The sequence below is a fragment of the Cynocephalus volans genome, chromosome X (assembly GCF_027409185.1).
Source record: "Cynocephalus volans isolate mCynVol1 chromosome X, mCynVol1.pri, whole genome shotgun sequence".
Lineage (NCBI taxonomy): Eukaryota > Metazoa > Chordata > Mammalia > Dermoptera > Cynocephalidae > Cynocephalus > Cynocephalus volans.
The window spans coordinates 12,279,347-12,351,435 of record NC_084478.1 but is presented as its reverse complement, the minus strand read 5'-3'; the positions used below and the strand labels follow the sequence as shown (position 1 = coordinate 12,351,435).

The 72,089-nt window shown below is 43.5% G+C and overlaps 1 protein-coding gene and 1 pseudogene across 1 annotated transcript; both read left to right on the top strand.

Annotated features, from left to right (window-relative positions):
- The first annotated feature begins 21,022 nt into the window (after window positions 1-21,022).
- LOC134367174 (protein Shroom2-like) lies at window positions 21,023-32,404 on the top strand. Its single transcript, XM_063083825.1, has 5 exons — window positions 21,023-21,117; window positions 21,852-22,346; window positions 23,732-23,903; window positions 28,843-29,115; window positions 32,138-32,404. The coding sequence occupies exons 1-5, from the start codon at window positions 21,023-21,025 to the stop codon at window positions 32,402-32,404; spliced, it is 1,302 nt and encodes a 433-aa protein (XP_062939895.1).
- Window positions 32,405-57,411: 25,007 nt separating this feature from the next.
- Window positions 57,412-58,857, top strand: LOC134367463 (metal cation symporter ZIP8-like; annotated as a pseudogene).
- The last annotated feature ends 13,232 nt before the right edge of the window (window positions 58,858-72,089 follow it).

Here is a 72,089-nt window from a genome sequence, read left to right as displayed (position 1 = left end):
TCCAATAACAACTCTTAATGTAAAAGCTTAAATTCTCCAATCAAAAGATACAGACTGGCTGACTGGATTAAAAAGGAGGACCCAACTATATGCTGCCCTTAAGAGACCTACCTCACCCATAAAGACTCACATAGACTAAGAGTGAAAGGATGGAAAAAGACTTACCATGCAAACAGAAAAGAAAAACGAGCTGGAGTAGCTATTCTTATACCTGGTAAAATAGACTTTAAACTAAAAACCATAAAAAGAGACAATGAGGGACACTATGTAATTATAAAAGGATTGATCCATCAAGAAGACATAACAATCATAAATATGTATGCACCCAATGTTGGAGCAGCCAGATTTATAAAACAAACTCTATTAGACCTAAATAAGGAAATAGACACTAATACCATAATAGCAGGGGACCTGAACACCCCACTGCCAATATTGGGCAGATCATCTAGGCAAAGAATCAGCCGAGAAACCCAAGATCTAAACAATACTCTAGACCAATTGGAATTAGCAGATATCTACAGGACATTCCATCCAATAACCTCAGAGTATTCATTCTTCTCATCAGCACATGGATCATTCTCCAGGATAGATGACATATTAGGTCACAAATCAAGTCTCAACAAATTCAAAAAAATTGGAATTATCCCATGTATTTTCTCAGATCACAATGGATTAAAACTAGAAATCAATAACAAACAAAATTCTGAAAACTTATACAAACACATGGAAATTAAACAGCATTCTACTTAATGACATATGGGTCCCTGAAAAAATCAAGCAGGAAATCAAAAAATTTATTGAAACTAATGAAAACAATGATACATCATACCAAAACCTGTGGGATACTGCAAAAGCACTACTATGGGGGAAATTTATCGCATTAAATGCTCACTTCAGAAGAAAGGAAAGATGGCAAGTGAACTACCTAACACTTCATCTTAAAGAACTAGAAAAACAAGGACAATCCAAACCTAAGGTTAGCAGATGGAAAGAAATCATTAAAATCAGAGCAAAATTTAATGAAATTGTAACCCAAAAAACAATACAAAAGATCAACGAATCAAAAAGTTGGTTTTTGGAAATGATAAATAAAATTGACAAACTATTAGCATGGCTAACAAAAAAAAGTAGAGAGAAGATTCAAATAACAAAAATTAGAAATGAAAAAGGTGACATTACAACTGATTCATCATCTGAAATTCAAGGAATCATTCGAGACTACTATAAACAACTATACACCAACAAATTTGAAAATCTGGAGGAAATGGATAAATTTCTGGACACACACAAGCTCCCAAAACTGAGCCATGAAGATGTAGAAAATTTGAACAGACCAATAACAATAAAAGAGATTGAAGCTATTATCAGAAGGCTCCCAACACAGAATACCCAGGACCAGATGGAATCACAGCAGAATTTTACCAAACATTCAAAGAGGAATTGACACCAATTCTTTACAAACTATTCCAAAAGATAGAAACAGATGCAAATCTCCCAAACTCATTCTATGAAGCAAACATCATCCTGATACCAAAACCAGGTAAAGATACAACCAAAGAAGATAATTACAGGCTGATATCCTTGATGAATATAGATGCAAAAATCCTCACTAAAATACTAGCAAACAGAATGCAGCAACACATACGTAAAATTATTCACCACGATCAAGTGGGATTCATCCCAGGGATACAAGGGTGGTTCAACATACGCAAATCAATAAATGTGATACACCATATTAACAAAATCAAACACAAGGACCATATGGTCATCTCTATAGATGCTGAAAAAGCATTTGATAAAATTCAACATTCATTCATGACAAAGACCCTCTATAAGTTAGGTATAGATGGAAATTATCTCAACATAATTAAAGCCATATATGATAAACCCACTGCCAATAACATCGTGAATGGGAAAAAGCTGAAAGTTATTCCTTTGAGAACAAGAACTAGACAAGGATGCTCACTCTCACCACTCCTATTCAACATAGTGTTGGAAGTACTAGCCAGAGCAATCAGAGAAGAGAAGGAAATAAAGGGCATTCAAATTGGAAAAGGTGAAGTCGAACTGTCCCTGTTTGCAGATGACATGCTCCTATATATCGAACAGCCTAAAGCCTCTACAAAAAAACTCTTGGAGTTGATAAAGGATTTCAGCAAAATAGCAGCATACAAAATCAACACACAAAAATCAGTAGCATTTCTTTTCTCCAATAGTGAACATGCAGAAAGAGAAATCAAGAAAGTTTGCCCATTTACAATAGCCACCAAAAAAAATAAAATACTTAGGAATTGAGTTAACCAAGGAGGAGAAAAATCTCTATAATAAGAAATACAAACCACTGCTGAGAGAAATTAGAGAGGATAAAAGAAGATGGAAAGATATCCCATGCTCTTGGATTGGAAGAATCAACATAGTGAAAATGTCCATACTACCCAAAGTGAAATACGAATTCAATGCAATCCCCATCAAAATTCCAATAACATTTTTCTCAGAAATGGAAAGATCTATCCAGACATTTATATGGAATAACAAAAGACCACGCATAGCCAAAGCAATGCTGAGCAAAAAAAATAAAGCTGGAGGCATAATACTATCTGAATTTAAACTATACTACAAAGCTATAATAACCAAAACAGTATGGTACTGGTATAAAAACAGACACACTGATCAATGAAATAGAATAGAGAATCCAGAAATCAAACCACACACCTACAGCCATCTGATCTTTGACAAAGGCATCAAGCCTATACACTGGGGAAGAGACTGCCTTTTCAGCAAATGGTGCTGAGAGAACTGGATATCAACATGCAGGTGAATTAAATTAGACCCATACCTTTCACCATACACTAAAGTCAACTCAAAATGGATTAAAAATTAAATATATACCCTGAAACAATAAAACTTCTTAAAGAAAACTTAGGAGAAACACTTCAGGAAGTAGGACTGGACACAGACTTCACGAATATGAACCCAAAAGAGTGGGCAACCAAAGGAAAAATAAACAAATGAGATTATATCAGACGAAAAAGCTTCTGCACATCATAAGAAACAATTAACAGAGGTAAAAAACAACCAACAGAGTGGGAGAAAATATTTACAAAATATACATCTGACAAAGGATTAATATCCAGAATGTACAAGGAACTCAAACAAATTTACAAGAAGAAAACAAGCAACCCGATTAAAAAATGGGCAAAAGAGCTAAATAGGCATTTCTCTAAGGAAGATATATGAATGGCCAACAGACATATAAAAAAATGCTCAACATCAGTCAGCATTTGGGAAATGCAAATCAAAACCACACTGAGATACCATTTCACCCCAGTTAGGATGGCTAAAATCCAAAAGAGTCTGAATAATAAATGCCGGCCAGGTTGTGAAGGAAAAGGAAATCTTGTACACTGTTGGTGGGACAGCGAAATGGTGCAGCCTCTATGGAAAATGGTATGGAGGTTCCTCGAACAATTGCAGATAGATCTATCATATGACGCAGCTATCCCACTGCTGGGAATATACCCAGAGGAATGGAAATGATCAAGTCGAAGGTATACCTGTTCCCCAATGTTCATCGCAGCACTCTTTATAATAGCTAAGAGTTGGAACCAGCCAAAATGCCCTGCATCAGATGAGTGGATAAGGAAACTGTGGTATATCTACACAATGGAGTAATACTCTGCTATAAAAAGGAGTGAAATTCTGCCATTTGCAACGACATGGATGGACCTAGAGAGAATTATATTAAGTGAAACAAGTCAGACACAGACATAGAAATATCACATGTTCTCACTTATTTGTGAGAGCTAAAAATAAATAAATAAATACACACAAAAAAACTGGGGGGGGGGAGAAGACACAACAATTACAATTCTTTGAAATTGATACAAGAAGTGAACAGAAAGAACATTGTTGGGAAGGAGGGGGCAGAGGGAGCCAGTAATGGGCCACAATAATAAACCACATTGTATATTGACAAAATAAACTATTGGAAAATAAATAAATAAATAAATAAAATTTTCATGGAAAAAAGTAATGCTAAAACGAAAAGAACACTAACTCTTCAGTGATTATAGATAAAGTTTGCATCAAGACTGCTACAACTAATGCAGCAGTGCTGTGCCTTCCCATTTCCTAACGTGCTAGCAGCACCGATGGTTTTCAACATCGCCTTTGCACCTCCCGTGTTAATGATGGCATGGGATCCTTTGCAGGCACAGGATAAGCGGACTTTCAAAGTCAAGTGTGATACTTGATTTTGAAGTAGGAAAATTCAGCATAAATTCACCCCATCCAGGCAACTTTTTAGATGATATTTAATGGAGAGCAGCAAGATGATAGAATCAGGCCAATCCTTGGTTGGAGAAAAAAGAAGGCGGAGACGAGGTGAGAAAGAAATTCAGTTTCTAGAAAATGAGCAGAACAAGCCCTGCACTGGAAACACTGTAAGGAAGCTTGAGATCAATGGTCCATGTTCAAACAAATCTACATTACCGAAAGGAACTTTTCTCAAAAAGCCTGGTTTTGGAGGCAAAGAGGTTGGTTTCTCAGCCAATCTTTTGGCATAAAGCTGTGACATGATCAAAAGAAGACGTCCAGTCTAAAGGAAAAATCCACCAATCGAACCGCTAAACATGGCATTGCCATATTCCCACTGGGACACGTAGGTGGAGAGGTGAGAGCCCCAGGACCTCTGCACAGTGACATGGACATGTAGGACACGGGCACTAAAGTGGCGAGACCGGCCAGGAAAAGCAGAGCTCCCCAGCGACGGTTGTGCTTCTCCCCAAGAACTTCCTCGGTGGCCCCAGTACCCCAGCCACATTAGTCCCAGGAGGGCGGCCACAAGCCCCAGATAACCAGCAGCCCCAGCGACACACAGGAGGATGCGAGCCACGCAGAGTCAGCAGCCAGGTTCCATGGGCTGCGGTGGCCCTGGCACACACTGTCACCTGTGTCTTGATTCACACGCGTTTCCCAAAGGCCCAGCATGTACCTCTCACTCTCCAGGAAACCCAAGGTGAAAGTCGGCCTCTGAGGAATGCACAGACTCACCAGGGAACAGACGTGGCCAGCCACGGAGACCGAGAGCCCCGTGTTTTGAACCAGACGAGCACCCCACTTCCCATCTTGCTCTCCAGGCCCAAGTTATTCTGGCAGAACCGTGTCTCTCAGCGAAGACAGAGCTGTCTTGGTAGATGGAAATCTTGAAGGATTTGCCACAGCTCATGCCAGCCCAACTGCAAACATGTGTTGACTCCTTTGTCAACCAAGCAGAAGGCAGCTGCTTGCTAAATCGGGTCACTTGATAACTGGGCTGCAATTTTTCACCCTTAATTAATGCAGACGAATACCTACCATTACAGTAGGCCTGACAGAAAATCTGTGGCCAATGCAGGGCCAGGTGGGACAACCGGCAGGTTGTGACAGGTATGCGGGCATGGGAAAATTCTCGCCAGTTGGAAAAGTATTTATTTTTGCAATTTTATTTTCAAAAAGTAAACAGTTTGAAATATAAAATTATTTGGAATTAGAGTCATTGATCAAGGGTTTTTCAAAGGAGTATTTCTTCATTTTCAGTTATTTTAAGTTCTCCATAGCACTGTCTCTTCCAAGGCTTGGCATCCGGTCCCGTCATTCCTAAGCCTATCTGCGTGGGAAACCTCCCATTACCCCCGACTTCCATTAACACAGGAAATTGGAATCTTCCTGAATAAAAGAGATGGATGCTTATGATCCAGCACTTGTGCTCCTTGGTATTTATCCAAACGAGCTGAAAACTTATATCGACACAAACACCTGCACATGGATGTTTAAAGCAGCTTTATTCATAGTTGCCAAAACCTGGAAGCAAGGAAGCCATCTGACAAGGTTACATACTGTATGATCCCAACTCTAGCACATTCTGGACCTGGCAATATGTCTGGTCTGGAGTGGTGAGTTACCTCAGTTGTGCACAGTCAGTCTCAGATCAAACTCTTTGCTCTACTCTTTACCCCCTTTCCACTACTGCACTTGAGTCATCGAAAAAAGAGTGGACAAGGCCAAACTATGGGAAGAGTAATAAGATCAGTGGTTGCAGGGGTGGGGGGAGGCAGGGATGGACAGGTGGGGCACAGAGGACTTTTAGGGCAGTGAAACTGCTTGGCATGACACTGTAAAGGTGGGTACATGTCATTATGCATTTGTCCAAACCCAGAGAATGTACAACAGCCAGAGTGACCCTCATGACAACTATGGACTTTGAGTGATGATGGTGGGTCAACATAGGGTCGTAGATTGTAACTAATGTCGCCCTGGTGGGGACCATTGATAACTGGGGAGGCTGTGCATGTGTGGGTGCAGGGACTCTGAGGGGACTCTCTGTACATTCTCCTTAATTTTTCTATGTACCTAAAACTGCTCTAAAAAGGAGTCTATATTTTAAAGAGAGAGAGAGGCAGACAGACAGACAGATGCCGTTATCTGTCACTCCAGCTCCCAATCAGGCACGCCATAGCAAATACAAAGGATAGTCATCCAGGACCTCTCTGTCGGGTCACAGTAACGTTCAGAGCGCTGCACCTGGCACTGCGGCCATTCATGACGCGCTGCCAGCACCCCTTCCTGGGCTGGATTCTCTGCACTCCCCGCCATGCGTCTCCTCCGCACCAGCCAAGCCCAGCCCTCGGGTCTGCAAGTTCTCCGCTCTGGGGCTCGTCCACACACCGTCCTCTCCTGGAATGCTTCACCCTCATCTCTGCCAGCGGAAACCTTGCCCGTTCTGAAAACCCCTCTCAAAGGCCACCTGCTCCAAGAGATGCTTCCTGCTCTACCTCACCCACCGCATCACCGTTCACTGGGAGGGTCCCCGCACATGTCACATTTTATTCTACAGAATAGTGATGAGTGTCCCTGTGCCCTGGTCCATGAACTCCTCCTATGCTGGCAGCACAAAGCGCTCATGTTCCCACATGCGCACCTTCTTGCAGCCCCTTTGCATTGCCAGGACTTTCCTGGCTAGCCCCACTGCTCGCACACAACCCTGAAAATACGCCAGCATTTGGGAGGACAGCCAGCAGGGAGTGGGAATGGCTGGGGGCCTCAGCCGTGCCCCCTGACACCCGCCACCAGTCCCAGGGATGTGGGGCCTCGGGCCTCGGCCATGGCCAACGAGCACCCACCACCAGGCAGCGACCACCACTGAGTTGCCACAGGAAGCGCCCCAGGCTCCCAAGCTGGGGCAGTGGGGAACGAGGGCTTCAGCTACACCCCTCTGACATCTGCACCCAGCTCAGCAATGACTGGGCCACCGCTAGAAGCCCCCTGGTGTCCCCTGCAGGAATGAGGGGGGCGCCACAGGCCTCAACTCTGCCCCTCCCTCTTCCACCCTCTCGCACCTCATTTTCTTCCCCTTTCCCCTCTCCCCGTCCACCCAGCTGCTCCACAACATTATAGAATGTAAAAAAAATAATAATATTAATAAACTTAGTGGGGGAAATCAATCAATAAATAAACGTTTTTCCTTATATTAAGTGAACTTTGTCCAGAAACTGAAAAGGAAAGATTGACAAATTTTAGCACTTAATAATTTAAAAATACTGCACAGCAAAACAACAAACAAACAAAAACAAAACCTTAGAGTGATACCATCAAGATGGTGGAATAGATGGTTCCCAGCATTGATCTCCGTGCCCCCCACAGGAGACCAACTTACACCCATTAAAACACAAAAACGGTCATCTTGAAACCACTGGAAATTGGGGGAAGAGGAGGGCAGACCCACTGAGTCCATGAGGGCATGGAAAGCCACAGTGAGTGGCAGGAGACGGTCACTCGAGTCAGTCCCAGCCATTCTCTGGGCCAGTGTGGCACAGCACATGGAGCAGCTACCTGGAAATGACAAAGCCATCACAGTGCCCTTTGCATACAGCTCCTTGGAGTCTGCAGGGGAGAAGGGTGCCATGACTGTTGGGGGGAAAAAGTATGTGTGAGTGTACACACACACACACACACACACACACACACATCTCGTTTTGGAGTGCCCCATTCCACTTCATAGTCCAGCAAAGCAACTCATAAGCTTCCGCTGCACCCACACAGGAAAGAGGGGCTGCAGCTGACAGGAGAAAGGATTCACTTCAGAGAGTGCCATCTCCCACCTTCAGGACAAGCACAGCACCGTACACTGAGAGAGCCACTGGATCTGCTGTCTCATAGGTGAGAGGAGAGAGTAGGAGGTGGGTGTCTAATTTGCCCAGAGGTCTCAGAGTGTTTGCAGGGGACTCGTGAAGGGCCTGCCCCATGGGAAACATTTGGAGTGCCAAGGCATGGGGAGTGGTGATCCACCAGGGGAGCATTGGGGTGCGGCATTGGCAGCTGATCTGCCTCCTGATCAGCACGGGCACCACAAAGTGGACACTCGTCAGTGTGATAGAACTGCAGGGGGCACAGATCCTGGGAAAGACTCAGTCCCAGACTGGATTTTCCACACAGTCCAGGTGGCTTAGTTGAAACCCCACATGACCTGGAAGTGACTAAAACACTGACAATTAAAATTCAGTTTGCATGAAAAATTTCCCCCAGTCTGAGAAACAACAGCAAGACAGCAATTTAGTCTAAGCACACATTCAAGTCCTGGTCCCCTCAGGGAGAATTCCCGATTTGTGACTTAACAGCATGTATTAGTCCATTTATGCTGCATATATCAAAATACCTGAAACTGGGTGATTTATAAAGAAAATGAAATTTATTGCTTACAGTTTCTGAGGCTGGGAAGTCCAAACTCCATCTGGTGGTGATGACAGTGAGCCGGGGGTCTCACATTGCAGGATGGTGGAAGCAGAGAGAGCAGAGAGAGAGAAAGACAGACTCTCCTCTCCTTTTTTTATTTTAAGATGACCAGTAAGGGGATCTTAACCCTTAACTTGGTGTTGTCAGCACCATACTCTCCCAGTGAGCCAACTTGCCATCCCTATATGGGATCCAAACCTATGGCCTTGCTGTTATCAGCACCACGCTCTCCCGAGTGAGCCAAGGGCCAGCCCTCTCCCCTCCTTTTAAGGCACCAAGAACCACACCCCTCACCACAATTTTTAATCCATTCACTACTGCAGAGTGCTACAACCCAATCACGTCTTCAAGGCCCCACCTTATAATTACCATTATAGGATTTCCCACTCTATTAACAGTCACAGTGGGGGCTAATTTTCTAATACATAAAACTCAGGGTATGCAATTCAAGCTTCATTGAGTTTTGGGAGGATGTAATTCAATCCACTACACAGCAGGACAGCAGATTAGTTCCAGTACAGTGACGAAGTGGTGATGGTTGCTATTAATCCACCACAGAACAGAAAAAACAGATGAGAGGCAAAGTTCTGATACTGATCAGTAAAGGTATAAAACCACCCAAAGAACAGCTTTAAAAACTGAAAGAGGTAGCTGTCTCCTCAAATGTGCGGACATCAATGTAAAGACACAAGAATCAAGAAAGGACACAGAAATATGACACCCCAAAGGAAACCAACAAAGTTCCAGCAATGGACCCAGAAAAACAGCAGACTTATGAAATGTCTTCATACAGAATTCAGAATAATCCTCTTTAAAATGTTCAGGAAGTCAAAAGAAAATACAGATAGAAAATTAAATAATATTTAGAAAACAATCCAGGAGCAAAATGAGAAATGCGACAAAGAAATAGAATCGATTCTTAGGGCTGGCTGATCAGCCCAGTTGGTTACAGCACTGCCTTGTAACTCCAAGATAAAGGGTTCAGATCCCTACCAGCCAGCTGCCAATAATAATAATAATAATAAAGTAAATAAATAAATAGAATCAATTTTTAAAACCAAATAGAACTTCTAGAAATAAAGAATATGCTATCTGAATGGAAAAACTTGATAGAAAGCTCCGACAGCAGACTTGATCAAACACCGGAAAGAATCAGTGAGCTTGAAGACAGAATCTACAAAATACCCAATCAGAGGAGTAAAAGGAAAAAAAGAATAAGAAAAAAGTGAAACAGAATTACAGTCACTACGGGACACCTTCAAGCAAAATAACTTCCATATGCTAGGTGTACCGAAAGGATAGGAAAAAGAAGGAGACTTAGAAAGCATATCTAAGGAAATAATGGCTGAAAACTTCTCAAGTATGGATAAAGATGACAGCATCCAGATGCAGGAAGCTCAGAGGTGACCAATCAAATTCAATCCAAAGAGGAGCAGCACCCCAAGGCACATCACGGTCAAATCCTCAAAAACCAAAGATCAAGAAAGAATACTGAAAGTAGCAAGAGAAAAGAAATCTATAACATTCAGTAGAGCCCCAATACAGCTCTCAGAAGATTTCTCAGTAGAAACCCTGCAGGCCAGGAGAGAGTGGAATGATATATTCAAGGTGATGAAGGAATAAAAGCTGTCAACCGAGAATTCTCTATCCAGCAAAACTAAACTTCAAATATGAAGGAGAGAGAGGCGGGGCAAGATGGTGGAGCAGAGGTGCCCAGGGTGCATTCCCCCAACAGGAAAGGACCAGAATGACTAACAGCTAAACATTGATGGGCACATCTGTGGGAGAGTGCAGGAGTACAGCAGAGACTGGTGAGATCCACATTGAGCATGAATTCCCAGAATGGCAGCAGAGAGAGCAGAGAGAGGCACATGGCCGCAGCTGCCATGTCTGTGACACAGGACGAATTTTCCCTTGTGGGAAAATCATAGGCAGAGGACCCACACCAACCCCCACCCTTACCACAGAGGCCAGAAGATCCTTTGGCAGGAAAAGCCTGGAGCCAAATGTAGAGAGCTGCCTAGAATACACACACTGCATCACTGTAGAACACTAGCACAGACTGTGCTCTCCCACCCCATCCTCATGACCCAAGCCAATGCCAGACAGCAGCATCTTGAAACCAGAGCCCTAATGAGAGCACACCCTGTCCTGGGGCCAGTAGCCACAGAGCTTCCCCAGCCTTAAGGCTCTACCCTTGTCCCAGAGCATTCACAGGAGAGGCTACAATGCCCTGATCCTGGCTTGAAGCCTGGGCTCACAATGGCGGTGACTCTAGTTCTGCAGTCTGAGAAGACAGCCCAAAAACTGCTGAACGGATCCACCCCCACATCCCCAGCCAGAAATAAGATGGGTAGACCCTGCTCAGGTGTACCACCCCCTATTTCTCCCCCTCACCCCCAGCCCTGCCAGCTGATAGAGTTGTGTGCACGTGAGCCCCCAACATGGAAAAACAGCTCATTGATCTCTACCCTAATGAATATGTCTCTGGGCTGGTGGAAGTAGAGTGCATCCATGCCCTCCCAGAAAATGTGGCCAGGCAGTTCTTTCCTGAATAGTCTGACCCAGCACACTTTCCAAAAGTTCCCAAAGCAGCTGGATGATCCACTTCACTGCAGGCCTTCCTAGTGGCCCCGCCAACCACCCAGAAAGAAACTGGGCAGGCCCCATCTCTGCAGGCCTGCCTAGCAGTCCCACCCACCTTTTGAGAAGCAGCTGGTTGGGTCCCCTCGTTGCAGGCCTGCCTAGAGGCATTGCCAACTGTCTAAGAAGTAGCTGAATGGGCCCCCACAGCAGCCCCAGCTACTGGCCTCGCTCACTATCTGAAAAGCAGGTCAGCACCTCCACCCTTGGCAGACCAGCTCCTGAACGATGGAGCGAAGCATGACCTCACATCAGGCCCCAAGAAATGAAATGGCAGAAGAACCACCGGCAGACCGACATTCAGGTAGTTGAGGCAAAGCACATCCATGCCCCTGACTGAGAGAAACAGCTCAGCTGTCATTTCCCTGGAAGAACCACTCCTGAGTCTTAGAGCCATCACATGCACGTTCATCTGAGTGACAAACAGCTTGGCTGACATGCCCCTGGTGGGCCCACCCTGGGTCAGAGAAGCAGCACAGAGACCCTGCCACTGGCAAACCAGTGCCAGGGATCCTGACACACCATATGCCCACACCCCCATCCTGTGAATCAATGCAGCAACTACATCCCCAGTGAGCCAGCTCCTGAGACAACTGCCCCACAGAGTGCATGTGCACACCCCCAACCTGTGAACTAACACAGTGGTATCTCCCCAAATAGCCAAAGCAATCCCAAGCAAAAAGAACAATGTGGGAGGGATCACACTCCCTGACTTCACTATATACTCCAAAGCTATAGTAATCCAAACAGCATGGTACTGGCACAAAAACAAACACACAGGCCAATGTAACAGAAAAGAGAATCAGAAATAAATCCATGTACCTACAGCCAACTGATGTTGACAAGGGAGCCAAGAACACACATTGGGGAAAGGACAGTTTCTTCAATAAACGGTGCTAGGAAAATTGGAAATCTATATGCAGAAGAATAAAAACTAGACACCTCCTTCTCACAATATACCAAAATCAACTCGAAACAGATTAAAGGCTTAAATGTAAGACCAGAATCAACAAAACTTCTAGAAGAAAACATAGGGGAAACACTTCAGGACACAGGTCTGGGTAAGATTTTATGAAAATACTTCAGAAGCACAGGGAACAAATGCAAAAATTACCAAATGGGATTATATGAAACTAAAAGCTTCTGCACAACAAAGAAAATAGTCAACAAAGTGAACTGAGAACCTGTAGAATGGGAGAAAATATGTACAAATTAGGCATCCAATAAAGGATTAATATCCAGAATATACAAAGAGCTCAAATGACTCAAAAGTAAAAAAATAAATCATCTGATTTAAAAATGGGCAAAGGAACTCAATAGACATTTTTTTGAAAGAAGATATACAAAAAATGCTCAACATCACTAATCATCAGCGAAATGCAAATCAAAACTATCATGAGATATCATCTCACCGCAGTTAAAATGGCTATTATCAAAAAGACAGAAAATAAAATGTACTGACTAGGATGTGGAGAAAGGGGAACTCATTCACTGTTGGTGGGAATGTAAATTAATACAACCATTATAGAAAACAGTATGGAGATTTCTCAAACAACTACAGATAGCACTAGCACACAATCCAGCAATCCCACTGCTGGATATGTGCCCAAAGGAACGGAAATGAACATGTCGAATGGACACCTACACTCCCGTGTTTATCGTGGCTATATTCACAACAGCCAGGAGTTGGAAGCAACCTAGATGTCCTTCAAATGATGATTAGATAAAGAAAATGTGGAATATATACACAATGAAAATCTACTCAGCCATAAAAAAGAATGAAATTCTGCCATTTGCAGCAACAGGGATGAGCTTGGAGAAAATTATGTTAAGTGAAATAAGCCTGGCCCACAGAGAGAAAAAAATACCACATGTTCTCACTCATTTGTGGAAGCTAAACCAGTTGATCTCACAGAAGTAGACAGTACAACAGTGGTTACTAGAAATTGGTGGGGAAAGGGTCAGGGGGAAGGGGAGAGGGTGGTCAGTGGATACAAACTAGTATAGAGTTAGGAAGAATGGGATCTAGTGTTCAACGGTAATATAAGGAGACTACAGTTAACCACAAAGCAGTGTGCATCCTTGAATAGCTAGTCAAACTCATGCTGAATGTTCCTAACACAAAGGAGTGACAAATGTCTGAAATGATGGATATACTAAGATCCTGATATGATCATTGCCCACAGTATGAATGTACCCAAATATCATTTTGTACTCCAAAAATATATTCCATTCTCTTGGGTCAATTAAGAAAAATAAATTAAGGAGGCTGGCTGGTCTGCGCATTTGTTTAGAGCATGGTGCTGATAACACCAAGGTCCAGGGTTCAATCCCTGTACCAGCCAGCCACCAAAAAGAAAAAACAATTTTTTATTATAAATAATGAAATTAAAAAATTGAAATAATACCATTTATTTTGTGAAACCACAATGGAATAAAACAATAAATCAATAACAAAAGGTGCCCTGGAAACTGTAGAAATACATGGAACTTAAACAACTTGCTCTTAAACAACAAATGGGTCAAAGAAGAAATTAAAGAGGACATTTAAAAATTCCTGGAGACCAAGGAAAATGAAAACGCAACATACCAGAACCTATGGGATACAGCGAAAGCAGTTCTGAGAAGTTTCCAGCCAGCAGCCAACAAGACAAAACAAAAATGCTGACTTGATAGTGAAAGAACTACTGTACCCTGCCCAGGAGTTCAGAATCTTGAGTTAATGGTAAAGTGAAATTTGGGTGATTCTGTTGTTTCTTTGTATTTTTATGTATTTTCTAATTTTTTTTAATGATGAGCATGTATTCAGTTTTACAAATAATAGTTATAAATATCTTTAAAGAACACTGCTGAATTTTATAAATTACATTCATAAAGCATTCTTCCATTTCTCCACCAGGTGACAGCATAAGCACACCAAATAGTAGCAAAAATACTTTCCGAGTATTTGGTCTGGAATTGAATACTGCTGCTAATTGCTCACATGTTTATTTTGACATGTTACTGCACAAATGATTCAGTGCATTGTTTATTTTTCTGGTAAAATGACTATATATTCATTGTAAACTTGGTATATGGGAGAAAAACACAAATCACCTATGGTGGCACTACTCAGGTATAGCCGAGGTTAACAATCTTACATTTATCGTCATGGTTATAGATATGTGATGGAGAGCTGGCTGGCTAGCTGAGCTGCTTAGAGCACAGCCTTATAACACCAAGGTCAAGGGTTCAGACCCCATAGTGGCCAGCTGCGGGAAAAAATTTATATATATATATAAATCCTGCGGGGAAAAGCAAAATATACTGCGGGGGCAGTGGTGGGCGGTGGGAGATACCTGCAAAGGATGCACGGTGTTCCATCCTGTGGACACTCTGTAACTTGTTTAACTGATCTGAATAAGTACTTTCGGCTGTTTTAACTGTCTTTAAATTATAAAAGAATTCGCATATAGAAAATATACAGATAAGAATGTTATAGGCACTCAACTAATCACTACCCAAAATTGATACTTGTTAATTTTCTGCCATCTATGCCTCAGATATTCTAAAGAAATCATGGTTTACAGGCACAATTGAAGGGTCCCTCTATTCAACTAATTCCTATCCTTCCTTTCCAAAAGTAACCTCTAATATGAAGTTGGTATTTATCCTTCCTATATTTGATCTCAGACTTTAACTAAAAATATGTTCCATAAACAATATAGTATTGTTTTGAGTTTTAAAATTCCACACGTAATCATAAGTGTATATCCTTTATTCACTTAACATTATGATTTCGAGATTTACCCATGATCATATAGATTTAGCTAATTTTACCTGCTCTAAGGTAAATTTATAAATATAATTTATTAACACATTCCCCAGTTGCTAAGCATTTAGGTCGTTTCCAGTAGTTGGAGATCAGTGCTCTTGTGATGGAGCAGTGCGGGCGCGTTCCTCTAGGGGGCGCGCCTAGAGAAGAACTGAATGTGAAGGCCTGAGGCGTTGGGATTCTCAGGAGTGGCTGATGGAAAAGGATGAGGCTCCTCGGTTCTACGAGATAAGGCCGAGTTGTCCTCCCACATCACTCCGCTTTCCAGTTCGGCCAGTAGTAAACGAGAGTCCCACTTCCTCACATCCTGGCCACCACTGTGTGGTAGGAGACGTGGCTTAAGCACCTTTGAGGTTGAGCATGTGTTCGTGCTCACTGGCCAGCAAGGTTTTGTCTTTTGTGAATTTCCTCTCCAAAGCCTTTGATTATCATCCCGTTGGGTTGTTTGTGTTTTTCTTATTGATCTGTACATTTTTTGTACATTTTGATTCAGATAGGGTTTCTACAGGAAGCACGTGGCATGCCCAAACCAGGTAATTTAAGGAGAGCTTAATAAAGGGACTGTTTCTAAAAGCATGGGCAGGTTCGGTACCTAAGGCTGGCAACAGTGGCAGTGCTCAGCACCACAGGCCTGAAGTGGCAAGGAGTGTGTGGGGTGACAATTCTCCCCGGATTTCTCAGCATTCCTGCAGGGTCTGGGTGTTTGGAGCAAAGGGCACACTAACGAGCTTTGCTCGAGGCACAACCAGCCTCGGGAGCTAGACATAGGGACCTAATAAAGATAGGGACAATCTCCTTCTTCAGAGGCATTCCAAGCCTCTAAAGCCTGCTCCTTCCCCTCCCGGGGAGACTTTGGCTTGCCTTCCAGTGTTGCAAACCTAGAGACCTTTCTCCTTAGCCCCTGAGGGGTTTAGTGGCATTCCAGGTAATGAGTCCTCTCTGGAGGGAAGGACCTGCTGGCCATTAGTAGCCCTGACAAAAGCTCAGTTCGGGGTTCTTCTCCAGTGGGGCAACCCGTGCTCCTGCAGGTGAATGCCTGGCCCTCCCAGCATGGCCTGTGGGAACTGGGGTGTTGGGTACCAACCCAAGACGTTGCTTGGGCTGCTGCTTTTTGCTGTGAATAATAAACAGTCTGCATCTCTGACCAGGGCTCCAGGGTCCTGACTCTGGATATGAACATGACACTGGGCCAGGCTACCTTGTTAGCTGGCAGGTGGGGAAAAGCCTCAGCCCCTTCACAATTTCTGACTTCACGGGACTGAGCAGAGCCCTGGAAGTGAACTGTACTAACAGGAGCTAAGCTTTGATGGGGGGACATAGCCAGAAACAAGCTCATTTTTATGAAGCCGGCAACACCCTGATACCAAAGAGAATAGAAGTTACCAGGGCTGGGAGGAGGGAGAAATAGAGAGATGTTGGTCAGGGGGTGCACATTTCCAGTTATGCCAAATGAGTAAGTTCTGGAGATCTAATGTACAGCATGGTGACTATGGCAACAATACTGTACTGTACACTTGAAATTTGCTAAGAGGGTATATCCTGAGTGTTCTCACCACATAGAAAAAAAAGTATGTGAGGTGATGAATATTTAATTAGCTTGATTGTGATTATTTCACAGTATGAAATTTCAATCACCATGTGATTATTTCACAATTTATATCAAATCATCAAGTTGTATACCTTAAATATATACAATAATTTTTTAATACAAAAAAGCTTTTAAAAAATCTCCCGAAGAGCCGGCAGCACTTTTTCAAACAAGACTACAAAGGCACAGGCAACTAAAGAAAAAATACATAAATGGGACTAATCAAACTAAAAAGCGTCTGCACAGCAAGGGACACAATCAACAAAGTGAAGAGACAACCTAAAGAATGGGAGAAAGTGTTTGCAAATTGGAACATGTAAGGAACTAAAACAACTCAACAGCAAAAAAACCAGATAACCCAATTAAGAAATGGGTAAAGGACCTGGACAGACATTTTCCAAAAGAAGATATACAAATGGGCAACAAGCACATGAAAAAATGCCCCAATCACTAATCACCAGGGAAATGCAAATTAAAACCACAATGAGGTATCATCTCAAACCAGTTAGGACGGCTATTATCAACAAGACAAAAAATAACAACTGCTGGCAACGATGCAGAGAAAAATAAAGGCTCCTACATTGTTGGTGTGAGTGTAAATTGGTACAGCCACTGTGGAAAGCAGTGTGGAGGTTCCTCAGAGAACTGAAAATAGATCTGCCTGAGCACCCAGCTACCCCACTACCGTGTATATACCCAAAGGGAATGAAATCAATACATCAAAAAGACACCTACACTCCCATGTTCATCACAGCACTATTCACAATGCTCAGAAATGGAATCAACCTGAATGTCCATCAGCGAAGGAATGCATAAAAAAACAAACAAAAAAACCCTGTGGTATACCCACAATGGATTACTACTCAGCTATTTCTTAAAAATGATATCCTATCATTTGCAGCAACATGGATGGAACTGGAAACCATCATGTTAAGTGAAGTCAGGCACAAAAAGATAAATACTGCTTGATCTCACTCATGTGGAGTTTAAAAAAAAAGTGGTTCTCATAGAAGTAGAGAGTAGAATAATGGGTACCACAGGCAGGGGGGTTGGTGGTGGAAGAAGAAGGGGAAAAAGGGGCGACTAATGGGTACAATACTATGCTGTCTACCGTAACTGAATCATTGCGCAGTATGTGCGTGTATTGAAACAGCACACTGTACCCCAGAAATATGTACAAATAAGTGTTAAAATTAACCAACCAACCAACAAACAAATAAATAAATAAATAAAATATGCAAAAAAAAAAAATCTCCCACACGTCATTCTTTTGCATTTAAATGTTGATCAGCTTAGAGTTTACTTAGCTGAGAAGTGAGTTAGGAATCTCTGTGAGGTAGAGTGAAGGCTAGCCTGTTTTAGAAATGAGATTCCAAAAATTCAGTGACTTACAGTACAGATCTCACAAAGGGACTAAGAGGGACATTCCAGATTAATGGGTGCCATGGTTCCAGTCACTCAGGGATTTCCGGTCACCACAGGAAGTTCTGTCGGACCTCACTGCTCTGGAGTCTCGAGACTTTTTTTTTTTTTTTTTTTTTTTAGTTTTCAAAGAACTTAACAGTGAAAGGACATTATTGATACTGTCCTGTATCTCCAAGTGTGGCATCACAACTACAGCTTTATCTGTGGTCCTAAACTGTGCTTTATCACTTAAAATGTAGATATTACTTAAATATTTTTTCAATTGGTAACATCGTTAGTTCTGGAAGAAAGGTCTTAGTCCATTCAGCCTGTGATAATAAAATACCATAAACTGGGTGGCTTACAAACAGAAATGCATTTCTCATAGTTCTGGAGTCTGAAAGTTCAAGATCAAGGTGTGGCAAATTTGGTGTCTGGTGAGAGCCATTTTTTGGTTCATAGACGGTGCCTTCTCGCTGTGTCTCCCTCCACATGGTGGTAGGGGTGAGGGAGCTCTCCGGGGTCTCTTTTATAAGGGCACTAATCCCATTCATGGGGGCTCCACTCATGACCTCATCACCTCCTAAAGGCCCCTTGTCTTATTACCGTCCCATTGGGGTTGAGGATTTTAATATGAATTTTGAGAGACAAACATTCACACCATAGCAGAAGGAAAAGCAACAGAGAGGTCTGTGTAGTGGGTAAAAGGTGTGATATCTTTGCAGTCGAGTCGGCCTAGTTCCCCTCTGGGTGCCATCAGGGAACTAGTGTGACTGCAGTGCTCTCCGTTGAGGAACTTGCTTGGTGTGGGCTCCAGGAGGTGGGTGGTATTCTAGTGAGTGTGGGTTTTCTCACTCTATCTCCTCTATGGGTTGAGAGGGACTCTAACAAGCAGTGACAGCAGGAGGAAGGAATCTTTGGGCATTTGCATTATTAGTGTTCCCATCCGATGTCCTTAGGGTCCACAAAGGTGGTTTTACCCTACTTGTCAGGCTCTGATGCTGTCCTTGAACCTGCGTCCGCTGCCGTATAGGCACGCGCAGCGTTCCGGGTGGGCGCTTGGAGCAGTCCCTGTGTTCTCTCTATTCTTTTCCGGGAATGCAGTCAGTAGATGGCAGCAGTGCCACTCACGAAACTTGATGCCAGGGAACTCGCTCATAATGCACTGAGTTAAATGTCACCATCCCCAAGATGTGTGCTGTTGGTGAGTCCTGGTATGAAAACATGGAATCCCAATTACCAGTCACCAGGAGTCCTCCACTCTATCTGCGGGCAAGGGACTGGCTGTGGCGTGACCTCCTCAGCGGCCTCAGCTCAGAGGCACTCTCCTGGTCCTGACCTACAGTGACTGCCTTGATTTCCTGGGCACTAGCCACCAGCCTGTCTCTGTGTCCCTCCTTTCTGTTTCTCTCCATCTGTTGCATGTACGGCACGTGCCAGGCACCACAAATCCCACAGATATTTCTCGAGCAGCTCAGCAGTAAGAATGCAGAGAAGGAGAGAACAAAACGTCCCTGCCCTCTGAGTAGTCAGTCATTCCAGATAAAAATGTATCCGTGCCTGTCCTAAAACGAGCAAGCTTACTTTTAAACCTTTTAAAATTCTCTGAGGTTTTTGATTGTGTTTAGTTTGGACTTTTAAACAACAGAATGGCGATGGGGCCAGCAGCATCTTCCGTCCCGGCAGTGAAGGTAGAGATTTGATTGCTCGCAGAAGTGGGCTTGGGAGAGTCTTCACGAAAGCCTGCACCTGCGAGCAGCAGCACGTGTGGCCGAGCCCGCAGGCTACTTCCGTTCCCTTGGCGGCGTTCTTGCCCTCCACTCAGCCTCCTCAGTGTTAGTGGGGCTGTGGGACAGGTTGAGGTGGGGGCTAGCCCGTAGGGAGGGGCCGGATCTTGGCCTCCCCTCTCTCCCCCCTCCTCCCAGTGCCACCTTTCCATTAGGAATTGATGGGGCCTGGTTGCGGTAAGGCCGAATCCACTGCATCTTGTCCTTGTTTTGAAGTAAACGTTCATCAGACTTCTATAATGTGGAAATCTTGACCATTCTCAAGAAGGAGAGAGTGACCAGGAATAGATGCTTTGTTGGAAAGTCTATGTTAACCTGTGGAAGATTTGATTTTGTTGTTTAATTTTTTCTATCATGCTTTCCTTCACTGGGAAACAAATTTCTGCACAAAGAGGGGAAGATGGAAATACCATCCGGCTTAACGTCAGTAACAAGTGGCCAGAGTTTCTGAGTCTGGAGTGACACGGGTGCGAAGGGTTTTTGTCCGTCCTAGCTTGGATACGACGGCAGGATTTCCCTTCTTAAGTTTGATGTATCTAAACGGTGTTTTCCACAGGGTTAGACTTTTTAAAATTTACTCACAAGGAGGGAGTTACGGGGACTGTGTAGGAGCACCTAGATAGAAAACATCAGCTCTTCAGAGGTTTCTACTGGAGAGAGGGAAGAAAATACAAAATTATTTTATTTTAACCTGCACAGCACACCCTTATGTGTAGAGAAAGAACCGTGCTGTGTTCCTAATCGGCGGTGAAAGGGTGAAAAACAGCACTTAATTCAGAGCACCACCACTTCCCTCATGCTGCTGAAAATTGGGTCCATTAGCTCACATTGTAGAAGTGATTTGCAAGTCAGAGTCAGAAACACGTCCTGAGTTTGCGTTGCTTGTTTGACTTGTTTTTTCTTTCCCTCCTGGACACCAGCAGATGGCTCTCTTTTCTCCAATATGTCCTTTCAAAATACCTTGAAAAGATCTTGGTCCTGGCAGCCTATGTCACAGTCCCCTATGTGTGGTCCAGCATGGTGCAGCTGAGAGCAGCCGGCATTGGGGTTGTCGCAGATGAGGCACAGCAGCATGGGCCGGGAGGGTTCTTCCTGACCTCTCCCTGCCCCAGGTGCTTTAGGTACCTCCCCATGTCCTTTCACTGAGAAACTCTTTTTAAAGCAGGAATGCGTGCCTTTTGTGAGCCACTGAGAATGACACGGCACCGGGAGCTCCCTATTGGCTGTGGGATCCTTGTCGTCTGCTGTGTGAACCGCGCACAGGGAGGGGGCCAGGAGTGTGGGAGGTGGAAGGCAGGTGCAGTGGGATGCAGCACCCGCCAGCACAGGAGGAAGCTTCCGAGGGGGCCTCCAGACACAGCCCCTCCTGACAGGCATTCTCGCGGCCCCGGACACCACGCTGCAGCCCGCAGGTGTGTGCCAACCTGCTTTGAGGAACACTGACTAAAGGCACTAACAATAATTCTGCAAAAACGTCTATCCACTATGTATTTCCCTACAAGAGAAAATGTAACTGAGTGGGACTTCAAGTTTGCATTCTCACTGAAATAAAAACAAATGGAAATTAAACCACCCTCCTATCACCAGTAAACCGCAGGAAGATGCCCTCAGACGCCTGTAGGTGTGAGGTGGACAGTTTGAGAATGGAAAGGAGTCAGACTGCTGAGAGTGGGGAGACCAAGGTAGGGGAGGGAGGGAGCTTGACCTCCTCTGCCTCCCTGGGACATGTTGGGTCTTGGAGTAAGGTGCACCATCTGTAAGGGGGGGACCCACCAGTCAGAGTCCTGGATTGGAGTCGGTGCCCAGAGCATGCTTTGCGATGTCAGCAGAGGCTCTTCTGTTTCAGAATCGAGCGGGTGATGGGCAACAACACCACGGTGAAGATGGTGCCCATCAAGATCGTGCACTCGGAGAGCCGGCCCGAGAAGGAGAGCCGCCAGAGTCTGGCGTGCCCAGCCGAGCCGCCCGCCCTGCCCACCGGCCTGGAGAGACACCAGATCAAGACGCTGAGCACGCCGGAGCAGTCCTACTCCCGCTTCTGCGTGTACACGCGGCAGGGCCCTGAGCCCAAGCCCCCCAGCACCCCTGCGCCCCTTCCCGGTCTAGGCTACGTGAGGACCAAAGAGAAGACCGTGGAAGAGCTGAAGTCAGAGGCACTGGCCAGGGAGATCGTGGGGAAGGATAAGTCCTTGGCCGATATCCTGGATCCCAGTGCAAAGATTAAAACCACCATGGACTTGATGGAAGGGATCTTCCCCAAGGACGAGCACCTCCTGGAAGAAGCCCAGCAGCGGAGGAAGCTGCTCCCCAAGGTCCCCTCCCCGAGGACCGCAGAGGAGAAGTAAGTAGATGCTCCTTTCCAGTTTGTGCATGATTCTGCCGGCATCTTAAGGATTAAAAGGGAGAGGGGTGCGTGTCTGTTTCTCTGTTCTCATGACTGCTCTTTGGGGGGGGGCAGGTTTTTATGAGTGTTCCCCAATGCTGAGAACTTTTTAGCTTTTTTTGTGAGCCTACTGAAAGTAAAGCTAAGGGTCAGAGACCTTGTCCCTGGGGATGAAGACTTCGGTGGGTGGCAAAGGCGTGGAAACACACGTGCTTTGCAGCCCGCTGAGCTTTGCTGGCTGGAGGCCCGTGTGATTTATCATGATGCCCACAGCTCTCCTTTCTCGTAAGGCAACAGTTCTCAGCGGGGGCCATTGTCTGCCCCAGGGGACAGTTGACAATGTCATACTCTGTGTGTGGAGGGGAGCTTCTGACATCCGGTGGGTGGAGCCCAGGAATGCTGCTCAGCATCCTACAGTGCACAGGACGGTCCCCACCACAGACAACTGTGGGGGGAGTTCTGACGTGAGAAACCCCAGCATAAGAGGACAGAAGGCTTAGACTGAGTATCTGTGTTTCTTAACAAGTTGGGCTTATAAAATTTATTTGCACCTGCTTGAACAAATTCGTCTTGTTAGTTTTGTAAGTACCACTGTCAGGTCTCTCTCCTTCACTCATTTGACGCAAAGGCATGTGTGGTGGCATCTTCCCTGCTGTTTCTGCCCGCTCCGTCACCACAAGCATCAGTCATGTGCTGTAGGGTGCAGTGCCCATGAAATGCGGCAGAGAAGGAGAAAGAGGACACACTAGAACCAGCAAGAAGGAGCGACTGTGGCTGCTGGTAGGAGGGTGCTTGGGAGTGGCTTTTGCAGATTGTGCCATGCATGGCCTCAGCCACAGAGACCCCAGACTCCAGGAGGGGACAGTCTGTGCTTTCATCTCCCCAGCAGAGATTTTTGGATGTTCCTGCTCATCCAAGTTTTTTGGCCTTTTAAAAAACTACATCTCAGGGCCGGCCCGTGGCTCACTCAGGAGAGTGTGGTGCTGATAACACCAAGGCCATGGGTCGGATCCCTATATAGGGATGGCCGGTTCGCTCACTGGCTGAGCGTGGTCTTGATGACACCAAGCCAAGGGTTAAGGTCCCCTTACCGGTTGTCTTTAAAAAAAAAAAAAAAAAAAAAAAAACTACATTTCACAGACTTTATGAGTATCCATTTGGCAAAGTTTTATTTTTTAGTTTTAACTTCGCCACCTGTTTTGTTTGTTTTTGGCTGTCTTATTTCCCTTGCAGGTGTCCTAATGTTAGTGCCAGCATTTATTTGTCACAACCCAGGAAGCAGGGCTGAGGGGGCATCTGTGTGCATGGTTGCAGCTAATTGAAATTCTGACATCTTTACCCAGGAAAGAGGAGCCGAGTGTGCCGGCAGCCATGTCCCTGGCCACCAACTCCACTTATTACAGCACATCAGCCCCTAAAGCTGAGCTGCTGATCAAGATGAAGGACCTACAAGAGCAGCAGGAGCCCGAAGACTACTCAGGGAGCGACTTGGACCATGACCTGTCAGTGAAGAAGGTAGGAAAGCCAACCAAAAACCATCACATGTTTAACTCCCAAGAACTTGCCCAGGCACTTGAGAATCTAGTGGTAGACAAAACAGAATAGAGCCCTTCTCTGAGGGAGCTTATGTTCACACAGGAGAGAGAGACAGACAACACAAAAACAAATATATCCAATACAGGATCAGCAAATCTGGCCCACTGCTTGCTTTTGTAAATAAAGTTTCATTGAAACACAGCCACATTGTTCATTTACATACGGTTTGTGGTGGCTTTCACACTACAGCGGCAGAGTTGGATAGTTGCAACAGTGCCCATATAGCCTGCAAAGTCTAAAATATGTACTATCTGGCTCTTGACAGAAAAACTTTGCCCAACTCTTAATGTAATATGTCGAGTGGTAAGAAAATTAAAACAAGGCGAAGGCATAGAGAGGTTAAAACAAAGGCATGTGATTATTGAGAGGGCTCTGATGAGGTGATAATTGAGCAGAGACCCAGAGTGACATGAGGAGCAAGCGCTGTTTTTGTCTGGCATGCTGGGAAGGGGGCTAGCCAGTGCACAGGTCCTGGGTGGGAGCCTGGTGGCATGTTGGAAAAGTAGCAGAGGCCAGTAGCTGGAGCTGTGTGGATAGGGAGAGAGGGTTGCAGATGAGGTTGGAACAGGATTCAGGGACTGGCTGTTTAGCTCACTTGGGTGAGTATGGCACTGATAATACCAAGGTCAAGGGTTTGGCTCTCCATACTGGCCTGCCACCGAAAGAAAAAAAAAACAGGATTCACGGACAAATAGCCAGGTGGCCATGGCAGTCACAGTAGGGACAGAGTTGTTCTTATCAGTGCCAAAATCATTACTACTATATTAGTTTTAACTGTCCATGGCACGTCAGCAGGCCAGACCCATCACATGTTGTTACTACCTGTTTTATACAGGCAGGACTTAATATAAAGGGACAAAGGTATTGCCAGCGAAAGTCAGGCTCAGAGGATAGCATGTACTGTTTTTTTCCAGGGGACCTGAGTTTGCATAAATCATCACTACTAGGAAAAGAAAAGGAGTGAACCAGCATTTTGTGCGTGTTTGCTGTTGGCCTAGCACTATGGAAAGAGCTTTCATAAAAAGTACTGGGGTTTTGTTGTTGTTGTTTTTGGGGGACAAAGACCTTTGAAAACAATTATGTTGAAAGTCTACTAGTGTCATTAGTGATTTTTAAAAAATACCACTGGTTGATTTCAATTATAATAAACGTGTTCTGGAGGAAATATTGAGCCTCATAACATATGTAAAGGAAAATTATTTCAATTTAAGAAATAATAAGTTTTTGGCTCAAGGGATTAAAAACAAGTGAAAAGTAAGGGTTTTGTTCTAGGGACTTTTAGAGGCCCTCTCTCTGGCTCAGGATACTGTTTTATTCTGGTTGTATTTTCATCTAAAAAAATATCAAAAGTATTTCCAGTTTATCCTAATAAAGCCAGAAGAACTGTACCATCTGAACCATTTTAATTTAGGCACACCCCAGCTGTAGAGAACTACATTCCTTACATGCATGTCTTGTTTTCTGTGATGGGATGAACTCGGGAGCAGCGTGCCCCGACGCTGCTCACCTTCACCCATGTGGCTCTGTGCACCTGCTTCAGGATCTCACCAGAAATGACTGCTTCGGGACTGAATGGTTGCTGTGAGCTTGCAGCAGGCTTACATTTCTAGTTCAATAAGCAAATGCCACATATCACAGTTCTCTGTGGTGTTGGTGGGTCCTATTTTTTTGCTTGATTTGACAAAGAGGCCAGTGCTGTGTTATCTTTTCCACCTTCTTTCCAGCATCCCCGAGTTTCTGATATCACACGTTTTTGCAAAGTGTGCTCAGGTGGAGTCATGCTGGAGAAGGTGGCCTCAGTGCAGATGGGGACTTGATTGGTCACCTGCTTTGCAGCTGCTGTTGGGGAAGCAGCCAGATGTGTATCCAGCATTCCCAGAGGGACTGCAACTTGTGATCACAGTGCCATTGGGAGGTCATAGAGCCCAGGACCAAATCAGGTGACCCCCTGCTTTAGGAGAAGACTAAAGACAGAGGCAAGAGCATGGAGGCCCCATGCCATGAGGTGGTGGGGGCTCCGGTGACCAGTGGGAAGTGCTATGCTAGGACAGTTAACGTGTTCTTTCACCTGGGCAGCTCAGGTGGACTGTGCCCAGAAAAGACACCACCCAGGTCAAGTTATGAGGGTTCTTCAGGAGAACCGAAGATAGCAGATTGGTTTGAGTTTGGGACCTCTGAAGATTATGGTTTTTACTTGGAACCAAGAGGCAGGCGCAGGGCCCAGAGAGAAAAGACCTGGTTTCCCCGTGGGATGGAACAGAAGGTGGGTGGCTGGGGTGGACCTGGGTGGAGGAAGGGAATGGCCCAGGTCTCAATCCTGCAGCCTTGGCCCATGCAAATGGAGAGGTGAGAGTCTGACCTCTGCCACAACCAGATCTTATCCGAGCATCTGGAATGCCATGTGCTGCAAGGAATAAATGGACAGGCTCCGGGGGTGGGGCTGGATGGGCAAGTACGGTCTACAGTGGCGAAACCACGGGCACCCCGGGTGTGCTGATAGCCCTTGATGTGTGTGCCTCCCTGGGCTGGGCGGGTCTCAAAATCTTTGAAAGTCTGTACTTCTTACAGTGGCCCTTTAACAAAGAGGGGAAAGATGTTTTTAATAAAAATTTGCATATGATGTATAAAGGGATCTGGACTCCTCCTAGAGTGCCCGATTTCAAGTTAGCTCAGCTGAAGTAGGTTTTAAAGGCACATTTTCGTGCACTGGTGTGAAATCTTCATTACCGTAATTGCTGAAGAATAACGACACTGAAAAATTGCTGAGCGTGCTGGCTTGATTCCTCCTATAGCCACCGTTATCTGCATTGCTTAACGTATTCACGCAGGTTAGGACTGGCGTCAGGTGAGAATTTCAGAAGTTCTCCACCCTTGTTTTCTATTTTCTGTTGTTTTCATCAAGTAATGAGTATCTAAAATACAGCCATGTTCACAGCTGTGGGATTCAAAGCTGCTTTAAACAATCTTGGATCCCTGTACTGGCCAACCACCAAAAAAAACCAAAACAAAAAACAAAAAAACCTGTCCAGATAAGTAGGTAAACACACACACGCTCTGAGAGAAAACAAAGGGAATCTAGATGCATAAAATTTTTCAAATCATGAGGGAAGAAAATGTCTGGACATTCTGAGCAACTACAACCTGGCCTGGAAAAGCCAAAATAGTTTATAAATTCCGTGTACTCTTTCTTAGGAGAAAAACCATGCAGATTAATCAGCAGTGGGGATCATAAAACTGCTTACCATTTTAATCTGCTGGAGAGCTAGAGGATGCAGGACCCTGAGTAGAGCTCATATCTTCACATTTTTTTGGATACATAAACGCTAGGTGGAGATTCTCTTTACAAGTATTGGTGTGAGACAAAGACCTTGTGCAATCAGGTAATATGAAAGATCTTTTCTGGCTGTCGATTGACTCTTCCTGCTGAAATAGTCCTCGGGATAGTCGTTCGTACTGGATTGTAGCTCATGAGATCGGGGCAGCTGCTCCTCTTCCCACACTCCCACTGTTGATAACTGATACTTACCAGGCACTTACTAGATGCAGGCACTGGGCTAACCCTAGCATGCTGTCTTCTCATTCGCCGTCATGCCAGTCCTCAAGGTAGTGGCTGCTGTTACCTCTGTTTTGCTATGGGACAGTGTGGCCTAGAGAGCTTAAAGGAGACTTTGACCTTGTGTCTGTCGAGTCCCGCACATGTGCCTCCTCTCTGCTGAGCCCTGCGGACTCCCTGTGGGAGCAGAGTTTGTAAATTGCCGCAGGGAGGGGTGATGGAATGGACCATTTCCGAGGATCTGCTTGACATAAACAATGTCACTTGTGATAACATTGTTTAAAATGTCCTAACCTTAAAAATCCTAACTGGAATTTCATATTCACATGAGATGTTTACTGCTTACTCGGGTTTGTGCACCCAAGCACTGTTCAGTTTTCAGTCCTTTTGCCACATGCTACCCAGGTCATGTGTTGGCATCACAGATCTGGGGGCACCGTGCGGGTGGTAGATGGAAGACTAAAGACTGGTGTGGCCGAGGGCATCTCCAGCAGGCCTGGCAGCAGCGAGAGTTCTCTCGAGGCTGTGGGGGACTTCTCTTGAAACTGGGTTTTTTCTAGTTCACCCTGTCCAGGCAAACACCCAGTGACACGTGCTGAGAGTAGATTCAATGGCAGAAGCATAGCCGTCATCAGAAGAACGTGGTTTTCACAGGGCAAGTCCTCCTCCTCGCACTCCTTTTGAGGTATCCCCGTAATTTCTCTCCAATATAATGACCAAGAAGGAGAATCTATATATTTTACCACAACAGACTAAGTCATTTATTTGCATTTTGGTCAAGTTGAAATCAGTAGGTTATATTAAAAGACTGTCTTTTAGCTTCATTGGCACCCCTTTATTTATCTTGATTTTTAATTGCTGGTTATATGTAGAGGACACTTTCTAATCATGAAATTCCGTACTGGAAGTAAGACTCAATCATTCTCTAGGTGTAAGTTTTTAAATTGGAGACTTCCAAAGGATGAAGCGGGAGGCATCGCAAAGGTGCCAGGACTCGTTGCAGAGACAGAGGTGGGAGCGTCGTCTACTGCTGAGTAGCACCAGCAGCCACACTCTAGCGTCGTCTAATAAGACATTAACAGAACGAAATAGGTTCATCGTGTTTTATTTTTAGATGCCAGTAATTTAACCAGGCATCACTCTCTTTCCCCTAGTTTCATAAATCCTGTTATTTGATCATGCTAAAGTGACCTTTCCCCCAGTCAGGCCACGTCCAGCCAGATGGCATGTGCAGAGATGGAGGTAGCTCTGGCACAGGGTGGGGCAGACCTAATGCATGTTTCTGTGCTGCCCTGTCCCCAACAGCAGGAGCTCATCGAGAGCATTGGTCGCAAGCTGCAGGTGCTCCGGGAAGCCCGGGAGAGCCTGCTGGAGGACATCCAGGCCAACAATGCGCTGGGGGATGAGGTGGAGGCCATCGCCAAAGACGTCTGCAAGCCCGACGAGTTTGACAAGTTCCGCATGTTCATCGGGGACCTGGACAAAGTGGTGAACCTTCTGCTGTCACTGTCAGGCCGCCTGGCCTGGGTGGAAAATGCCCTGAACAATCTGGATGACAGCCCTTCTCCTGGAGATCAGGTATATGCAGACTGACCTGGAAATCAGGGGTCCCCTGGGAAGGCTGTACACGGGGTGTTGTGAAAGGTGGCTTCTTGAAGCCTGGCTCAGTTTCTGCATGGCCTGCCCAACTCCTAGTGTGAGATGCTATGGAAATGTACAGTGCACACTCCCATTCTTTCCTTTTAATTGAGGGAGAAACATGCTAGGAAGACGCAGTGAGGTGTTGCTGAGATCTTCCCACTGATAATTCCACTGATCATCACTAGTAGTGGTCTCTTTCTGGAAAACGGGGTCTAACTTTTCTTTAACCACGTGTAAGTCTGTAAATGGAGCTTCCTATCCCCTGACAGATAGTAAGTGCTCAGTAATAGATGATGTTGTATTGCTATTGATGCTCTGATTTAAGAAGAGTGAGTGAGTGAGTGTGTGTGTGTGTGTGTGTGTGTGTGTGTGTGTGTGTGTGTGTGTGTGTGTAGATAGATAGCAGTCTGGAAAGAATCCAAGGACTTCAGCTATTCTCCCATTCTCAAGATTTGCCACTTTGAGACTTTTCTCAGAGGGTCTGTCTTTCAGTTTTCTCACTTGCAAAATAAGGGAAATAATATTTACCTTGTTGGCTTTACAGGTCAAATGTCAGTAAAACATCTAGTTTCATTCTTTGCACATAATAGGCCTTCAGAATGATCATCTTTTATTATTAATACAACATCTTCACTGTTCTCAGAGGGGAGCAGGAAAAGCCCTCCCCACCCTTCTCCAGATGAGGTTGGTTTCAGGCTGCCCAGAGAGAGCTCATGGTGCTGGCTTCGAGACTGCAGCTCTCTTGCAGTCGGCCATCGACCCTGCCACAGGAGGCTTTGAACCTTAAGTAACTGGGGGATGCACCCCTATTTCCCTTACGTTCATGTTCCATTTTGCGCTTTTTGCCATCCTTGCCAAATTTATCCGAAAGAACTTAGGAAAATAACATGAACAGGACAGAGAGACTTATTTGTACATAATTGAAAAAGTAACTGCTCTAAGTATGGATTTACGTGAAAAAAGTAGGATTGTGTTTGCAACTGTCAGTTCAGCTCATCTTTTGTCCCTCTTGCCCTCCTTGTTCATGGAACTGACAGACTTATTTAGAAAGGAATCACAGTGCTAGGGAGGGAGCTAGTCTGGGGTCCTCCTAGGTGCCTGGCTAGAGCCCTCGCTCCTTCCCTGGGGCGGTGTCAGAGGTGAGCAGCCCGGGACACCGAGAAGGCACCTCCATGAGCCTGGCTGCACTGCTCCCTGCCTTGGCTGTGTGTAGTTGACGCAGCTTCAGCTCCCAGGACCTGAGGGACATGTGCCACTTGCACATCCAGGTGCACTGCAGGGGCTGGTGTCCAGCATAGCCAACACTGGCTGAGACTGTCCAAGACAGGCAGCCGAGATGCCGGGAAGCTAGGGTTGTCAGACACAGGTGTGCTAAGGAGGTAAAAGGTGCAGAGTCGGGTTTTCAAAGAGTTCCTGCAAAGTCTTTTTGGCTACACAGTGAACACGTGGGCAGACATGGACATGTGGTGTCCCACCCTGACCTCAATCTCAGCAGCTTCCAGGCACTGGTGAGCCTGGCCTATTTCAAGCCTGAACCGCATTTTTAGAATCAGTTCACCTGTTTCCCTTTGGGGTGGAATTAATTTGCTTTGCCTTGCCTCTATCCATGAAAATATTCTGTCTCTTTGTCTCACACATGCCTAAAGATCAAGGTGTTCCACAGAAGGGGGCAGGATGCTCAGTAAGGTGGTGCGGTGACAGGCACCTCCCAGAAGCTGTGCGCCAGGGCAGTTTCTGCTCTCAGCTCTGTTTACTGATAGCTCCTCTTTACTGAACTCTTTCTGTGTGCCTGGCGTTTTGCGAAGTCCTCCGCAGTCTGGGTGCTCACGGTGGATGTGAGTAGCATCCACCGAGATGTTGCAAAGCGGCAGAGTAACAGTGGCTGTCCCGGTGCCCAGATGCAAATCAGGAACTCCGGCCTGGCATCCAGCAGCCTGCCTGTGAAGACACTGAATGTTCTTTCCTTTCTTAGATTTCATTACACTCGGATTTTGTTTTCAACACAAAGAATGATCAGTGTTTGAGGTGATGGGTGTGCTCGTTACTCTGACTTGATTACACATGGTATACATGGACCAAAATATCACTCTGTACCATAAATGTGTACAATTATTACATATCAATTAAAATAATAATAAAAACATGAACCAAACAAACAGAAAAAGATGCCCCCGAGTGGATTGTTTTCAGAATCCGTGACTTACCTCATCCTTCTAATCCTATCTGGCTTAGATCAAAGTTATCATTTTAAATACATTTATTTTACAACTATTAAAGTGATTTAATTACAAATTAAAAAAAAAAAACAACTTGGAGCTTCTAGCAAAACTGGATGTGTGTTCTACAAGGCAGAGTGACTGTGTCATGCTTTGGGGACAGAGTCATCTGTGTCCCCTAGAATGGGACCCTTGTAAGGAGCAAGGAGACTGATCCCCGGATGCCCATTCACAGACGTGCGTCTCCCGCCTCCTTCTGTGCCCTCTTGTGTCCCGTCTGCAGATGCACTCACAGACTCCGCCTGCCTGGAGCTTTAGAAACCCCACCCTGGCGTTTCCTTAGAGTATTTCCCTTTTGCTGACTTTCCCACAGTGTTATCATAGAAAGAGCTTTGACAAAAATAGGAACCCTGTGTCCTTTGCCCCTTTTGAGCATCTCAGGATTCTCTTGTTTTTTGTCCTTGGTTACTCTTCTGCTCACCACCATTCCTGTTAACTGTTCAAGGCAGGTGGGCGGAAACTCAGGCGGTCCATGAGTGGCCTCCTGGCCGGCTAGGGCTGGAGCCACTGGAAATACTTGGTGTGGGTTCCATGGGATCTTTGGTGGCATCAGGGTTTCCATCGATGATGTTATGGCTGGCCATGGGACCAGCCTCAAAACTTGCCAGTGTTTTCAGGGGACTGGCCAGAGCCCCTGCTTTAGTCCTGGTCCTCAGCAGGTCTGTTTTTCTCTCTCTCCACAGCAATCGCTGCTCGAGAAGCAGAGAGTCCTCATCCAGCAGCACCAGGATGCGAAGGAACTCAAAGAGAACCTGGACTGCCGCGAGCGCGTCGTGTTTGACATCCTGGCCAGCTATCTCGGCGAGGACAGCCTCACGGACTACGAGCACTTCGTGAAGATGAAGTCAGCCCTCATCATCGAGCAGCGGGAGCTGGAGGATAAAATACGCCTTGGCAAAGAGCAGCTCAAGTGCTTGTCCGACAGCCTTCAGCCCGAGAGAGGCAAATAAGAGATCCGTCCGGTGGAGGACGGACATGGGGGCTTCAAGCTCTGTCCCCAAGGATGCAAGTGCAAAGCCCAGCCTGTATTCGTATCCTGCAGAGAGGATCCTCCAATAGCAAAGTGGCTGTTAGAAAAGAAATAACTTCCGTGTGTGTTTGGGATGATTTATTTAATCTTTTAGTTTCCCCGTTGAATGCTAAGCAGAGAGGTTCACCCTCAGCCGTCCTCCTCTCACCATAGCTGCCCATAATGCCGGGCTCTGCTGAATGGTGAGTTGCTACCATGCAGGCTGTGGGCGGGGTCCAGGTGCCCGCAGTGGTCATTTCCAGTGGGAGATCTGCTGCTCCTCCTGTCTTCAGACACTGAACCCACAGCTCAGGAGGCAGCTGAGTGTCATTAAGGTGCATGAGCGTGGAGACCCTGGTGCGCATGTCTTCTCTTGTGATGCATCACGTGTGGCTGCCACGTTCAGTCCCTGCTCACTCAACAGTGTGTGTCTTCGTTGTCTCTATCATATAATGATGTTCTCTGACCCAGCAAAAATGATGATGGTAATGATAATTTATTAATATTTTGGAAAGATAAAAAGAAAAAAAGGTTAAAGAAAAGTTAAGTTTCCTAATGGTTAAAAACAACTGAAATGAACAAACTATGCATTGGGCTCACTCATTCTAAGATTAAAGTTGCCACTTAAATAATGTGCATGCTTTAAAACATTCACACACAAGCAAACAAATAGTCCTTCTCACCCTACGCCACAGTTTAAATGATAAATTACTTGGTTAAAGGTGTGTCCCGCAATAATGTGTTTGTTAGCCATCTGTTTCCCAAGACCAAGAGAGTGTTTCTTAAGTTACTTTTCCCCCCGAACATTTATTTTGTGTGCCTGTGGTCATTAATGATAACTGGCTACTTTTCTTTTTTGCCTCCTTGAATCTGTTACCATGCCATGAGGGCCACATCCCACGTAATGTGAGACTCCTCCCTCTCTTTGTCCCGAGGTCCAGTGGACTACACGACTCCTACACTTGATCTTTTTCTTCCACAGAGTTTAAAGATTCTGTGTCCTTTTCATTCGTTGAAGGGGCAAAATTCTAAAGAGAATCTGATTCACTAAAAACATTGTCATGCTGTCACTTTCCGTGTGACAAGTTGCAGACAGAGAGAAAATATTTGCAAATCATGTATCTAACAAAGAAAATTTGTATCCAGAATGTATAAAGAACTCACAAAACTTAACAGTAAGAAATACAAACAGCCTAATTAAAAAGTGGGCAAACGACTTGAATAGACACTTCACCAAAGAGGATATATGCGTGGCAAATAAGCACATGAAAAGATGTCCAACAGCCTGCCGATGGCTTGGTTATAATTTATTGTATCTCAAAATTGTAGATCTGGGTGTTTCTTCAAAAAAATGTTGATCTAATTAAATGCATGGTTAGTCGTGAGCCAATCCTTCAGATGTCTTCATGTCGAGGTAGTATAATAACAGGGCATCTGTTCTATCACGGGATTGTTTTAATCCTCATTGCCACTTAATCCCATAGAAGAAGTTTTCCAGCAGGTGGGGACATTTGCCTTTGTCAGCAGTGACCACAACCTTACCAAAGCGTTCACGCACATGCGCACAGATGTCTTAAAGGACCGAATCCACGCTTCCTGAGCCAGAGGGGCTGGGCTGGGCTCCGAGGCACTGCGCGGTCGGTAGCTAGCGCGCTGCAGAGAGCCGAGTCCGAACCAGTCAGCTTCCATAATGCAGGCAGCACACCGCCTTTTTGGCAGCCTACCAATGCAAAAAGGATAAATGTCTTTTCACAAGTGTTTCTTCCTGTTACATTAAGCTATTTCTAACTCGGAAAATCCCTGATCTGCCAATGAAGTGTCCTGCTCCTTTCCAGCTGGCAGTCCCTTGCTGTGAACATCGGTCACGTCACAAAAGCTGAAGCTGCTGTCCATGGACCTCCTTGCTTCCTCGGAGAGAGCCGAAGTGATTTCAGAGTGTTTTGTTTTTAATTTAGATAAAGCTTTCACCTGTGATTCTTTCCCTTCAAGTACAGTATTGTGATCATTTTGATATGTATGTAAAATGTGAATAATTTGTGTGTCTGTACCCAGCCTTTTGATGTCTTTTTAGGACTTTCTCTTATACATAGCAATATATAGTGCCCTAGTATCTTTTCAGCAAAGCACATTATCGTCACAACTGTCCTGTCTGTTCCTGTTTGCCTCTTAAATGTCTGGCTAGCAGGGACCCAAAGATTCAGTGAGTGCATGTACATAACTCTGTATATAGTTATATTATTACATATAAAACAATCTGGTGCTAATGGGAGGCCCTTGGCAATCTTAGGTGGAGGCTGACCCCTCGCCCTGTGTCTTAGCGCAGGTGTGGAATGCCTGTGCAGTGCGATTTCGGTCAGGAGTGTGGCCTGTGGCTTGTATCCTTCAGTCCACCAAGGCAAATGTGTACAGAGTTCAGGCTCGACTCATCACTTACCTAAATAACAGATCATCCTGCTTGACTGTAACAAAATAAATACTGTCTCTCCAAGTGAATGGAGCATGTCTTTGATTTATGTTACAGCTTTGATCAGTGTTACAGCTTTTTTTTTTTAAAGAGTCAGAATATCCTTGCCATATGTCAGATTCTTATTTTAAACCATTTGAGTAAAGTGTGCTATTGGTTATCTGTGTGTAATTTACTTATGCCGGTCTAGTTAAGGCCAATCAGTTTGCAGTCAGGAGAAAGTCAGGGACACAGGTCATATCAGTTAACTGTTGCCCCAGTAATGCTGCATAACTGTAAGATCTCAGCAGTGTACAGTTAGAAACGTTTACTTGGCTCGTGAATTTGTGGATCATCAGCTGGCCCAGGCTGGGCTCTGTGCTGTGTGCCTCTCATCTTCCTCCTGGGACCAGCAGTCTGGCCTGGGCATGTCCAGGGCAGATGCACGAAGCAGGAAGCCCCGCCACAAAGGTGCTAGTTACAGCTTTGGTCCTATCACACCTGCTAACCTTCCACTGGCCAAAGCACATCACATGGCCTAACCCAGAGTCGAAGGGCATGAACAGGTGCCACCTCTGTAGTAGAAGAAATTATACTGTCATGTGGCGGAGTATGGACACAGGGAGGTGCGAAGATTCGGACTGCCAATGGGCTCTGGCACTGGTGCCTACTAAGATGGAGTGGCACTAAAGTGTTAGGAGCGTGGAGCAAAGCCACCTCTGTCACCTCCTAGTTGTAAGGCCATAAGCAAGTGACCTAGGCACTCTGGGGCCCAGCTTCCTCTCCTGAAACTGGAGATGAACTGTGAGATCACGTGAGTCGATGCACGTCAGTACTCATAGAACCCATGCCTGGTTCAGAGAAGCCCTGTCCGAGCTGCGAATGCTGTTGTTTTCTCATTACAGTCTGGAGCTGGAGGAAACGCCACAACCACTGGAGAGCCAGTTGGTGTCTTCTGGGTTGGTAAGATTAGAAATGCTTCTGTTAAGGGGCAGATTTGTGGGACCTCAAGGTTAAGGCCATTGGAATTGTCGGAGGACAGTTTTTAATAAAATAATGCAAAATTAGGTTGGAGAATATTTCAAATTTTAAAAATTCACAACAAATTAGATTTTAAAAAGCAGACAAATACACATTCTGTTTTTATTTTTGGCTTCTACCATTCTACCAGGCTATGTCAGCCTGACTTATTTGAGTTCTGAAATGATGAAATTGGGCTGGGTCAGTTGGTTAGAGTGTAATGTAACACCAAGGTCAAGGGTTTGGATCTCCACACAGGCCAGCTGCCAAAATAAGTTAACGAAATGATCAAGAAATTCGTACACAGGAGCAATTCAAATGCAGTTTTAGATGCTGCTGTGATGTTAGGCCATGCGGTTGTATAATCAGATGCCATTTTGCAGGTACCTCAACTCATGGATGTCAGCGTGCAGGAGTTTCTTCCTGAGCACTTGTGTGTTCAGGCTGATGTACTGCACTGGTGACAGTTTTGTCTGCTCTGTGGTGTGGACCCATCAGACTTCACCGAGATGGCATGCGTCGGGTACACAGGTACACTGACACACAGTCTGAGACGTGGGGACACAGAACACTTCCTATTGGAGGAAACCAAGGCAGCCTGACAACAAGATGTTATGTATGATCCTGGAAGGAATCCCAGAGTAGAAAGAGGACATTAGTTGGACAATTGGTGAAATTTGGGAAAGGGCTGTTGCTATGGGTTGAATGTCCCCTCCAATACTCATGAAACTTAATACCCAATGTGGCAATTTTGAGAGGTGGGGCATGTAAGAGGTGCTCGGATCACGAGGGCCTTGTGAGTGGATTAATTCATGGGTTAATGGGTTATCAGAAGTGGGACTGGTGGCTTTGTAAGATAAGGAAGAGAGACCTGAGCTATCACATTCAGCCCCCCTCCATGTGGTTTCCTGCACTGCCTCAGGACTCTGCAGTGTCCCTGCCAGCAAGGAGGCCCTCGCCAGATGTGCCCCTCACCCTTGGACTTCTCAGTCTCCAGAACTGTAAGAAATAAATTTACTTCCTTTATAAATTACCCAGTTTCAGGTATTCAGTTACAAGGAACAGAAAACAGGCTAAGACAGTCTGTAGGTGATAATAGTGTATCGATGCTAATTTTTTAATTCTGATCCTTGTACTGTGGTTTTGTAAGTGGTTTCCATTTGGGAAGCCTGGGTGATGAATATGTAAAGATACTTGTGCTATTTGCCACTTTTTAAAGTCTGAATCATTTCAAAATGGATAATAATTTTAAAAATTAAGGGAGATTGTCCTTCAGCCTTATCCGAAGAGCCTTTACTCATATGTTGTAACATTCTAGCACTTTCATCCACTACCTAAGAGGAGCTTTAAGGTGGAGTTCCAGTATTTTATCATAAACAAAAGGATCCAATATGATATGACTCAGTGTTGCATAATGTGGGTCCTGCTTGCATTTCTGACCCCAGCAGCTGTAGCACTTCAGTGAGTACAGGGGTGGCCCCGAGTAGAGGGGTGGCCCTGGCAGGTGTGGTGGGAGAGGGCACAGGAGCAAGCCCCTAATGGGAAATGCGGGTTTTCTTCATCAGCAAGGCCTAGTGTTGTTATTCTCAGCCCTGAGACGAGAAAGGAGGGAGAGCTCCAAGAAGGCAGGGCTGTGACCCGTGAGAGATGCTGGTTTGTGAAGGTTCAGGGACAGACAAGGAATCTGTGTGTGATGGCGATCAGAAGAGTCCCCTCCAAAGAACAGCTCAGAGAAGACCTTTTCCTTTGGCGCTGGCTGATTGAGTCTGGGAAGCCCCTGCTATGCATTCCTCCGTTGGGAGTTCTCAGCATACTGAGGTTTCCAAGAAAGTCTGCAATAAAGAGTCCTATTTATCTTTTTGCTCAGGGTTTCCCAAATATATTTGAGATTCTGTTGCCACCACACCAATAGGTGCTTTAAAATGTAATACCAATCAGAATGCCCAGATGCCTCGACAGACACAGTTCTACAGATGGTAACTCCTGGTGGCAATGTGGGACTGTTGGATATAAGGGGGCCTGTCCCTTGAGATGGAGGGGAGGACCTTACAGTTGTCTGTCTCCATATAAGACTGTGGCCTTTAAATTTGGTTTTGCATAATTCCTTTTTTTTTTTTTTGGTGGCTGGCTGGTATGGGGATCTGAACGCTTGGTATTAGCAGGACCATGCTGTAACCAACTGAGCGAGCTGGCCAGCCTAATTTTGGATAATTCTTTATCCAAATTAGCTTTGGATATGAGAGAAATGATGCAAAACACACATACAGATACACACACACACACATGCATTCCTATGTGCGTGTATGTATACGCATAGCTAACAACGTACTTACATGTTAAAAAATATTTCTGTGCCAAAGACATGATTGGCATCTTACACTCCTTATGAAGGGCCACCTACCCGATAGTGACACAGCTCTCATTAGCTCATAGGTCTCCTGGTACAGCCCCACTCCCCACATCCATTTCTCCCATCCGATGGCCCCGTCTTTCTTATTGCCATCTCCACTCTGTGCTGTGCCAACAGCCTGTGGCAACAGTTCTAGGATTTACTCAAGAGGAATGAAAGTGTCTTAGGCCCTTAACATGCACTATCCCCTTTTATCCCTAGAATGGTCATTTTCCCTCCCATACAGGTAAGGACTCTAAGGCTTTTCAGAGAGGTTAGGTAACGTGTCCAGTGTCACACAGCCGGGAAGTGGCAGAGCTAGAAGTCAGTCCCGATCTTAACTTCGGGTTCCTCTTCCTCAGGGAACCTATGGGATGCTCTGGGGGAGGAGGTTTTTTACTGTAAATGATGCTCCACTTGAGGTTGACCTGGGAGGCCTGATAAATAGAAAATGGAAGGTATATTCAGAGAGTAGAATATGCACAGCAGTGAACAGGAGTAAGTTCCATGGGTGAATCTCAAGAGAATTCTGCTGAGTGAAAGAATCCAGGCAGAAAAGAGCTCAGCCTGGGTGGTGCATTTATATGAAGTTCCCGAAGATGCAATAATGGCAGGAGTGGGAAGACTGGCTACCTCCACAGCCGGCGTAGAGATGTCCTGGAAAGGGCCTTCATCTTCCTCTGTCGGCTAGGTGCACAGGTGTCCCGACATGGAGAAACTACCTGTGTTCAGTGGAGATGTGTGCCCTTGATGTGAGCTACACCATGATGTGAGGCTTTTGCTGTGCTTTAACAGGCATGGCTAGGAAGGAAGCAGTAAGGACCTTTGGGTCAATTTGTTGAAAATGATGAGCTGTTCTTAGTTCTTCAGGTGTTTTTCCTGGGGTTTTGTCCACAGGGTTTGGTTTATATGTGTGTTTTATAAGTTTTGACTCCCTCCCCTCTGTGCTGTCTATGATGGTCAGATCTTAATTTGTATGTTTTGCCTCTTCTTACACTTTGGGCTATAAAGGAGAGCAGGTCCTGTGATTCAATCTGATTATTTCCATAGTCAAAACCTGGAAACAGCCCCAAGGTTGATCAGTAGGAGAATAAAGCAACAGACGGTGGTCTGTTTATACAGTGGAATGCTACTCAGGGGTATAAAGGCATGGACTACGAGTCACACAGGAGTACACGTGCATCTCAGGAGCATCATGCTGAGTGACAGGCGGCTGACACACACGAGACCTGCTGCACAGCTTCATCTACGTGGGCTTCTAGAATGGGTCAAACAACGTGTGGTAGGAAACATCAAGATAGTGGTTGTCTCTGGGTTTGGGGTTGATTAGAAATGGGCATGGGGCCCCTTCTGGGGTGAGGTTAACATTCTGGATACGCTTGAACAACTAAACATTTTAGCAGAAGAGTATGTCCCTGTTCGTATCCAGTCATAAAATTATCGGCCCATGAACAGACCAGGAAGATGTGCAGCCCATTCTAATCGAAGGAAGAAGAAAAACAATAGCATGTGCAGAGAGACTTTCAAATAAGAAAGATGCTGAGCATGAAAATTTTATTTTATTTTATTTTATTTTATTTTGAGATTTTCTGAAATTTGTTAATAAAATGACTTACTGCAAATGTTTGTTAAATAACAAACGATTTAAAACTTCTCTTTATACATCTCCCATTACCTTTGGGCCAGATGCTGCTGTCAACTGTTGACCACTTTAGGCCCTTTCAATGTGTCAGCGTAATGCAAGTCTCAAGTTTTATTTCTCCTCCTTACAAGAGACCCAAGGCTTATTCTCCAGTACAACCCTAGATTGTATGATTGCTGAGCCTTCAACTTCAATTTTTATTTCACTGTCACTTTATTTTTTGCCCTTTGGAGATTTTCCTTATTTTCTTGTGAGCACAATAATGCAGTATTTGTGGTGGAAATTTCATTCAGATGTGTGCTTTGCCAGACTCCTGGAAGTGGGCTTCACTAACTTTAACTTGTGATTTTATGTCTTCCCTGACTATGTGTGTATAAGTATACTGTAATAATTATTTTTCATAAAATATATGGCTTTACAGGAAAATATAAATTACCAAATTTAACTCAGGAAAAGTAGAAAGTTTAAATAGATAAAAACAAAGATAGTGAATCTGAAAATATAAACAAAATATTACCTCCAGGGCAGGAATAGATTATTGTGATGGCACACAATCTTTCAGAAAATAGAAATATATGGACAGCAACACAGTTGATTTTATTAAAACATTACCATATTATCCAAATAATAGAAAATTTTCCCAAAACTTTAGTAAGTGCCTATGTGTATTCAAAATTCTAGGTCAGAGGTTCTAGGCATACAGAGATGAATCTCATTTCTGCTTTCAAGTTCACAGACTAGTCATGAAAATTTTATTTACATATTCTGTTTGTCTAAAGTTTCCAGTCCTAGGACTGTAGAACGTATATTTGGAATTAGAGTCCTTTTTAAACTCTGACTGGCAAGAGCATTTTCTTCATAAACAGATCCAAAGAATCCAAATAGTAGCAAATGTTAGATGTTGTCTTAGGCCATCTGGGCCACTGTAACAAAGTACCATAGACTGAGTGGCCCAAACAGCAGACATGTGCTTCTCACAGTTCTGGAGGCTGGAAGTCTGAGGTCAGGGCACCACCACTGTTGCGTTCTGGTGAGGACTCTTCTGATTGCTGACTTCTCATTGCATCCTCACCTGTCACAAAGAGAGCAAACTAGCTCTCTGGCCTCTTAAGAAGGCACTGATCCCATCCATGAGGGCTGTGCCCTCAGGACCCAATCACCCTCCAAAGACCCCACCTCCACATACTATCACACTGGGGGGGTCATTTCAACATGGGGATTGGGGTGGGGGACACAAGCATTCAGTCCATAACAGATGTCAACTTCTTGGTATCCTGTTACACCTCTTTTCTCTGTGTAACAGATACTAAGAAAAAGAATTATGCAAATACTCAAGCACTATGTATGCATTGAGGCCCAGACACACTGCACTTTGGTAATTTCTCCATCAGGAGGAGCGAAATCGAGTGTGGCAGCCACCTCCAAAGTTAGCCTCTCCCTTTTATTGTAAAGACAAGGAAGTTTTACAAGAAAATTCAGTTGATTTAACCATTACAAAAACACAAGGATATCAGCAGAATTATGGCTGACAAATGGAAAACTAGTAAAATCATTGAAATTAGCTAAGTGACATTCCATAATGCAATTTACAAAAGGTAAAGTCAATCCGCCAACAAAAGCTTGACCTTAGGAAACACTGTTTTTACCTACAGCAATTTCCCCAGCATTTTTACATATCAATCAAGTAATTACCTGTCCTTGAGCCAGCAACCTTGCTGTGTTACAGTTCTATAGCTTACAACGGAGACTTTAGCCTGGGGCAAGTTTCCTGTCTTTTGCAAGGTTAACATTTCTATATGTAATCCCAAAAGGTTAGGCTAAATCAGATACGACAGGGCTTTGGAGGCCCTGTGAAATACATTTGTTTTATAGTGTACTCAACAGTATCCTGTGTATAAGAAAAGTATTTTTCTTCAGCAACATCTTTCTAAATTTAAGTGAAAAAGAACCCAAAATGATATCTAAGAAGTAGAAGGTGGTGTATTTGTCAATGTGTAAGACAGCCATGACCTACAGGGCAGAAGGAAAGGGACAGGCCTTGTGGGACTTCCAGTCTGTATATTCACCTTGAAGTGACAAAATATTAATTCTAAGTAGGCTGTGGAACACGTGTATTATGATCCTCAAAACAACTACAGACAATCTAACAGATAGAGTGGTTTATAGAATGTCTTCTCTACATGAATGTCTTCTCTACATGTGGTTTTAATAGTTTTCCTTTTAGTCCAGTAGTAAAGTTCGTTGGATGTGCTTTGTACTCAAATCTTTGCACAATCTCTGCTCATTTGCTTAGGAGAAATTCCTTGTCATGGGAACACCGGAGGCAAAGTGGAGTTTTGACTTCCACATGACATCTAGCCCTCCGCACTGGCTTGCTGACATCATTGGCCTTTTTGTCCATCTCATTTCTTATTACAGAAGCCACATCTGAAGCTATGCCCAATCACTATTTCACCATGTGTACTATGTCCCAACAAGCCCATGACTCAACTGGGAGGTCACTTCCCATGAATTAACCATGTCCTTCCTAATGTGTTCATTGTCGATGGCCTTTCACAATTACATCTCACCCAGGTCAGTGCCACCTCTGCTGACACCTGCATTCATACACTGCCATTGCTTTAAAACATGTCATTACCTCCCTGTGATATGAATTAAATACAATGTGGGAAGGACAAGAGAGACTTGAGATGGACTCTGGTGGTCCACTGGTAAACATACTCTGCCCCCCAAGGCTAACAGACAAAGAAGAGACATGACCAAGAAAAGACACCAAAGACAGTGCTGTGGCCCAATGAAGAACGGGCACTGCCATGGTGGCCGTGCCTAGCAACTGGGAATTTAGAAGGTGGGAACAGTGGCTGGTGGAATGCAGTGACAAGTGGAAGGCCGAGGCAAGGGCCTCAGAATCGAGACCGGCCCAGATTGTGGCTCAGAAGCCAGTGACAAAGGGCTGAGACGGACGTCTGAGAGGAGCTGTGTCCACCCCAGACCTGCCACCCAGCGAGCTGGCTGTTCTCCCCGCGACTCGTGGCTCACTTGGAGACCACATCACTGGTTAGTGGAGCCTTAGTCCTTCTTTGCTGTGTTGTTTTAAATTGGGGTAAAGTGTACATGACAAAGTTTACCATTTGAACCATTTTGAATGTACAGTTCAGTGGCATTGAGGACATTGACATTGTGTGCCACCATCACCACCATCCACATCCAGAACTTTTTCATCTTCCCCAACTGGAACTGTCCCCATTAAACACTGCCGACCTTAACTCTGTCCTCACTCCCCCGCTCCCAGACCCTGATACCCATAATTCTACTTCCTGTCTCTGAGTTTGACTCCTCTACGTACTTCTCTTAAGTGCTATCAGACATTGTTTGTCTTGTGTGTCTGGCTTATGTCACTTAGCATGATGGCCTTGAGGGTCATCCATGTTGTAGCGTGTGTCAGAATTCCCCTCCTTCCTTTTTAAGCCTGTAAGTAGGTGTGACATTCCACTGTCTGGATACACCACGTTTCGCTTATGACTCATCCATGGACGGACACTTGGTCCCACCTCTTGGCTGCTGTGAATAGTGCCGCCATGAACGTGGGCGTGTGAATATATTTTTGAGTTCCTGCTTTCACTTCTTTTGGGCATAGACCCAGAAGTGGAATTGCTGGATCATATGGTAATTCTGTCTACTTTTTTCAGAAATCGCCATATTTTCCATAGCGGCTGCACCGTTTTTTACATTCCCGCCAGCAATGCACAGGGTTCCAGTTTCTTCACGTGCTCAGCAGTACTTGTTATTTTCTGGTTTTGTTGTTGATTTTAATGATCGTAATGGATGTGAAGTGATAGCACATTGTGCTCAATATATTTTAAGGCAGGTAGAGTTAAAAGAGAACAGAGAAAATGTCAACACAGATACTGAGGATAAAAATATGTATGTAACAATTAATAATACGCTTGGAACTACACTTGTAAAAAAATAGCCCTCTGATTTCCATCTGTTTGATTTTTCATTCTACAAATATTGAACAGCTTCTCTGACAGCCTTTTCTTTCCTAGCCCCGTCCCCACCTCCACAGTGGAGGGCATCCCTTGATCCAACAGAGGCCGCCTGAGATAAGGAAGAAGTTCTCCCACCAGTGCCCAACCCAGTCTCCCTGCCCAGAGGTAAGAACTTTTACCATTTCCTGCACCCACTCTCTATCATAAGCAAACATGTTTTATAGCTTGTATAATATATATATGCACATATTTTTATAATTATATATTTATTTTCTAATATATATATGAACGTGTATTATATAAAATATATAATTAACTTTTACAGAAATGGACCTTCCTATACAAACTCTTCTGCAACTGAAGTTTTTACTTAGCAAAGTATTTTGAACAGTTTTCCTTGCCAGGACACCTCCCCTTGCTCTATCTCTCTCAGTCTGTCTCTCTGTCTCTGTGTCTCTCTTTCTTTAATGAAAACCATGTGTGTGTATGGTACATAAATAGTGCCCGAAGGCATACTGTGAACAGGGCATTGCCCTCCCATCCCAGACCTCACTCCCAGAAACTGCCTTCAGTGGTTCCAGGTGCTGTCTTTCCAGAACATTCCATGCATATTCAGATGTATGGTAAGAAGACATGTGTATCCTTTCATATTTAAACAAATTATAAAATACACATTGTTCTGTAACGTTTACCCTTGGTAATGGATCTTTCTTCCTCAATGCATGCGTGTGCATGTACACACACACACACAAACACACACACACACACACATACTGACACACCTCTGTATATGTGTGTAAATATGGGTGGGAGGTGCCTTCACTGGTTTTCTGGTCCCACTGTTGCACCTGCAGGCGATTCTCTGTCCCACAGCTCTGGGAAGGAAGAGTTTCTTCATCTCTCTTGTGCATGGACCTCTATGAGTTGAGGACAAAGTGACTTCTCTAATGTGGCTTTGCCAGCAGTGAAGAATCCCTCACCTTTAGAGACAGAGTCTGCGCTCCCCATCTCTGGCCCAACCCTGGGACGTCAGAGGGAGCCCACAACTTTAACTCATTAATTAATTGTCGCTCCCTTCCAAACAGTGTTCTCCCAAATGCATTGTACTGGAGACTGGTGGGCTAAGTTGCCCAGTGTCCCTGGGTAGCAGAGTCTGTGCCAGCATAGGCTGTGTCGTGCCATCTCTTCCACTCACTGAATTCCTCTCTGTAACAACAGATGCAATTTACCTTGCACATTTAAATGCTTCCTGCCAGCCCACATGTTCCAGCAGCCCGCCCCCAACTGGCAGTTCCTGAAGTCACCTCAAAAGGAATTCTCAAAGTCAGTTAAAGTCACTCAGCCCCACTCTCACATTCCTACCAAGGTTCCAGTTCAATTGTCCCTTCAGACTGATGTATTCAGGATTATGTGGCCATAAAGAATGATTGTTATAAATGTGGCATCTGCCAGGAAGCTTCTGGCCCTGGTAGAGCTTTCTGATTTCAGCCTGGAGTGAGCCTTCCCTGCTTCTGCACGGGATGCTGTGCAGGCTGCTGTGACATCCTCCCTGCCTCGTGGGCTTTGGCCCTGTGCCTCCTCTGCACCTGTCCCATCAAGGCTCCCACCTCGCCACACAGAGGCCAGATGGATCTTCCTTGAGGAGATGGGGGTCTGTGAACTATTCCTCTGGACCCTTCCCAGCACCCAGGAGAGTGTTTTGCACATAGTAGATGCTCCACAAATGTCTTCCCTCTGTACATACCTTCTCTTCGTAGAAGGACACCAGTTACATTGTTTAAGGCTCACCTTAATGACCTCACTTTAATTTGATTACCTCTGTAAAATCCCTAGTTCCCAGTAAGGTATTGGGAGAAATGTAGACAGGAAGGAGGGAAATGTGATGGGAAGAGACTTGCCACATTCTGTCCCCAAAGAAGCAGGTGGGAAAAGGGGAGAAGCTGCACCTTACCAGGAAGGTGGCACAGATTGGGAGTCAGGAAGCAATTCTATGTGGCCAGAAGAAATCGGGAGCCATCACCGCACCTAAAAAGTTCCGTCTGTTTGCTCATTCACTCACATGTGCCGCCTTTGACCAAGCAGTGCTGGAAGGGCTACGGCATAGTGGTAAACAAGACAGGTAAGGTGAGGAAGACCAGCAAGAAGGAAGGAAGGAAGGAAGGAAAAAAATAAGACATTGCAGATGGTGACAAAGTAAAGCCAGGAGGGAGCGGGGGGTGATGGCCTGGGAGGTGCCGTTTTTGGAAGATTGGTGAGGAAGGGCCCACTGTGAAGACGATGCTAGGGCAAAGGCTGAAAGCGGCGTGGTGAGGAAGGGAGCTGTGGAGTTTGGTTAGGTCGTAATCTGCAGTACGTATTACGTGACCAAGAAGAGATGTCAGGTGGCAATTAATCTTCCTAATGTGCATTCTTCAAAGTAGGGCATTTGGTTTATACGCCAACTGGAATCCCAAGAAACTAACAAGAGTCAACCCCTCCAAACAGTTCAATTCTCAGTGTGCTGACAAAATTCAGTTTAGTCCTACTGTTCTTCAGTAAAACGAACCAGGGCTCTTTGAAGAAATGGTTGATTCCTTGTGGTACCAGCAAGTAAGGAAGTGCTCAAAAAAGAAAGCAGCCATGGGGAAGGGACACTGGAGCCCACAGGGAAAAAGCTCACTCTGGAAAAAAAAAATTAGTGGGTGAAAAGATGGAAGACAATGAATTCGTATAGTCTCAAAGTAATTCCCCCAAGATATTTATTAAACACAAGAGAAAGATTAAATACAAAGGAAAATAGCTTTACACGAAAGAAATCAGCAGATACTCCCTCATCCAAGTGATGGGGCCCAGCATCCCCAGTCATGAGACATACAGACATTCTGAGCGCCTTGACCTCATGCACTGGGAAGGACACACATAATTTCTGTGTTATTCCAAAGTGTACAAACTCTTTCCAATCATGAAGAAACATCTGGAAAACCAAAATTAGTGGATATTTTGCAAAATATCTGACTAGTACTATCTAATAGTCTCAAGGAGATGAAAGACAAGGAAATACTGAGGACCTGTCACAGGTTGGGGGAGACTAAGGAGATACAACAACTAAAGACAATGTGGGCTCCTGGATCCTTGACCAGAAAAAGGACATCAGTGGGAAAAGTTATGATATTCAAATAAGATCTGTAATTTAGTTAATTGTATTGTGCTGATGTTAATTACCATCATGGTTATGTCAGATCTGAACATTGGGAGTAGCTGGGTAAAGGGTATATAAGAATTCTCTGTATGATTTTGCAAGTTTTTGTAAGTCTAAAATGAGTTTCAAAAACAAGTTTTCAAAACCAGGATTAGTATTAACTTTCCAATGAAAATTCTAGGTAAAGATGTTAAAACCTCGCAATTGTCTGGCCCGCCCAAGTCGACCCCAATGGTTTCAGAGCAGATAATGACGGGATGTAGCAGAGAAAACAATCTTTTGGAATATAGTATTTACAGTACGCTGAGAAAATAAGCCTTCGGACGTTGAGGATTCTTCACCTGGGCCAACCCATAAATGTCCATACCGGCCTTGGTTTCTCTCCTGCTGGGTTGTTGGTTGACCTGGGATGACAGTGATCAGCAGTAGAGGATCTCCAAGGCAAGCTGCAGAGCTACCCGTAATGACGGCATAACAGAGACCCAGGGGGAGCTTTAATTTGAGGAGGGGGAGAGGCAGAGATGAGCCATAGCACAGCGTTCAAGAGAGGCCAAATCTGGGGTTGTGCCCCTCTGTGGACAAGACTGTTCTTGGATTCTTTTGAGCACAATGAACTGGAAATATTGTGACCCCCAAGAGAAAGATGCCGATGGAAGATTTTCATGTTCCTCTCACTTGCTTATAGTGGCAATGGCAGGTGGTACATTATCTTGCTGCTCGTCCTCTATTGAAGGTGGGATTCTTCAAGGCTCTGAGCAGCCACCCCCTCCCCTCCAGTGTTGGGGTGGGGGACTAGCAGATCTTATTCCGGGATGGGGGTTTGCCACCAGTCAAACTCCACTGGGCCATTTGGGAGAGGCAGGACACAGGCCATGGGTGGGGAAGATTCTGACTCATATTTTTACTCAAAATAGAATTTGAAGATCTATGTTGACCTCTTATAAGTTTTACTTCTCAATTTTACAGGGATACTGATAGACAATAATTTCTCAATATTTTATAGAAACATATATATGAATAAATACGTTTTTTATATGTATTCAGTATGAATATGTTCATTACAGATAATATTTTCCCCAGTGTTGTATAGAAGTGTGTGTATGTGAATATATATTCATTTCACATACACGTAACCCAAGCAAGCTTACTTTTGAAGAGGGTGATTTTTTACAAAGAATACTTAGAGCACAATTACTGACACAAACTTTAAGAAAGCATCTTCCTCTTTCTTACTTTAGATAGAAAACCTATTTCTTAAAAGGGCCATTGAGACGTTCTCCGAAAAAGACCAGTGTCCATAATGAGCCTGTTAAGCCCAACTGCTTCCCAGAAGAAGGAAAGATCAGGGGATCTCAGGCCCCACATAGGAGATTGACTTGAACCATCTTATCTGATAGGAACCCAGATTATGCGGTTTAGACTCTGAAGGTGAATGGATTTTCAAATCACCACTTCCAGGGCCTTAATTGGTCTCAAAGGAGAACATCTTATGGCCCCTGAGGGATTAAAACACATTTAGCGGCAGGGTCAATGCCTTCCAACGCTGTGGAATTCAGTGGACTGTCGCTGTAGAAGAAAGACACAGGTGGACACAGAGAAGGGCTCCAGGAAGACAGAGGTGGTGTCTTTTGTAAGGAGTAACGAAGCGAAGTTCCCAAGTGTTCTGCTGGAAGAATCCGGGGCTTGCCATACCCAGAGATGGCAGCCAGTGATTTAAGCAGGCGCCGGCTGTCCCATTATTCTGTCGTTCCAAGTAGGATGAAGTGCTAACAGACGAGCTTTTTAGAAGTCATGGGAATGAAGTGAGTGGAGGAGTTTGCACCTGTCTGATGTAGTTTTACCTCTCAGAAAAGGAAATGCCAGTGGACACACCCATGGCTTCCGTAAATGGATGAATTTTCCTAAAAGGGTGGTTCCTAATAAATCCAACCAGCAGTAGAACTTAGTAAAGAGCCCAATGGAGTGATCCCCACTGAGTGACCACCTGGAACCCCCTTCTGCCTCGGTGCACCCGCAGACCTCGCCTCACACCCCAGCTGTGGCATTCAGCCTGTTGTGTTGTGATCCATGTGTTGACGCCTCCTTTCCCCATTGATGCAGAAAGCCCTGGAGGTACCACCTTTATTAGCTGGCACACGGTCAGCTTGCAATAAATGCAGAAAAAAAAAACCATAAGTACATAGTATGATCTTATTTTATCTCTGGGATCAATAAATTTTTCTCTGAAAAATGAGATAACTGTGTTGCATTTCAATGCTGCTTCTTCGAGCAATGAAAATAGAGATGCCTTCAGACATTTTTCCCAGGAGTTACGTTCTGCTCATTTTGCAGATGATCAGCTTCAGGGAAATCTCTTTCCCAGGTTCCCTCAGAGGGAGCACCACGGACTTCCCCGTCGGAGACTCCATCCTTCACTCCCTCCTGCTGCACATGGAAGGGATGCATGTGGAGAGACTGCCTTAAGATAAAACCCGTAAAAACTCACACTTTCCCCTTCTTTTCAAAGGTCAAGGTTTCGTTTTATGTGACATCTTTTCACTGTTGAAAGATCAGAATGCACAAAAAAGAGTGAAGAAAATAAGTATTTTACCACCCAGAGGTGACATTTTGAAGTACTGCCTTCCAAACGTTTATCCATATATACATGGGTGTCTTTTAAAAACAAAGCTGGGGTCATTAAACTACAAACACACAGAAGGACATATACTCTTTTGCATCCTCTCCCCCTACTTAAAATACAGTGAATATTTTCCTGTAATTAAAACATACGTGTATACGGTGTATATGGTTGAATAATACGGTATATCATCTGGAATTATGAAATATACTTGTGTATCCCCTCTTGCTTCACATATTGTCTCCAGATATTCCTTATTCCCAGTATAATAACACTGCACGTGAGCACTGGCAACCAGACCCTTTGATCCCACACCTCTGATTTATGCACTGCAATCTATTCCAAGAAGTGAAAGATTGGGTCAGAAGACACAATGTTTTTGATATTCTTGATAATCATTTACCAATACATTTCTATGTTTGTATCTTTGTTTGCTCCATCATTTTTTCCAGTTAAAAAAGTAATAGAGTTTAACCTTAAAACATAAAAAGAAAAATCACTAGCAATCCTGGTATTCAGATGCCTTACTTTGTATCTTCCCCGCATATTTTATGATAGGCAAAAATAAGATCATACTATGTACTTATGGTTTTGTTATCTGCATTTTGTATCCAAGATACAGGGACATTTTTGCTTGTTCTTCAATGCTCTCCTGCTTTAATATCAGCTAAATATTACAGTGAATGAATGACTGCACTTTAACATATACTAGGTATTAAAGTGTATTTCTATACCAGAACTAATTAATCCTCCACTGCTTGACAGCTTCTTAAAGAAATCTTTTTATTGTTTTATTATTTTAAAAAATAATGCTTATGACAGAAATATCTGAAACTAGTGCACAGCCAGACACCATTAAGAAAAGTCACAATTCGAGTGTCAAAATTAAACACAATGTTGAGTGAAAAGCCAGTCACACAGGAATGCCTACTGCCTGATTCCCATTGTGAAATCCAAGCAAAATTGAGCTGAGCTGTTTGGGGATGCATGCTGAGGTGGTAAAACGATAAAGAAAAGTGAGGAAGTGGTGATACTGTATGTCTTAAACTGAGTGGGGGCTACATGGGCATTTGCCCTGTCGTGGGTCATCGAACTGTACACTTAGATGTTGTGTGCTTTTCTGTACACGGTGATTCTTCACAATACAAATAGCTTTAAAAAACTCATAATCTTTCAAGCCTAGTTAAAAATTTCTTTTAATACCAGCAGTTAACCTCCCAGTTCAATTTATATTCATGATTGCATTGTACATACTATTTTGTAATATGCTCTTTATACTTGATATATTGTGAACATCTTTCTTTTGGTCACATATAATGGTACCTAGAATGGCTATAAGCAAAAAGACTAAAATTAAAAAATGTTGGAGAAGATATGGAGAAACTGAAACCTTTGTCCATTGCTGCAGCCAGTTGGGGAAATAACTTAGCAATTTCAGAAAAGTTAAATATAGGCACCGAGCCAGGGACCAGACCCCCCATCTGTAGAGGATTCATAAAGCGAATGTACCTCACAGGGCCTGGTTTTCCAAAGCCTTGCAGTTTCAAATAGTGACCTTGCAAAGGACAGGAAATTTTCCTCAGGCTATGCAGTCTCTGGTGTAAGATAAAGAATTCTAAAACAGCAAGGTTGCTGGCTCAAACATAGACAGGCTACTGACTGATATGTAAAGATCATGGAAAATCGCTGGAGGGAGAAGAATGTTTGCTAAGATCAAGCTTTTGTTGGTGGATCACTTAATTGTCTAATGGAATGCCATCTGACTTCTTTCACTGAAAGTTAGCAGCCTATATTGTTAAACTATAATCCCACCTATGTTCTCTTTCTGTAACTTCCTGGTCTGGAAAATAAATGCTGGAAGAGAACCCCAAATGGGGCTTAATTTCCCAAGGAACAGAAGCCTCTCACTTGAGGGCTCCCGAGGAACTTAACCACTTCGGGACTTCTCACTGCTCAGAAGAGACGGGCTTTGAGTAATCTTTTGTGGCTCCATCACCCAGGGGAGGTGGGTGACAAATCCATTTGGGGCAAAGCAACACCCATCCTACAACCAGGCACACTGCTAGCACCAAGGAGCATGCCAAAAACATGCCCTCCAGGTGGGTGGACTGCCACAGCCACCACAGTAACCACAGCTGCTGCAAGTGTGGCTAGACACCACAACCCCCACACAGATGGTCCACCAGCCACTGGAGTACATTGACACAAGGAGAGTCACCAGGAGAGACCAAAGAAAAGAAGAGGATGTCTCTCTCCACAAAGCCCATTCTAGAGTGACAGAAGAAGTATCTGCTCTATGATAATATTGGGGGACCTGAACACAACTCTCAGCATTGGACAGATCATCTAGGCAACAAATCAACCAAATAACCATTACTCTTTCAGAGGGAGAGAAGAAATGTAGGGTAATTAGTGGGGAAATGGGGGAGGCACAGGGGGATGGGGAGAGATTGGGCAAGGGGCATAAAGAATAAGTACAATTCGTAACAATACCCATACTAGTATATTCATTTGATCAACATATGTCAACACTGAACCCCCAAAATATGTATAATCAATTATGATTCAATATAAATAAATAAATAAATAAAGTTAAGTATACGATTACCATACGATCCACCAATTCTATTCCCAGGTAACTAAACGAGAGAAATGAGAACCTATGTCCATGCAAAATTTTGTATGCACACGTTTACAGCCTCATTTTTCATAGTAGACTGGACATAGAATCAATCCAAATGTTCAAAAACTGATGAATGAATAAAGAAACTGTGTAACTCCATATAGTAGAATACTACTCAGCAATGCAAAGGGACAAACTTCTCATACATGCTACAACATGTATGAACCTTCAAAACACTATGCTAAGAGAAAAGCATGAAATATTACAGCTCATATGACTCCATTTCTATTTTTCATGTTGGTACGTAGCTCCATTGCATGGGTACAGTGTAAATTATTTAACAAAGCTCTACAGTTGAACTCAAAGTTGTTTCTCATTTTTCAGTATAACGAACTGTGATGAACATCTTTGTGACTAAGGATTTTTGGCAAACCTTAATTACACCTTGGGACCAATGCCCAGAAGTGGAATTGCCTGTTTGAAGGATTATGCATTTTCAGGCTTTTGACAAACTTTGCCGAATGGCCCTTCACAGGGTTTGCTCAGCCTCTGCCCCCACCAGGAGAGCAAGAGGGTCAAATGTCTCCTTTCTCAGACGCTCATATGCACTTCCCTCCTGGTACTTCTCAGTCATGGGGACTGTCCCCAGCCCGAGCAGCCTACCCTCATGACGCCCTGGATTTCTTTTCATTTCCGCAGGGAACAGTACTGCCATGCTCATCAATAGTACCAATCACCAAGTAGCAGGTTTTGCACTTTCCAGCATAGGATGGATCCTCTGCATGTCTTCCATGGGCTTTGTGGAGTGGCAAATGTGGCACACAGATGACTGCTCCCATGCCACCTCTTGCCTTGCCAGTGTGGGAATCTGAAGAGTCTGTGTTTACCACTAGAACTTCAGCAAAGCCAAAATTTGCCACCAATACACCTACCGTGACAACTTCCTTCCTCCTGCTATCCATGCCGCTCAACACCTCCTGATGGCTGCTGCCATTCTAGGGCTCTTGGGGAGAGCTTTCAACATCTTTGCACTTAGGAATGTGTACATGTGGATTCTTCAGAATAATGCCACCTGCAGGCTATTCATTGCTTCAGGAATTCTGAACATAACTGCTGGTGTCTGTATCTTAATTGCTGTGCTCTGGAATTACTACTCCATCCTGAACCCCATGGTTATTGCCTTCCCACCAGCTTACCATTTGCCCTTCAAGCCAGATACTCAGGAAATTGGGAGTGCCATTATAGTGGCAACGATAGCTGCCTTCCTGATGTTTTTAAGTGCATTGCTTTTCCTCTCTTACAAAATTCCCCTGGACAACCCAGTACATCCCAAGGTTCGAGAAATATGCATTTCCAGGTTGCATTGGCTTTGCAAATCCCAGATTCCCAGAAGTTTATGAGAAGTCTTACCAAGATGCTCTACCAAGTAATTCCAAGGACTCAAGACCAAGGCAAATGTAGTTTGTGACAAAACCTGGCCAACCGTTTCTTTTTGTTATCTTGTGCATAAGATGAGGTGGTTGAATTGGGAGCTTTCATTAAAAAACAAGCAAACAAAAATCCTGTCTTGCTCACATGTCAGTTGGTCTTATAGGATCTGGATTTTAATTGTTGGCTAAAGTAGATAGTCAATACTATAAACCTGCTGTATGGAAGTAAGAGTTTTTGAGTACATTTAGCTCTCACATCTCCCTCATAAGCTGCTGCCAGAAACAATAATGAACATTCTATCCTATGCCATGGTAATAACATCTCCATATCATATGAAGTTTTCCAAAATGTGTGAAAGTAGAGAGAAGAGTCTAAGGAACGTCACACACACATTACCAGACTCAACAATTACCAACAATTATTAGAGATTTTAGCTTCCTCCCCACTTGCCTCCCCCTTTTAAATCTGTTTCTTTTCTCCAAGTATTTTAACGTAAACCCCAGACATCATGTTCCTTCATCTCCATGTTCTTCAATATCACTCTCTAAAAATGGACATTTTCTTGCAAACGAATTAAACCTAAAATCTAACAATTATTCCTTGTTATCATCAAGTACTCTGAATTTTTAAATACCTCAAAAATAATTCTGTAGTTTTATTTGTGACAAGCCACTCCTTCTGCCTCGTAAGTCTTAATCTAACACACACACACACACACACACACACACACACACACACACACACACACACACACACACACACACAGACACGGCACTCCCCCCACAGCCTATTATGTTTTGTTTTGTTTTTTAATGATTTGGATTTGCTGAAGAAAGAGGGTCAATTGTCCTGTCACTTAACTTGTTACCACTAGAGGCTCAATTAGATCCCTGGTGACCTCTCTGAGGAAGACCATGTCATAGGCGGTGCCATGCACTGCATACTGAACGCATCATAGCAGGTGGCTCGTGATCCTTGTTCCTTTTCGTGATGCGAAGACTGATCAGTGGTGGATCCGGGAGGGGAAGTCTGACCCCTCTTGTAAATTTTCTCATCACACCTCCCCCTGTCCCTAATGGTTTCATCTATTGACTGTCCTTGTTTGGATCACAGTAAGGATCGCAAGCGGTGACATTCTAACATGAACATTCTTGCCGGATTTATTAGCTGGGATGCCTTTGTAAAGAGTTTTCCCTCATTAGCTGTGGCCATTTGCTTCATCCAAAACTCAGGGATGGCCGGTTAGCTCACTGGTTAGAGCGTGGTGCTGGTAACACCAAAGTCAGGGCTTTGGATTAATGTACCAGCCAGCCACCAAGAATAAATTTTTGCTGAATAGGGGATGAAAAGATGGAGTGAAACTTAACTGCACTATTTAAAAAATAAATTAAACAAATAAAATTTAGTGCCGACAAAAAGTCAGGATAAATACTTTATTTTTTCCCTCTAATTGTTGCTTTCTCAAGTAGACAGGGAGAATGTCCTAGTTACCTTTGGTGTTGCCCAATGTATTTGTTTTTTGTTTTTTTCTATTTTAGTTTTTTCTTTCTCTTTTTGGTGTATCAATAACTCTTGAGTCTGAACTCATGAGATTGTTTCTGTGTTTTTATCATGGACATTTTCAAATACATTCAAAAGTAGTCTTTATTTTCTCAGATTCATTACTTATTAATATATGATTAGTCATGTTTTATCCCTACCCTTACTACCTGCTCTGACCACAGAATTGGATTATTTTGTAGTAAATCACTGGCAATATATTACTTTATCCATAAATTCTCCATTATATATTTCTAAAAGATAAGGACCCCTTCTTTCTTTGACAAAACCACATTGCCAGTATCACATCAAAAAGGTTAACAGTAATTTCTTAATGTAGTCAAATACGCAATGTACAAATTTCCCTAATTGTTTCATAAATGTTTTTAACAGTAACTTCTGGGTTTCGATTTGTTCAAAATGTTTCACTCAGTTGCATTCGTTACTCCTTTTTATGATCAAGTTGTAGTATCTTTGGCAGTGAAGCCATGGGGACACATATGTCCATTGACTTGTCTCCATTGATATTTTCTAAGAGCAAAAAAAAAAATCTATATTCAAGACAATCATAACATTCTATTTGCCTCATGTAACTCCTCATTTTCTCAAAGAAATTTGTTCTATGAAAATGATTTTCCTAAAGAAAAAAATGGTACAGAGAAAGACATAACAGTACAATTAATAACTACATTCATCAAGTATTATGGAGAGAAATGTTGAAATTAAAACAAATTTATTTACGGTTATCTAATTACCTTGTATAGCAGAGGTTCTTAACCTTATGGAAATTCTCCCCAGAATAATGCCCATGCACACAAAATTATGCACAAGTTCATAACCCTCTTGGAACCTATTCATGGACTTCATTTTCAAAGTAAGTGACAATTCCCGAAAGTTTTTTTTTTTTTTTTTCATGTATGGGCTAGAAACACTCCAATCTCATAATCTTCAGGTTATTTTTTAAACAAATTAACTTTTCCTGGTTAAAAACATGCCTAGAATATTAATGAGCACAGATATATTGTGCTAACGACCATTTTCTTAAACAGCCATGAGTGTTGGTTCCCATATTTAAAGTTGAAGGAAAAATTGTAATTCTCATAAAATCAAAGTCATTTTCCTTTCTTTCAAAAAACATGACTAAAATGCAAGTTAATATTTGAAAGGGAAGGATGTTGCTGCAGAAGCACTATCTCAGGAGCGCAGGAAATTCTAAATGCAGTGAGATCATGTAAGCATCTCATAGACGTGACACCTGTGGTCTGCACGCTGCCAGTACGGGTCTTCTCGTTCATCTTTTTTGTTTTGCTCTTAAATAATTTTTCTAAGGCTTGGTTGAAGTACAGTTCACATACCATAAAATTCATCTTTGAATGTGTACAATTCGGTGCTTTTTAGTATATTCACAGAATAGTACAACCATCACCACTGCCTAATTGCAGGACATTTTCATCATCCCAGGAAGAACCCCCAGACCTATTAGCAGTCCCTATTAGTCTTTGACGCTTTCTATTCTGTCCCTCAACAAGATTTCCCAGGCGTATCTTGTACATGTCTGGCAGAAGACCTTGAATCCAACCTGCTGTTCCTTCACTGAGCCCTGGACATGGGGATGGGATTTAGAAACCACAAGCTGGGCCCCAGTGGTGCCTTTCCTCCTGAGTTGTCGCCATATCTCGATCTCTTTAGTGGATAAGACTAGGATATATGAATTTCTGAGATGAAAAAAATCATGATGAGTTTCAATTCGTCCTTAACTTACAGAACTGTTGTTTAGCTGCAATTATATTCTGCATTTCTTTCTCACAGATTCAAAACCCAACAATACTGACATAATTACTTATTTGCTTTATTCTGTAACATAGAAAAATTTTTAAAATATTACCAATATCATTAGTAAGCATAATAGATAAAGGTTAAGGTTTCTTTGAAGCTCTATTTGTCCCTAAAATTGATTGTACTAGGCTTCGATAGTCAAAACACTGCATTCTAAAGTTCTTTGGTGGGGTGCGCCCGCGCGCGTCCCTGTGCACGCCAGCCAGTTGTGGGCCCTCGAGGGGCAGCCCCGACCAGGATGGCCCCGGGCCAGGCGGTGGCTGGGCTGCTGCTGCTGGCGGCCGCCGGCCTCGGAGGCGCGGCGGAGGGGCCCGAGCTCGCCTTCAGCGAGGATGTGCTGGGTGTGTTCGGCGTGAATCGGAGCCTGTCCGCGGCGCAGCTCGGGCGCCTGCTGGAGCAGCTGGGAGCCGCCCCCGAGAGGGCGCCCCGGAGCTCGGCCAACTGCACTTCAACCAGTGCTTATCTGCTGAAGAGATCTTTTCCCTTCATGGCTTTTCAAATGCTACCCAAATAACCAGCTCAAACTTCTCTGTGATCTGTCCAGCAATCTTACAGCAATTGAACTTTCACCCTTGTGAGGATCAGTCCAAACCCAAAACAAAACCAAGTCTTTCAGAAGTTTGGGGATATGGATTCCTGTCAGTGACAATTATTAATCTGGCATCTATACTTGGACTGATTTTGACTCTGTTGATAAACAAATCTTATTTCCCAAAGATTTTGACCTATTTTGTGGGGCTGGCTATTGGGACTCTTTTTTCAAATGCAATTTTCCAACTTGTTCCAGAGGCATTTGGATTTGATCCCAAAGTCGACAACTATATTGAGAAGGCAGTTGCTGTGTTTGGTGGATTTTACTTATTTTTCTTTTTTGAAAGAATGCTTAAGATGTTATTAAAGACATATGGTCAGAATGATCATACCCACTTTGGAAATGGTGATTTTGGTTCTCAAGAAAATACTCATCAACCTAAAGCATTACCTGCCATCAATGGTGTGACATGCTATGCCAATCTTGCTGTCACAGAGCCTAATGGACACATCCATTTTGATAATGTCACTGTAGTATCTCTACAGGATGGAAAAGGGACTCAAGTTCATGTACCTGTTTGAAGGGGCCCAAACTGTCAGAAATAGGGACAATTGCCTGGATGATAACTGTCAGCGATGCCCTCCACAATTTCATCGATGGCCTAGCAATTGGGGCTTCCTGCACCTTGTCTCTTCTTCAGGGACTCAGTACTTCTGTAGCAATCCTGTGTGAGGAGTTTCCTCACGAGTTAGGAGATTTTGTGATCCTATTAATGCAGGGATGAACACTCAACAAGCCTTGCTATTCAACTTCCTTTCTGCGTGTTCCTGCTATGTTGGGCTAGTTTTTGGCATTTTGGTGGGCAACAGTTTTGCTCCAAATATTATATTTGCACTTGCTGGAGGCATGTTTCTCTATATTTCTCTGGCAGATATGTTTCCAGAGATGAATGATATGTTGAGAGAAAAGGTAACTGGAAGAAAAACCGATTTCACCTTCTTCATGATTCAGAACGCTGGAATGCTAACTGGGTTCACAGCCATTCTGCTCATTACCTTGTATGCAGGAGAAATTGAATTGGAGTGACAGGAAATGGAAGATGGTGCTGTTAATGAAGGCATTTAATAAATAAAAACATCTCCAAAGGGATTTTAAAGCCAATCTTATTTAGTTAAAAGATAATTTTGCTTTCAACTGTAGATCAGGAAAACTAATTATTGATTTCAGATTTGTGAAATAGGCCATTATTTGTTGTTAAAAATATTTTTGGTTTCAGTCTGAAATGCCTGGTATAGGGTGTCTTTGGTGTGAATACCCATTTTTCAATGTTTCATGCATATTAGAAAATCATCACAAAGAAAAAGATATGCATTTTATAATCATGCAGACATGTAGATCCAGACAAAATAAAAGGTTGTGTAAGCTTTTAAAACTCTGTGGTAGGATTATATGTTCAAGTGGTTTCAGAATGGTTTTCTTTCAATTTGTTCTAGCACTTTCAAGAGCAAGTACATCAAAATGTGAAAGAGAATCAAAATGTATACAACACCAATATAAATGATTCCAAAGCCTTAATGAACCCAAGAAAGAAAGATTGCTCACAACTTTTATTCTGTTTTATATTTCAATTAATAACTTATAAGATTGTTTTGAAAATTATCCTAAAATAATATGAATTAGGATATAAATAAAGTTTTGCTGATCCTTCTACTTTCAGGCTTAGAGGTTTATCTTTAAGTGTAAACACTATCAGATTTATAAAAAGCCAGACTTGCTTCTTTGTGACTTATGTTGTGGTTGCATCCCTTACAAATGGCAGAACAGTATGTATAGCAAGTGATAGCTCAGTTTCAGCATACCATGTGTTTGCTTTGTGAATGTCAGAATGTGATGGTTTAGAGAAACAAATTGAATGTAATTTTAAGCAATTTACTTTTCAAGATACATAATTACTTAGCAGAGAATATCTTAATAGATGAAAAACAATAGCTGGACTGCCATACTTGTATGTCAAGGACTGATTAACTGGAAAGTGTATGTTCTTGTGGGTGATTTAAAGTCATTCAGAAAAAACTTATTTTGTGTTTAGTCTACGTTTTTCCATATGGTATACCTTGGGGAAAAAAATTCAGCACACCGTGGTTATTTTTCTACCTTTTTTAGAAGATAGAGCCTATTTACTCATTTAGGAGACTTAGAAAATTGGTCTAAAATTGAACATCATAACCCCAATCCACACTCCCAAGTCACTTAAGGAAGGATGTTTTGACAGTGAGGAAAACTATTGGTAAAAGTCAACAATAATCTCAGGAATTACATTTTCCTACAGACCATAAAATGTTTTCACATAGCAGCAATGCATATTTAATTAATATTTAACATGTATGTTAATATATATTTCACTTTATGACTGACAATTTAAAAAAATTGTTTCACCAAATAGTAAACAACTTTGAAACCAAAAAAAAAAAAAAAAAGTTATTTGGTGTAAAATTTTTCTTTGTATGGTTATATCACCAGCTTGATAAGCAATTAAGTTTATTCCTTTCAGCTTGTTTTCTATTTTTAGGGATTTATTTTGTCTTTTTTATATAGTTTTCTTTTTGAATATGTAAAATATTTACATAATTTCAAAGTCAAATTTACAAAATCAGGTTCATTCAGAAAAAAGTCTAAATAAACGTCTGTTCCCATCCCCATTCTATTCTCTCCCACTGTAGATAACATTTTAATTTTATTTTTCAGTATTTTCTTTTGCACATATGTGCAAAATGGTATGTGTTCACATTTATTCCACCTCTTATAAAATGCTATCATAGTGTGTATATAGCTTAGCACTTTGCTTTTTTCACTGGGTAATACATTCTTAGAGATCAGTCTAAATGTAAACATCTTTCTTATTGTTTTCATGGCTGCAAAGCATTCTATTGTGTGGATGGGCTCTGATTTATTCAATCAGTTATGTATGTATAAACGTGTGTGTGTGTGTGTGTGTGTGTGTGTGTACATATTATAACTTTGTGCATATATATTTTTGTATTTTTGCCAGTATATCTTTGGGATAGATTCCTAGGACTGCTGTTTCAAAGGGTTAATACATTTGTAATTTTAAAAAACATTGCTAAATCTTCCACTATAGGGGGTGTAGTGGATTGAATTTTGTCCTTCCAAAACTCACTGAAGCTTGAATTGTATCCCCCACATTTTATGTATTAGAAACTTAGCCCCCACTGTGGCTGTTAAGAGTGTGGGAAATCCTATTACGGTAATTGAAAGGTGGAGTCTTGAAGAGGTGATTGGATTGCAGGACTGTGCAGTAGTGGATGGATTAAAAATGGTGGTCAGGGGCCTGGTTCTGAGGGCTTTAAAAGAGGAGGAGAGTCTGTCTTTCTCTCTCTGCTCTCTCTGCTTCCACCATCTTGCAATGTGAGACCGCAGAGTCATTGTTGCCACCACCAGATGCACTTTGGACTTCCTAGCCTCAGAAACTGTAAGCAATAAATTTTGTTTCTTTATAAATCACCCAGTTCCATGTATTCTGTTATAAACAACACAAATGGACTAATACAGGGGGGATCCATTTTGCACTCCCATGAGCCAGCTATGAAAATGTCTGCTTCCTCACAGCCCTGTCAAAGAATACATTGAAAAACACTGAATTTTTCTTCAATATGATTGGTGAGAAAGGCTATCTCTGGGTTATTTCAATGACCTTTTTTTTTTACTGAGGCTGAGTACTCTTTCAAATGTTTATTGGCTATTGTTTTTTTCTCAGCATTGTCTGGCAGTTGTCTGTTGCTCTGTAACAGATTCCTGCAGCACTAAGTGGCCTCAAGCAATGCACATTTATTACCTCGAAGCTTCTGTGGATCAGGAGTTTGGGCACAGCTTAGCCGGGTCCTCTGCTTCATGGAGTCTCACAAAGCTGCAATTAAAATGCCAGCTGGGCCTGTGGTCTCATCTGAAAACTCAGTGGGGAAGGATCCACTTCACTGCTCGCTTACACTGTTGTTGGTGGGATTCATTTCCTTAGTTCCTCAAACGCTACTGGCCAGAGCCTTCAATTCCTTACCATATGGGCCTATGTCCGTAGAACTTCTCAAAACATGGCAGAGCAAGTAAGTGAGACAGCCAGGGACAGCCAGCAACGGAGAGAGTGCTAAGAAGAAGGAAGTCATGATGTTTGTAAAACTGAACCACAAAAGTCACAGCCCATGGCTTTTGCCACTTCCTATTCATAGAAGCAAGTCACTAGGTCCAGCCCACACTTCGCAGGAAGGGGTCAGGGGATTGACTACGAGTTAGGTGGGGATCTCTGGGGCCATGTCACAAGCTGCCCGCCACAGTATCTAATTATGTTTCTAGCCCCTTCCTCTACTGACTTGTTGGTATTCTTGATTTTTAGAAGCTCTTTATATGTTATGGATATTTGCCCTTTGTGCTCTCAGTCCCAAATATCTTTCTTAATTTGTCATTTGGTTTTGTACTTTGCTTATGGTATTTTTGTTATGCAAATGTATTGGTAATGTTTACCTATCATTAAATTTATTAATCTTCCTTTTATTGCTTTTGGTATTTGAGTCACAGTTTAGGTGTATTTCTCCCACTGACATGTTATAAAGGCCTTTGTTCATTTTTTTCCTGGCTCTTGAATGGGTCCATTCCTACTGTATTCATTTGCAATTTATCCTGATGTAGTGTATTGGGTCAAATTTTATTTTTTCGAAATGATTCTCCTTTTGTACAATTCCACTTAATTTTAAAATCCATATTTTCTCCAATGATTTGAGATGTTATCATTTCCATATTGAATGGAAATGTTATCATTTCCAGATATTGGGCTCATTTCTGGACATCCTATTTGACTCCTTTAGTGCATTTGTATATTCATGTACCAGTCCTACCCTGCTTTAAATTTCAGGGACTGTAATAGTTCATTTTCTTTCACTTATAACAGAATACCTGAAACTGGGTAACTTATAAAGAAAAGAAATTTATTTCTTACAGTTTTGGAGGCTGGGACATCCAAGGCTGATGGGGTATATCTGGTGAGAGCCTTCTTTTTGGTGGGGCCTCTGCAGAGCCCCGAGGTGGCACCAGGCATCACATGGCAAGAGGGCAAGAGCATGTAAACATGCTCACTTAGTCTCCTTATGAAGCCTCACAGTGCCACTCCTATTATAAACCCCTTATCCATTAACCCATTACTCCATGAATAAATTAACTATTCATAAGGATAGAGCCCTCACAATCCAATCACCTCCCTAAAGCACCATCTTTTAAATATCATAGTCAGATTTCACACCCTCTTTTCACTGTTACACTGGAGATCAAGCTTCAGTCTGAGTTTTGTGGGGACATCCAAACCAGAGTAGAGATTGTATTTGTCAGGGTTCTCCAGGGAAATAGAACCAATAGGATATATAGATAGATGTGGAGTATGCATAAAGCAAATGTACCTCACAGGGCCTGGTTTTCGAAAGCCATGCAGTTTCAAATATTGACCTTGCAAAGGACAGGAATTTTTCTCCAGGCTGTCTAGTCTCTGTTGTAAGATAAAGATTTGTAACACAGCAAGGTTGCTGGCTCAAAGACAGACAGGTTACTGATTAATATTTAAAGATACTGGGAAATTGCTGTAGAAGAAAATGCTTGCTAAGATCAAGCTTTTGTTAGTGGATCGACTTAATTGCATTATAGAATGTCACCTTGATGTCTTACTGAATGTTACTAGCTTCTATTGTTAAACTTGTTTAAATGTACTTGGAAAAAACCCCACCTGTGTTCTCTTCCTGTAACTTCCTAGTCTGGAGAATAAATGTGGGAAGAGAACCCCAACTTGTGGTTAATTTCCCAAATGGAAGGAATGCCTCTATTTTGAGGGTTCTGGGAGATTAACTCCATTTTGGGGCTTCTCACTGCTCAGAAGAGATGGGCCTTGAGTAATCTCCTGCAGTAATCTCCAAGGCAATAGGGGTGACAAATTCATGGGAGGCAGAGCAACAGATAGACATAGATAGAGATAGATATATAGACATCAATACATGACAGGGGATTCATTAGGGGAATTGGCTCATGTAACTACAGAGACTGAGAAGTCCCACAACAAGCTGTCTGCAAGCTGGAGACCCTGAGTTCCCAGTAGCGTGACTCGATTCAAGTCCAAAAGCCTCAGAATCAGGGAAGGCGACGGTATAACTCTCAGTCCAAGGCCAAAGCTCTGATAACCCAGTGGGCCGTTGGTATAAGTTCTGGAGTCCAAAGGCTGAAGAGCCTAGAGTTCTGATGTCCAAGGGCAGGAGAAGGAGGATGTCCAAGCTCCAGGAGAAAGAAAGAATTCACCTTTCCTCTGCCTTCTTGTTCTATCTGGGTCTCCACCTGCTTGGACTGTGCCCACCCACATTGAGGGTAGATCTTCCCCGCTCAATTCACCAACTCACAGGCCAATCTCCTCTGGAAACATCTTGACAGACACATCCAGAAAGAACGCTTTACCAGTTCTCTAGGAATTTCTTAATCTAGTGAACACCTAAAAGCATCACAGAGACTTATTTTAAAATAGTATGTATGTTATTTGGGATCTTATTCCTTCCCCACCCTGAGGACTTACTTGTTTCTACTTATTTTCCATATGAACTTTATAATCAACTTGCCTTACTTCAGACTGGAAAAAACACAAAACTCTCAGTATTTTCATTAGGATAATGCAAAGTTTATACATTAACTTAGGGATCATTTACATATTTATAATATTGAGTCTTCCTATTCAAGAACATGGGATGTCTTTCCCTTTGTTCAAGTGTACTTTTGCAGTTGAAGGAAAGCTTAAGGTAGTTTTCTTTGCATTGGGTTGTTTCCAGTACAGGGCAATTATCCATAAAGCGACTCGATACATTTGCATTTGGGTTTATGCATGACTACAGGTTTTCATTTCTCTTGGGTAGATATCTTGGAGTAGGATTGCTGGGGAGTGTGGCAAATCTAATGTATTCTTAGACTTTCAACACATGCAGAGTGTTACTTTTTCCATTGTGCATTCATAGCTGTGGGGAGGAGGGGTTAAATACTTCCTCTCTTCTGGTGATTATCAATGGAATGGTTACAATGGTTTTGTTTTGTTTTGTTTTTTAACTTCTACTAGGAGTATAGGTCTTGTTTATACAAATTTAGGTCACTGCTCCCAGGACCCCACTCATCAGGTGTGCCTTTTGTGGGCTGTGGAGAGCTTTTTTATCCCAAACTTAATGGGTGGCCTAACTAGCTCTGAGGGTAACTTCTAAGCCCCCAATTGTCCTTATCTGATTCCATTGCAAAATCATGCTTAAGGCCAGCCCTGGCGGGACAGGTAACTTCAGCTCATTCTCTTGCCGATTAAGTCCTTCAGTGAACATCAATGTATTTCATGTGAGAAGTGCCACCAAACATTCAACCAAAAGCTATGGGGACATATCATATACCTTCTACTTGTGCGGCTTGATTGCCCACAGCTTTTCAGGTGTATAAAAGCCTCAATCAAGAATAAATAAATAGCTGAAAAAGTAAGGGATTCGTAGGTTAAACATTAGACATACTTTTATCTCAGATTTCCACACACCGAAGGGTCCTATTGAGTCCACAGAAGGGAGATCAAAAGGCAAACCTGGAATGTTCGTCTTCTCAAAGAATATTTATTTAAGTCTTGGAGAGCATTTTAAAATTGGTTCCCCCTGTGAAATGTCAGTCTATCAGCTACGAATGCATGCTCCACAAACACTGCCTAGGAACCCAGCGGGGTGGGTTTGCTCATATAACGTCAAACAAATCCTTTGCCTCTGGGCTTTGTGTTCTGATTTGTGCGCAAGGAATTCCCCCTTTCTGATGGAGATTTTGTAGAGTTTTTTAAATTCATTTTTTAATTGAAACATAATTGATTATACATATTTCTGGAGTACAGAGTTGACTATCAACTTACTCCATTATTTAAGGAAAAAGCAAAGAGAGTGTGTCCTGAGTACTACCTGGTGGTGCAACACACACCAAAGGGTGCTGGAAAGGCTGGTGGCATTTCTTTCATTCTTTCTCCCCACTAGAGAGCCTTCTACGGTATCTGGGAGCCGGAAGGGTGGTGTATGGCATTTGAGCTGGAGGCGAGAGCTGAAAGGTGCCAGTGAGAGGCGGGCCCAGCTCGGTGTTGGCGACCCCTTCCTCCCCCACAATCTGATACAATATTTGGAGATTGAATCAATATTGTTTGCATGCTTATCATTACAATTCATAATTATTCTTTGTGTCCCTTACCCAATTTATGTCTTACTCCCTCCCCCTCCCCCTTTCCCACCTCTAGCAACCCTAGGTCTGTTCTCTCCTGAAAATTCAATGTATTATTGTGGTCTTTCTTTCTTTTTCTTTCTTTTCTTCCACTTATGAGAGAGGACGTGCGGCATTTCTCTTTCTCTGCCTGGCTTATTTCACTTAACTTAATATTCTCCAAGCTCATCCATAGTGCTGCAAATGGCAGAAGTTCATCCTTTTTTATGGCTAGGAGATTTTGTAAAATTTTGATAGCATTCTTTAGTAAATGTGCGTCTCCTGGTGACTATAATTTGTACAATATCCTCAGCTCTCAAGCATTGGGAACTAGAAGGGAATCACACCCTTTTGCATTTAGTTAGAATTCTTTGCTTCCTTCCCCTTTGAAAGGAGCTGGACGGTGAGTCTGAATCCCACTCAGGCCTTCAGGGCTGGTCTTGGAGAGATTCTCATGTGTTCTCCATGTAACTACAAGAATGGCTTCTAAAATGGTTCCTAGGTAAACCTCACGTTTCCCCAACAAAATCTTTCCCTACAGTAGGTCTAATTAAGGCTAACCTTACATTAAGGAGCTTTGACAAATGATTCGTGTAATTTAAGTGAATCAAAATCACATGCTACTTGGAAAACAGAAACTTGAAGACAGGTTTATGAGGAACGGCTACTCTGAGCAGCTCTCGCTTGAACTAGCTCCCCGTCTGCCACCTGGTGGTCATAGGGGGAAGCTGACTTCTCTCAGGTTGGGGGAAGTGGTCCCTTGACCCTCTTCTGCCTTCAGTCTCAACAGAGAGCAAGACACCGTGGCTTGCTTTGCTTTGGGAGAGCAGGGTAAAAGGAAGAAAGGAAAAACGAAGTCTCAAGACCTTCTGAACTAAAGATTCTTTTCTCCATTATTTACAAGAAAAAGCAAAGAGGGTATGTCCTGTTTATTTCCTGTCGGCACAACACACACCAAAGAGTGCTGGAAGGGCTGGTGGCATTTCTTTCATTCTTTCTCGCCACTAGAGAGCCTTCTAAGGTATCTGGGAGCTGCGAGGGTGCTGTATGGCATTCGGGCTTATTGGGAAAATATAGGAAAATGGTCAGGGCCCCTCAGTTGTTCAGAATCTTGCTGAGCGTTTGATATAAATAGGCACGTGTGCTCAGTGTTCCTTGGTTATTGTCTAGTGTAATTGTGCTTGTGCACCCAGGTGTCCTGGGTGATGGACTTAAGTATAAAGGATGAGTGGCTCTGATCCAGGCCACCTCCCAGCCCCGGGATGCCCTGGGGCGGGTGCCATGGGGAGGCCACTGCTGCTGTTGGAGGCTGCTGCTGCTAGTGCCCCCGGGACCCTCCGCAAGGCCACCGCCACCGCCAGACCTGTCAGCTACCAGGCCAGTAACCTGCTGCTGCTGAGGAAGCTGAGGACTGAGCTCATGTCATCTGCCAACAGCTCGTGGTATCTGGAATCTTTCCCAATTAGCTAGCATGGACCTGCATGTGAGGGGTCTGGTGACCGAGTCTGTACAATGGGTTTGAAGGGTCTGAGCGCTAGCTCTAATGTTGTAAATGGAGATTTAGTATAACTAACATAATAACTAAAATAATGGAACCTTTTGGCTTTAGTTATGATTTGCCTTGCTGTACAGGCCTGGAGGCGACAGTTGAAAGGAGCCAGTGAGGGGCGGGCCCAGCTTGGAGTTGGCGACCCCTTCCTCCCCCACAATCTCATTCTCAGTCCCACACCAGACTCTGAAGAAACACCAGGAGGTGACCGTCACCCTCATACCCAATGAGCTGAGTGCTTTGTGCTTCGTGAACAGCTTCCACCTTCCACATCGTGGGCAACCCGTTGGCAGCCCCGGGGAAGGGACCAGATTGGCCTGTGTGCTGGGAAGTATCATATTCCTGTGGTGGGGAACAGAACACAGGGCAGGTGTCCCCTGTCCTTTACAAGAAGGAATAAAATGTAGAGATTCTAAGTGACTTGTCACCAGTCGGAGGTGGAGCTGAGATGAAAGTCCTGGTCTTCACACGCAGAGGCCTTCTCGGTTCTCGGCGACATTACCAGCGTCACCTGTACCCAGGGTGATGGAGACGGAGACCCAAAGTATTACTCAAAGCCCATTTTTCCTGAGCAAATGAGAGGCCCAGAATGGGTTAATTAAAGGAGATGACTTCTTCAAGACAGAAGCATTCCTTGGAAAAAAAATAAATAAATAAACCAAACTAGGTTTTTTCTCGCTTTTTGTTGTCTAGCCAAGAAAGTTACAGAAAAGAACACAGGCGGTTAATCAGTCACAGAGAAATCATAAACAAACTGGCTACATAATTTACATTAAAGCAGGTGCAACTTAAAAACGGTTTAAGCAATTTACCATCAAAGGAATCATAAAACTGAGCTATGTGACATGCAAAAGAACCAATGAGATAATTGTTATTGCAACACTTAGTTCCCTAGGAAGGTGAGATGTGGAACCAACCGCTAATTGGGAGAGTACCCTTGAAGCATTTAACTCACATACTCTTTCATAAGTAGGTTTAGCTGCACCAAGGGCATCTTGGCCTTAGAGCAAGCACTTTTGCTTTGTTACGATTTTCATATCCACACCAGAGACTTTTCAGTCCTGTGCAAGTTTTCTGTTTTCTTTTTTTGTTTGTTTTGTTTTTTCCCAAGCTTAGCATTTCTATGTGCAATACTAAAAGGTTAGGTTATTCCTCAAACTACAAGGCTTTGGCCTTGCTAAAACTAAGGACTGTGGTCCTACTATGCTCCAGCCTAAACGAAAGGGCTTTGGCCCTTCTAACAGCTAAGGACTGTTGCCCTACTAAGATAAAGATCCTACTAACCTACAGCCTGATCTAAGGACTGTGGTCCTTCTAATCTAAGGGCTGTGGCCCTCTTGGGTTCTTCCTCTGGAAGCGTAGGGCAAACGATATTTTAGCCTAAAAGAGTCCATCTCTCTGCCTTTCCTAGAGTTCTCTTGTTTCCTCTTCTAAGAGGAAGGCTACCCCAACAGAGAAAACCAGGGGAAGCGGCAATGTTGTGTGTGGTTTCTCCATGAAATGTCAAAAGCCCAGCTAGACTCCCACTTTGCCGCAGTCCATTCAGAAATCTATTTCTGCGAAGCACAATCTTCCAACCTTTGATTGTCAACACCGGATTAAGAAGAAAGCATATGGCTTATTTTTAAAATACCAAAAAATTCCTCCCTGCCATAGCACCAAACCAGAGACATCCCAGTGTTTTTCAACAGAAGGACGAACGCACAGATTGGGCCATGCAGAGCACAGAATGCTGTGCGATGGTACCAGTGAGCCGGGTGATGCTACACTCAACAGTACAGATGAAATTCAAAAGCGTTATGTTGAGTGAAAGAAACCAGACACCAAAGATACAATCCACGTGCTTCCATTTATATGATGTTCAAAAACATGCAGAAGTAATTGGTGAGAAGAGGAGTCAGGATAGTGGTTAGACCTGGGTGAGGGCAGGAAGTGGTGGCTATGGACTGGCAAGAAGCAGGAGGGAAGTTTTTAGGAGACAGGAATACCCCGTATCTTGATCTGAGAGGAGGTGACAGGGGTGTATGCCCATGTGAAAATTCATCGACCTGTGCACTGCAGATTTGTATATTTTATTCTTTGTAAATTTTACCCTAAGTATAATCTAAAAGAAAAAGGAATAAAATATAAAAATAGAAACACAAACTGCAGGTTTCTCTCTCTTTGTTATCTCCCATCTGCCCTTTTCTCTCCTCTCTGCCCACTTTTATTCCAGTTTACTTTGACTCCGTGCTTAGTGTGTGAGTTTCTGGAATTTTGGCCACAGTACGTATTAAATTAAAACTGTATATATCTACATCGTTAAGCATCATCAGATGACCACAATATTGAAAGTTAAATACAGAGGGGGATGAATGGGATCTATCATTGCAACCAAAAGGAAACAAAATCACACGAGTGCATTATGAGTTTCAGACCGTCAATATCTAACCCTGGTTCCTTGTTTAAGAAAACCTAAGGAAGGTGCGTGCCAGGTGACCCTGACTTCTCTAGCAATGACCTCCGGCTCCTGTCACAGAACATCTTTCAATCCAGTGTGGGTCTTCCTATGGTTTTCCAACTTATGACTCACAAATTGCAATGACCTTTTGATCCAGGACCTAAAAATAATAATAATAACAACAATAATAAAAATAATTATTCTGTTCTAGAAAGACTTCTCAAATTCAAGGGGATATCAGACGACTCTGCACTTTTTATGTGTCTTTATTGTAACATGCCCACACCAGCCCTGGTGGTCATGGCGACATGAGAATGTTTGCATTTGCTTCCGTGACAACTGGAGAGTTACTGCCATTTGTACTTCTGAGAAGCCCACCTCCTCACTTTTCTTATTTGGTGGGAAAGACCATCACAGTTTATCATTTTGTCCCAGTTAAGGAGATCCTTGAGAATTCCCGGGAGTCACTTTAGATTAATCATCTCACCGTCTCTGAGAAGAAGTTCATGGTCTTCACTGGATCGTCCCACAAAAAGAGGTGAGCCCAGGCCACCTGGATTTTGCTTTAAATGACCATCATCACATTTCCAGCATGATCTTCTAGACTCTGTGCTCTTGGCGTTTTTAACTGAGGCCGCCTGAGTGTCACTAGGAATGTAAATGATAACTCACAGCTCTGGGTAGTGTCATCTCCATCATCACTGCTCACTTTACATGACAGCAGTCATGCGACTCAGTGTGAGTGTGGGAAAGTCTATGGTTGCTTCGTGTATGAGAAACACAGTGATAGTATCGCCAACCACAGGGTGTCATTCCTCTAAACTTGAATGCATCTTCTCTCTTTATATAGTATCTGCTTTTGTGTGATACTTTCTATTGTGGAAAACATACATAACACAGAACTTACCATCTTACCCATGTTTAGGTGTACACATCAGTGACATTAAGTACATTTAGTGGCTGTGCAACCATCACCTCCATCACCTCCAGAACTTTTTCATCTTCCCCAGCTGAAACTCTGTCCCCAATTCCTGCCTCCTACAGTCCCTGGCAACACCCATTCAACTTACTGGCTCCATCGATCTGACTCCCATGGGTACCTCATATGGGTGCAATCAGACAATATTTGTCCTTTTCTGCCTGGCTCATCTCACTCAGCATAATGTCCTCAAGGTTCATCCTCGTTGTAGCGTGGTCAGAATCTCCTTCCTTGTAAGGCCAAGGAACACTCCATCACATGTATGTATCGACCGCTTTTGGTTAGCCAGTCATACATCGATGGGCATTTGGTTGGTCCCACATTTTGGCTATTGTGAATAGTGCAGTGAGCACGGGGGTGCACACAGCTGCTCGGGGCCGACTGCAGTTCTCTGTGCTGTGCACCAGCAGTGCGGTTCCTGGGTCATGTGCTGCCTCTAGGTTTCAGCCTTTGAGGAATTGCTGGACTGTTCACCACAGCAGCTGCACCATCTCACATTCCCACCAGCAGTGCACAGCAACCTCCGCATCCTCACTAACATTTATATATGTGCATATATATTCATTATAGTGATGATTATTTTAAATAAATGTACTAGTTTTTAAAAGGTCTTCAGTCAAATGGATAGAGGAGACAAGGAGGCAAGTGTGCATTTGCACTTTCTCATATGCTGCTATCATTTGAGGCTCACTTTTATCTTTTTACAGGACACAGAGAAGGCCACAGATGGCTCTTATTACAATTGACATGTGATTTCTCTATTTTGTGATACTCTTTTGATGTGAATAAATGCCATCCACTATGCAGAGGGCCAGAAAGCACTGCGTCTGCCAGCGAGGACTTGGGAGTCTAGCTTTGCCATGTTCATCTGGGCTCAGCTCCCTCGTCTATAAAATGGGGATCACAATTGTACATGTATCAGTGGGCTGTCATGAGAACTGAAGGTACTAGAACTCAGAAAGTGTTTAGAATGGGGCCTGATCTATACAAAGCACAGGGCAAGCATAGAAGCAACATCTTGTGAGAGCCAGGGATGTGTTGGCTGGTGTTCAGAGCCCGAACTCTCCCTAACAGTCCCTCTTTCACTACAGAGGGCTCATTTCTTTCTTTGGGGACATTTTTCCTCACGG

What these genes read in the sequence shown, in the direction of transcription:
- LOC134367174 (XM_063083825.1), top strand. Translation starts at nt 21,023, where the DNA reads ATGGTGCAGCTGAGAGCAGCCGGCATTGGGGTTGTCGCAGATGAGGCA. An exon ending in CTGACCTCTCCCTGCCCCAG is followed by an intron (nt 21,118 to 21,851) that starts GTGCTTTAGGTA and finishes CTTCTGTTTCAG; the next exon opens with AATCGAGCGGGTGATGGGCA. An exon ending in CCGAGGACCGCAGAGGAGAA is followed by an intron (nt 22,347 to 23,731) that starts GTAAGTAGATGC and finishes ATCTTTACCCAG; the next exon opens with GAAAGAGGAGCCGAGTGTGC.